Here is a 72,089-nt window from a genome sequence, read left to right as displayed (position 1 = left end):
ATAAAAAGAGCTACACTGGAGCTTTGTAGTGAATCCAGTTGGCTTGGTAATGTGCCCGTAGTCAGAATTCCAAAGTGGGAAGACAAAAGCCTAGAAAATATAAAGCTGAGAGCTGTTTGTTCAGGGCTGTGGGAATCTAACACAGACCTTCAAAACCAATGAGCTCTCTCCGTTACATCCACATTCATAAAGTAACTATCCAATTCTTCGCTCTTTTGTCTTTTCCCAAACCAGAGTTTTAACCACACTTTAAGTGAATGTGGCAACTTCTTTGTAGCTCCACTCCTACCAAAATTCCCAGCATGCTATAATTCTTTCTCTTCAAGTTAAAATTCCATTTAGTTTAGCTTGTTCAAAGTTATATTTATTTCTGTAAATAACTATGCATCAATTGAAAGAGTTTCACTTAAACATACAAAAGAAAAAACTTTTTAAAACCAAGAGACAGTTTTCACAAGGTCACAAATTACATTCAAAAATATTTTATAAGGCTTTAAAAAAATAAAATTAGAATGCATGTCTGTCATATATATCTTAATTGAAAACATGGGATTCTAAGTTGTGTGAGTAATCTGTTGCATCTGTAGATCTCAAAGGACTTTGTAAAATGCTTCATAAAAGCTGAGGCACAGAGATCGCGTTCCAAGTCAGAGACAGAATGAGGAACAAAACATGGGGCTGGCAACAGCAGCTCCACCATATGTCTCACTATACTGCTATACTGAAATGCAAAACAGGAGCAAAGGAGCTAGCAGAAGGACTGAGAGGCAGGAAAAGTGAAGGAGGCTTGGCTACCTTCTCAGCAACTGGAGTAGCAGCTCGTTGCTGGTGGCCTTCTTTAAGTGCAACAGCAGCTGAGATGAATGACAGAATGACAGCTAGAACAAATGTGTGGCTGTCATTCCAGATGAATGATATTTGGCTGGGACATTGTGGTAAGATTTACACCTAAGAGAACCTTTGGAAAATATGCAAGGAGCCAATACTATGTAAGCCCACTGAGCTGAGAGGGGGTCAGCAAAACCAATAAAGCATTTCTCATATTGTTTCAGAGAAGGAGGTGGCTGCCCTTCTCAAGATGCCCAGAAATTTGACAGAAAAACATGGTTCAGCTAAGGCAAGTGATTACCAGTTCCCAAAGCTGCAGGAAAAAGTGCTGTGGGGGGAGTGACCAAATGTTTCCAGAAATATATGTTGCCCTGCAGTGCAGACATGAAATATAGAGGTATCTTAAGTTCACCCTGCCTTTACTTCTTCCCTGAGTTGTAGGACAGGGTGGGAAAGGTTACTCTATGGCAAGGTCAGCATCTACTAACACTTAGGTTTTTTTCTTTCTTTTTTTTTTTTTGAATCAAATATAAATCAATACATCAATCACATACAGTCAAATAATCACAAGTAAGGCAAATAAGTCACAAATAGCAACTGTGACACCTTACTCCCCTGATAGATGACAAGATATTTTGCCTCATAACACAAAGCTATCAATAACTGTTGTCTCTGGCTTACAACAGCTTTCTGCTTGCAAAGGCACTTCTGTTTTAGAACAATCCTGCCACAGTGGTCTGTGCAGCTGCTGAGCTACTCAGCCACCTAAAATCTGTTTACACTGCTCTTCTCACTGTACTTGGTCAGTGAGTGACATGAGCAACACCATATGCACAAACAGCTGATCTCCTCCAAAAGGTGATCCGTGCCCTTATATTTGCACTTTCTAGACTGCTATCAGCCTGCATGTTAGGACCAGGGCATCAGCCCCCTGGACTCACTGCTGGCCACATGGGTTGAATGATATGAGCTGCAGATTACCATTAGGAACATGTCATTATCTATGACAGCAATATTCCTTCCCTCTCGCTAGCTGGAGAGCCTGCCATCCTAATGATCTTGGAACCTGAGCAAGGAGAGAAAGAGAAATCCTTTCTCTCATTTCTGAGCAGGTATGGGAGCTAGGGAGCAGATGTCATACCTTTAAATGTCCTTTCCTTGGTTCTTCATTCACAGCTAACAAGGTACATGTGGGTCAGAAACAAAAATTGCCCTGTTGTGATAATTCTGGAAGAGCTGTCAGATTTTAGATTCCAAAATAAAAGTAACTCAGGACTGGGTTTAGCTGAATAAAAGAATAATCAGATAGAATATGTAATCCATACAACTTCCACATTTGGTTTAGTAAATGTGTCCTTGTCTTCTTTCCCTAAGACCAGATCTGTGACCACAGTGATAACTGTCAGACTTTTAACAACATTTCTGCTGTTTTAATACAGTGGGAGGTAATCCTAAAAAGGCTAATGCTCAAGAAGCTTTTCATGGTGAGATAAATCCTGATTGCGTTGAAGATAATGTCTCCCACTGCTTTCAACAAAACTTGGTTTCACTGGTAGCATGTGAAATTCTCTCTTCTGTTGGGAATTGAATGGACACATAATCCCACTAAAGAATATGAGGAACAATCTTGTTACAGTGAATGATGTTGGGAGGAGATCATTGAATCTGACAGAATGTTTCTAAAGCTACTCTTCCCTACCTGTGGTCTCTCTACACAGTAAAAGCTTTGAGTTATGTTTTTCAACTGATACAACAAGAAGAATGGCTGAATGGTGGCTTTTATTAATTTTGCATTTATCTACTCACCTGGTATCTCATACGGAAGTAATTGTGATTGAAAATATTATTTCACTGATAGTCAATGAGCTATATTAAAATAAAAGTCAACTAATAACAAATAACTTTTCAGTTCAAATATCTTGAACTTCTTTTAAGGATGACCTGAAATTTTAGATGTACTTTATCCTGCATTTAACAGATAGTCTATAATAACTTCACTTGTATCATCCAGGCCTAACCCAAGTGAACCATCTTGGTCTTTTTTTTTTTTTTTTTTAATATACTGATTGTTACTCTCTGGCACTTTACTTACTTACACATCTTTAAATATGTGCCCAAAAACTGATGGCTTCTACCCACACAATAATTCTATTTTCTTGTGATAAATTTCAAATACATTTTCATGCTCAGTGGATTCTTTCTTGGCAATCTATCTAGTTTTACCCTAAGCTTTACAAAAGACAGGTCATTTTATTTCTCATTTGAACTTGTCTAATTTCATTTACAAAGGGGGCAACATGCAAGTCTTATTAAACTTCTCTTGAACTGCTTCTTGTCTTTGATATTTATAGGCACTCCTGAAAATATCAGCTGTAAGAAGCTTCTAATCAAGCTTCCATTTCACATTTAACAAACTCTTGTGCCATTTTGTGATCATTTTCTGTAACACATGTTCCTATGATTTGTTTCCATCTCAGCTTATTTCTGCCTGTAAACACTTTTGTGAAGCTGCTCACAACCATAAAAAATGACCACTCCTCTGCCACTATCCCATACAAGAACATAATCCTATTGCATTGTAGTCAATGTTCCAGAAGCAGTTGGAGTTAATTTGTCAAATAAGCAGATCCCAGCACATGTAACGTCAGAGTGACTCAGATGTGTTATTACTTGTTAATTTCCAGCAATCTTAATGCTGGTACTTTGTAATGCTCTTGTTTAATTCCCCATAGTTTTTTTCACAGCACTTGTACTGTGTTATCATCCCCTGCACACAGATAATACCCTCAATAAGTACCATGAAAAATTCAGGACACGCATGTGCCCATCAAAGTCTTGACAACTTAAACTTTCTGTTTATAATTTCTTGCATATCTTTCGTTTCTGCTTAGGAGCACATGTGATAATGTTATGGACTCATGGTTCATTGAGACCAGCCTGCTACAATTATAACTATTCCTTACCTTTGATTTCTTCCACAAATTTATCAATGACTTTAAAAAATCAGAAAGGAAAGGGAAGGAGAGGGGAGGAAAGGGAAGAAGAAAAGGGGAGAAGGAAAGAGAGAGGAGGAGAGGAGGGGAGAGGGTAGGAGAGGGGAAGAGAGAAGAGGAGGGGAGGGGAGGAGAGGGGAGGGGATATAAACAGAACAGAGCAGTTCATCTTTAAGGGTCCTGACCACTTCAGAGCTAACCAAAAGTTAAAGCATGTTATCAAGAGCATTATTCAAATGGCTCCTGAACACTGTCAGGCTTGGGGCATCAACATACCTTCCCTGCTTTGTGCTGTTCTCTCGTGTCCTGTTCTCTCATTTCCTGTTCTCTCATGTCCTGTCATCCGCTACTAGTGGGAGGAGACCAGCACCTTCATCTCTGCTTGCCTTCCTTGGGACCTGCAGAGAGCAATAAGGTTGCCTCTCAATCTCATTATCTCCAAACTAGGTAATCCAAGTTACCAAATTCCCAATCCTCAGCCTTCCTTCATAAGACATGCTTTCCAGCCCTTTTATCAGCTTTCTTGTCCTTCAGCTTCCGTGTCCATCTCTGAATGCTTTCAAAGACCTGACTTCCTTCTTATGTTGTGGAGCTCAGAATTGTACACAATATCCAAGGTGAGGCTGCACCAATACCAAACACAGTGGAAACATCACCATTTTAAACTGGCTGTCTATGCTGTGTTTAATGCACTCGTTTAATGTGGTTCATCACCTTGGCTGCTGGCTCACACTGCTGGCTCATGTTGAGCCTGCTGTCACCAGCACCCCCAGACGCCTTTCTGCTGAGCTCTTCTCCTGGCACTCATCTCCCAGTCTGTGCCTGTGTCTGGCATTTCTCCATCCCAGGTGCAGCACCTGGCATTTTCCTTTGTTGAACTTCATGTCATTGTTGATCACCCAGTGCTCCAACCTACCCAGATCCCTCTGCAAGGCCTCTGATCTATGCTGGGAGCCAACAGCAACTCTCAGTTTAAGATCATCAGCAAACTTTCTGAGGATGAATTCCACTCCTTCAACCAGATCATTGATAAAAATATTGAGCAGGACCTGCCCTAAAACTGAGCCCTGAAGAACACTGCTCCTGAACAGCCACCAGCCCATTCACTCTGACCCTTTGAGCTCTGTCATTCAGCCAGTTCATCACACCAGTACCAGCATACCATGTACCTGCTCATCTTACAGATGGACAATTTGTCTGGAAGGATGCTGTCAGGGACAATAATAGTCATGACAGACAGGGTTATATCTATCTTATGCTAACAAATTTTAATACTATATTTTGATAACACATATATGGTTGGACCAAATGATTTTGGAGGTCTTTTCCAACCTTAATGATTTTATGATAATATATTATTATTAATATACTATTTGTAAACAGAGAAAGATATTAGCTAATCCATTAGGAATTAACTTTAAAATCCCCTGTTAAATTTACCTCTTCCTTCTTCTTAGCTCTGTATCTTCAGCTATTCCTTCCACCAGAATTTGTTCTAAAGATATGAATATTCTTGAAATTATTTTGTCTTGATCACTCCCTCCTGAAATACAAGTATTTAATTTTCATTTTGTGTCTTAACCTTCCCACCAGTTGGTTGATTCATTTAAAAAAACACTCACTAAATGACCTTCCAAGGTTTCCTAGGCTAGCTCTGTAAAGATGCAGGATGGAGAGTATTTAGTCCATTTATTCTGAGTGATGTATAAGTCAAGAAGCGCTCCAGTCTCGTGTCTGTGAGATTTTATTCTTTCCTATGAAGCAAAATGTCTTGTTTATCTTAAATATCTTTGAGGAAATTATTTCCTTTAAAAACTTAAAATTTTCATTTTTAATTAACACCAGGTATGCATGTTTTGATTTTTCAAGATCAAATTGAAGAATAGGTTATTTACTGATATAATTTGGATCAGATAAACATAGAATCTGGTTCTTAATTTTCAGTGTAAATTTGACTAATAAAACTATACTTTTAAGTTCACTGCCTAATGTATTGTATAGAGTTGTAAACATACATAATAGTGTAATATACAATGATTTTTCAAAAGTGTGATTTCCTGCTAAAACTATTTTAGGTGGTCTTTGAAAGGGAAAGGTAACACTGGGGTACCACTCTTTATCTAAACCAAACTGGTGTGCCACTCTTGACATAAAACAAACCTAGAAATCTTACACTACCAGGAACCCTTCCGTTTCTGTAAAGACAAATGTCCAAAATAGAAAATCTGGTTCTTAACATTAACTTTTTTTCCCCACAGGATTTTGTCATTATTTGGAGGACTGGTCCCTGAGACAATGTCTTGTCCATACTCATCTGAGATTACTGAAAATGGTGAGGCCTACACTGCTGCAGACTGAAGTCATCAGTCTCCTGGGATTCATCTCATAATACCTTATGAGATATCTCATAATACCTTATGAGATGAATCAAATTGCTTGGAGATGAGATGAGTCAAATATTGCTTGGAAATCAGTTCATGTAACTTTTTGTACAGGAATATCTTTAATATTTTTCCCCTTAAAGACCAATACTAGTCCTCTTTCCCACTATTATCCCTGCGTATGTGTATACTATTCTGTTTTCACACCCCCGTGTAAACCATTTTATCCAAATTGTCTCACAGCCAGACAGTGAACAAGGAATAGACAAAAAATATGCCATAGTAATTACACAGGAAGAGAAAGCAAAATGTAAAATAAAGACTTCCTTTACTAATCGTTTTGTCTGTCCTAAAAGCATATATTTCCTGCTGAATATCCTGGTCAAAGTTTGGTCTGTTTGGAAGAATGGTCAGTTTGCTCTCAGTGAATATTTTGAACACAGATGTTGAATATCAATTGTCACACAGTGTGCAAAGGAAAGTATATTTTAGCATTTAAGTCAGTGTACATTTAAAAACAATAGACAATGCCACAAATCCAAATACAATACATACAGTGTTTTCATGTATATGTTCATAAAAGCTTTTAAGACACCATGTTTAATTAATGGGCCACTTTGAATGTTAACAACCAAGTTACTTGAAGGTGTTTATGGTATATAAGAATATAAAGGTTAAGAGCCCTGTACTGCATTTTCCAAGTAGGAAAATGTGAATTAATTCAAGCAGGAAGATTCTGGGGTAACAGACTCAGTTGTTTTGCAGCTAAAAGAAAGTTCTGCCTTTAAAGAGAAAAATTTTCTCTCTTTGTACTGAGATGTTATGCTGCATGCCTTCAAAAAATACATGTATGCATGCTTATTAACATTTTCTAATTCAAAATTTTAATTGAATAGAAACTGCTCCTCTGACTGCATCTGTTTCTGTCAAATACACAGATACTTCTTTTTATAATGCCCTTCCTCCACCAGAGATCCCTGAGCTAATTCATGACACTTGACATTAATCACATGCACAGATCAACAAAGACTTTGCTTTCATATAAAAACTAATTTAGAACATATTTCTAAATTACTGCTTGTTATTGCAGTCAATTTAATTAGCTAGATAATGACAATATCTGTTCATAATCCAAGTAGTCAAAAATACCAAGTTCAGTAATTAGACCATATAATTCCTTAACAACTCAATTTTATAATGGAAAAGTGCTATGCTTTAAGTCAATTTGCTTCTAATACTCTCCTATATTCAAAATTAGAAATTCCTTAGTGTATTATTTTGACATTCAAAACCTGAGAGAGACTATTTGGGTTAAAAAGCTCAGTCACACTCTGTATTTCACATAAAATATATGTAAGTTATGTTGTATTTCATATAATTTACCTGGGTGTATCCTATTTACCTAAAAACTAGGCTAAATATTCTACTTTAAAACAATTGCAAAAAATTAATCTTTGTCAGAAAACAATAATGATAAAGTAATTACAGACTACAGTAGCAAGTAATATTTGACCTTATTATCAACACAGACATTGAACATTATTTCAGTTAATGTGACAAAGGAAAGTATAGTAGAGCATTTAAGACTTTTTTTTTAAAAAAAAAAAAAGAAAAAGAAACAACACCACAAGTCGAACAAAGACAGTACCACAAATCCAAACTGACACTTATAGTAACCCATGGCAATGAAAAAATCCTGTCAAAAAGGCATTAGAATAAGCTAATTTCATTTCTCCCAGCTGCCTGCCTTTCAATTCTTTATCCCTGCTATCAGGTTTGAATAAATTTCATCTCTCACACTACAAGTAATGAGCAGGCAATGACTTATGAAGCAAAGAGACCAAGTTGAGACAGAATTAGAATACAATTTTAATGAGACAGAGCTGAGAAAGTGGAAGTGTTACTCTTTTGACAGACTTGGCAAAATACCCAACATTATTTCAAATGCTGTTTTCTATCTATAAACTGTCTTTTTTTTTTTTTTTTTTTTTTTTAAATGGAATACTCAAGAGAATACTTTTAGAGTATATTGTTAATGTGATTTAAGTCAAAAACTACTCATTAAAGAATCTATGAATTTGCTTTATAGATGACCAAATAGGACTTGTGGACACTAGAACACTAGGACACTAGAAGTCACACTGGATGACGGAGGAAGCTGATCTTCTGCTCTGATGGTGCCCTTCTAGAGAATCAGTCTCTTCAAAACTTTTTTGTGGCCAACTAAATAAAAGTACATCATTCTTTATGTGTCTAAATCTAAATCTAAATACACACACACACACACACACACATATATATATATATATATAAAGAAAGGCAAGTTTACATGTAGGTGAGCTACCAGAATTTCACTCCAAAGTTTAACCACAAGATAAGAAGCATTTATAATAAAGATGTGTTCATGCACCCAGAAAAAGTGACAAGAGACAACAAAGCAGTTGCAAAAAGTTGCTTTGAACTGAAGAAAAAAAAAAAAAAAAGTACTTAAAAAAAGTGATGAAAGAAAATCACAGATTTGAACAACGATTACTTTACTAATTTTGCCCAAGTATTATGAGCATATCTTTTGTGCTCTCCCTTCAAGTGGTATTTACAAAATGGTCTTCCAAATGGATCTGTTAATGAAACAAGTTGAAAGAAAAGTAAATAGAATATACAAATACTACTTTATTTCGTAAGTATCCCTATCTAAGAACTGAAGTTTCACATTTGCCAGTTTCATACTCTTTCTTGTACTAAGTCACAAAACTCATTTTAAGTACAAGCTAAGCCTGTGTGTCTCATGGATCTGAAGCTCTGCCTATATTGTCTTTCTCTGTCAAACCTGAGTGCATCCTGGTTACTCTCCAAGATAGCTGGAGGCAAGCCAGCTCTGATCCAAAAGTTGTGTAACTGCTTTAGTGGCTCTTAGTAGGGCTTATTATCTTGGGCTCTGTGCCATGATAATGTGGTTACACAGCTTCTACTCTGGATCAAGTTCAGGTCTAGTTGGCTTGGAGTGAGTTCTTGTGTGCTGGCCGCTTAGCTATGTAGACATAACCCAACAAAACTACCTTTTGTCATTTTTTAGCCCACAAAAGCAGATCATTCTCACTGTAACTGCTGATAAGAATGAAAATCTTTTTAAAAGTATGCAAAGTGTGTGAAACAAAACAGTAAGTCAGACTATTTGAAAAGGTGCATAGAAAAAGGTTACAAAATATGTACAAAATATGTATTATTATAAAGGAAAAATCCTATAGTCTTAAGTTTCACACAACTACAGTAATGACACTTAGTATCATTAATCAAAGGAGGACATATAATTTTCCTACAATAAAATTAAGAGTTTTACAGCCTCAGGCAAAACATGAATCAAAATTTTATTGTGATGGAAACATCTGATAAACAGTTAATGCATTCCTGATCCAAGATCTACAGTTGTGTTAAAAGAGAAGCCTACAGTGTACATGAAGGTATATGAAGAGAAAGATCCACAAAACTTTTTATTTATTTATTTATTTTGGATTCTTCCTTTAAAATGATGTTATTCCCTCTTGTTTGTATTTATTAACATAAGGCCAGTCTGACTGTTCAGACAGGTAAGTACTGACAGCTATGTTTGGTAGTTTTACTTAGGTGGGCAGCCAAACTCACACTGCTCTCTCATAGCTGCTCTCACACTCCCCTTCCTCAAAGGGGAGAGGGGAGAAAATACAATGCAAAGGCCTCAAGGTTTCAGACAAGGACAGGGAGATCGCTCAACAAGTATCATCACGGACAAATCAGACTCAGAGTAGGGAGATAGTAAGATTTATTGCCTATTACTAATAAGCCTGAGAAGTGAGAAACAAAGGAAAAAAAAAAAAAAAAAACAAAAACAGAAACGCCTTTCCTCCATTCACCCTCTTCCACCTCCTCCTGAGAAGCTGCACAGGGGAATGGGGGCTGCAGTAAGTCTGTAGCACTTTGTCTCTGCCAGTCCTTCAAGAACTGCTCCCACACGGCTCCGTCCCACGGGGTCCATCCATCCATCCCCCAGGAGCAAACTGCTCCAGCACGGGTCCCCCACGGGTGGGCGGCAGCTCCCCCCAGACCCCCTGCTCCTGCGTGGGCTCGTCTCCACGGGCTGCAGCTCTGGCCCGGGGCCTGCTCCTGTGGGGGCTCTCCATGGGCCGCAGCCTCCTCCAGGCCACATCCACCTGCTCCACCGGGGGCTCCTCCACCCATGGGGGGGCTGCAGCGTGGAGATCTGCTCCATGTGGGACCCATGGGCTGCAGGGGGACAGCCTGCTCCACCAGGGGCCTCTCCCTGAACAGGCCGCAGGGGAACTTCTGTTCTGGCACCTGCAGCACCTCCTGCCCTCCTGCTGCACTCACCTTGGGGGCTGCAGGGCTGCTTCTCACTCCTCTCTCTCCCAGCTGCTGTTCCCCAGCATTTATTTATTTTATTTTATTTTATTTTATTTTATTTTATTTTATTTTATTTTATTTTATTTTATTTTATTTTATTTTATTTTATTTTATTTTATTGTATTGTATTGTATTGTATTGTATTGTATTGTATTATTTTATTTTATTTTATTTTATTTTATTTTATTTTATTTTATTTTATTTTATTTTATTTTATTTTATTTTATTTTATTTTATTTTATTTTATTTTTTTCCATGTCTTAAATATCCTTTCACAGAGGCACAAAGAACATCACTTACTGTCTCAGCTCTGGCCAGCAGCAGGTCCCTTATTAAACATGGGGCAGCTTCTGTATTCTTCTTACAGAAGCCACCCCTATGGCTTCCCCCTCTACCAAAACCTTGCCACATAAACCCACTATAACGTGACATTGAGACTGAAGAAATTTTATTTCATTATTGTAGATTTATATAAGTGCCAGATTTAATAAGAAGGCTATTGGGGTCTTCTTCCTTAGCCTTACAGGAAAGCTTTTGATGGGGTTAAGTGTGTTTTCCTGAAAAGCTGCATGTTGTATAGTAATAGCCTGTAATTTTCTTGTAGTGAATGAGTGGACACCATAAAACTGCATAGTAGCTTAATGCAAGGTAGTAATGCAGCATAAGCTTGCTTGAAACATTCTCATTCACTTCATTTTTTACTTATTTTTGAATAAGAAGGTCCATTGTGTTGGTTTACTGGGCCAGAATTCTGTAAAATTCTAATATAAAACCAACAGAAAATCTATGTTAGAACATGAAGAGGTGTGTCTGCTGTAGGACAAATCTTGCTTTTCCCATATGAGGCTGATCCTTGTTTGTCCTGTTTAGGTTTGTTTTAAGCGAGCTTGCTGGTTATAGGCACCACCACTCTGTGTTGGATTCCCATAATTAGTTCACAACTGTCTTGCTGTGATGCTCTGAAATTGCAAGAGGCATCACTGCTGCCTAGCAAGCAGACCAAGTGTTATTTAATGTCTGAAGTGAAGAGGAACAGAAAGGTATATATTGTCCCCAGGGACTATTTAGGGCAAAACACTTCTTTTAAATCTTGGACATAGGGTTGTGGAACAGTCAGAAGAAAATAAACTAAATAACAGATAAATACAGTAGGGGAGAAAAATGAAGCACTCTCATCCTGGAGGCCTTCTGTCCTTGATACCTAGAGATTGGTGCTTCTGATTAATTTACTTTATTTACTCAGACAACCTGATTATACGTCCATGTCCACAAACCGTTCTGAAATTTTTATCAACTTCTCACCCTCCTTCCAAACACATGCTGTTGCAAGGCACTCCTGGTACAACAAAAACAAACAAACAAAAAACCTACTTAAACAGTCATCCTAGAGGGAATCTCAGCCAGGACATTGTGGGGAATGATGCTCCAGACCTATTCATTAGGTAATCGCTGTGAGGTGGTTATAGTGATAGCCATGTACTCATACAAGGTCCTATCATCACTGGAAAAATGCTTTCATGAGGTCTGTCCTACAGTATCAGGGGGTCTGTCTATTGTGCCTGCTATTTTCAGAAAATCATAAAAAGTAACATTTTTAAATGCCATAAAGTCTTTTTTATAGTCTTTTTCATTCATGCAATCTTTCTTTTTTGTAAGGGGTCTTGTGTTTCTGACTCATATCCTTCTCCACAGAGATGAAATAAACCAAATTTGCATGGAAGAACTATGAACTAGGGTGAGGGGGGACAAGAAAAGGTTTTACATAAAATGATATCTGAAAGGGCAGTGCACAAAGTGTTCTCTCCTCTTGCTCAGTGGAGCTGTTGTTTTCCTTTCAAAAAATAATAAAAAAATAAAAATCTGTATGGCATGCTGTTTTTAGTTCATTCAGATATGGCAATACATCAGGAGGTTTAAGAGAAACTAGAAAATTATAAATATGAGCAGCTTTTTTTTTTTTTTTTTTTTTTTTTTTTTTTGGGGGGGGTGGAGGAGGAGTTAATCTATTAAAAGAAAAAACAAATAAGCATTGCCCCATTTCCACATTTCTATAGGAAAACTGTGTTGATTTGATGCTTGCAGAAGAGGAAAACAACAGTAATCTTCTATTTGCTAAGCTAAATTTTAAGTAAAAAGTTGTATAACAGTAGAGCAACAGGACACTGCTAAATAACAAAACATCAAGAAAATTTAAAGCAAAGTTTTTTCTTTCCTCCTTTGCCCTCCCGCCACTGGCTCTGTTTTTCCTTTACTGATTGCTTCCTGTCTATTTTTCCAGTGTGTAAAACATCTGTGATTTGCTGCAAGCACTCTCTATTTATATTGAGAACCTCACAGCAGGTGCCACTCAAAAAAAAAAAAAAAAAAAAAAAAAAAAAAGCAAGCAGTAACCCATGAGTGTTATCCCATGACCCTAGAGGGTCATTTTACTTGTTATTTCACAATACATGTGGGAAGGAGGCTTCCTATGAAAAGGCAGTGTATAGCCAGGAAGCAAGATACAACAGCTTCCCTTTATCACAGCAGAAAGCAGGGTTATAAAACAGTTATCTCCATGAAATAAATTTTTTTACAAACAATTTAATATATTGATTCCAAAAACAGATCATGCTGAACAACTGCATAATATATTTTGTATTTTTAACTAGGAATTATGAAATCTTTCTTTCTCATAGCTTTCATGTGAGCACAAACTTGTTCTCATGACTTTAATGTTTAACATCAGTACAGCTGTCAAAGCATGGTATTTCCTAACCAAAATTAAAATGTTACAATTTCATTCTGAGAAAAAGTATCCAATTACTGGAGGATCTCTGAATGCAGTATGTGTTGGACACTCTTCTACAAAAAAAGGTTTACTTCATCATATATAAAAGGGTGTACAACACTACATACAAATACCCTGTTCTTTAAACATCATTTTAGGAAATCAGTTAAGGGAAATTATTGGATCTAATTGTAGTTCACCAATCCCCACCAGCCTTGTTTCTTCTTAGTCATATTTATCAGGGTCATTGAATAAAAAGCCTGAAGGAACTTCCTTAAACTGGATATTTATTTATCTCTTTCAGGTCTGCCCTTTTCCCTTCCCCCCATACTCTTTCCACTGCAGCTCATTGTGAAAACTAGAGCTGTGAAGCATAAAAGATTATGTCCTGATACAAGACAGTAGCAGAGTTTTAACCTTCCATGCTAATAAGATGGGTCTTAATTGTCCTCCCAAGTGTCTGCAACAAAGCTAATTTCAGAGTGCCAGAGATAACCCCTGTAGATGACCTAATTAAATTCTCACGAAAGCTGTTATTTTTAAGCTAAGGTGTTTCAGTCATTGGCTATTTAAAAATGGAAGTTTAAAATGCCTGGGAAAGTGGCATCTGCAATTCCTACTCAGCCAGAATTTTTCATTCACGTCAGTAGTGGGTACAGAATTAGAAAAAGTGGACCTTTCAACTTAATGATTCATCACAAATCTCTAAAACAACCAAAATATTTGTTCCATGCAAACACAGCAAGCTGTTTAAATCTAGTTAGTATATATTTTCTGTATGAATTAAATATGCAACAAAATGCACAGGGTGAATTGTTATGTTTAAAATAAAATTAGAGAAATTAAAGATGGGAACTGTCTCTTCTCAGGTCAAGTAATTGTGAAATTATGCATGTCAATTCATTAGCTATATTGAAAGCATTCTCAGACTGACCAGCTCTCACTATGGTGACACTTTCTATTACAAATGTTGGCTAGTGTGCTGCATTTAAGCTTTTGCAAAATGTGTGGAGTGTGATCACCTAAAGTTGAACTAATATTTGAAACTAGTATTTGGAAAATTTGCAAGCTAAATTGTCCAAGAGAAAAGCAATTTGTTTACAATCAGCATCTGGGTATTAAGATAAGGAAAGGAGTCATTCCCCAGACAAGGAAAGATTAGTCTGAAGAGGTGAAGAAGAAAGAAAAAAAGCCCAAGGACAGTTCTCAACAGCTTTCAGCTATCAGACCAGTGTTCCTGCTGTTAGATCAGTGGCTGACAGTGGCATGTCTTCTTTGTAGCAAAGGAAACCCACACTGACATCTTAACTTGCTAAACTAGACATGGTTGTCATTTCATACAGGCGAAAGAATTTAGCAAATAGAAAAAAAATAAAGAAAAACAAACAAACAAAGAACAAGAACAACAACAAAAAACATCTTATATGCACACCAAACAACTTCAACAGCCAGTTTTCTGTAAATATTATGCATTCCACTCACTTTGGACATTGCTGGAAATGGGGTCCATCTGGCAGGTTTTCTGAGTTTGAATCACACTGCAGGGCTCTGCAAACTCATTACTAATTGGGCTTTAGACTTTTTACAATCAGATGGATGGTTTCTTTTCAATATATTCTTCACAATTCTAAGAGCTCCTAATGTCTTTTTTCCCCTGATGCTAAAAAGATGAATGTAAGAAAGAATACTTACGCCCTGTTTAAAAAGAGGGCAAATGTTTCTCTTTTACGAGCATTTCTAATATATTTCAACTGTCTTTAAAATATTCACATTTTAAAAGCAAGTATGCTAATTAAGCACACTACTTTAGACTGTGCAAGTAAATCAAGAAAGAATGTGCTTCATGAAACTCCTTTAATTCACTGCATAAGAGTAAAGCAGAATTGAAGGCACTCTTGCTTGTGTGCTAAGATCCTAGTTCAACTAGGCTAATAGGAACTAAAGACTACCAGTCATCTCACAGAATCACACACTTTACAAGACCAGAATAACAGAGCAAGTTGTACCACAGAGATCCTAATCCTAAACTATATTAGTTTAGGAAAGAGAGACATGTCAGATTTCCTGTGCACACACTGGCTTCAGCAATTCCTTTCTCCATACTCAGAACAAAAGGAACTGCCTCACAAGCCATCCTTAGACATCAGCCCTGCTTGCTCAGTCTTCCTCGTGTCTTACTGCCAGCCTGTTTTTCCCCTTTAAATGAAGAATTTAGTGCAAAAGTTATTGTAATATTCCCAAAATTGCACTCAAATTACACTGACATTGCACAGCTTATTTAAACTAGTGGGATTTTTTTCTGACCTATTATCTTAGTGGAGGACTTGTTAGTGTTAGGTCAGAGGTTGGACTCAATGATCTTGAGGTCTCTTCCAACCTAGAAATTCTGTGATTCTGTGATCTCTCTCATGAACTGATACACTAAAAAGTAAACACATAACAAAAGAAAGAAGCAAGAGCCTTCAGATATGTCTTTAACTGAAATGTAATTAATAATTAAAATGGTAGGATTATTTGGATCTTTTAACATACCTTCTATAAACACAGTTCAATTACGCAGTTCTGTGATGCTGTGTACCCACAGACTCTCTTCACACCCTTCAATTCCCACAAGGTCTTCCAAGAATTGATTAAAATACATTCTCAAAAGTGAAGCTAATGAAACCATAAACTGAGTAACAAAAAGGCTTCTTTTACTGAATTTGTTAAAGTCACATCAGCCTGACAAGCAGGGGTCAGTGAAGTTCAAACCCCAAATGTTCACATCCCTGAGGAGAATGGGACATTATTAATATTTTTGTATAGAAGAACTCCTGAGTGAAGCAGCCTCTCAATGATGAAATGAAAAGGGTATTCCACTGTGTACTGTGAAATATATTATATATCTTCCACATAGTTGGTTGGGGATCAACTGCCAGCTTCTTCACGGTGTGAGCTCTTGATTGAAGCGCCAGCTGTGTTCAAGGGATTGAAAGAGACCTTGAAAATGGCAAAGCAAGACCCAGCATTCAGAGCTGACAAAACAAAACTGACAAGAGAGGCAATAGCTATTCTTTCCGAGTGCTCATCATAGGAAATGTCAATGAAAAAAAAGAAGAAAGAGAAAGAGAAAAAGGGGGTAGGAGAAATCAAACAGAGGTCTTAGGATGACTTGAATATGCTCTTCAGTTTTCTCACACTTTTTTTTCTTAAGAAAAAAAAAAAAAAAGTTAGAGCTTGAAGAAAAATTAAAATGGAGGAGTCAGATGAGAACAAGCTTCTATCTGCCAACAATCTCCAAGAAGATTTATGTTTGCTGTTTGTGTGAATTAGAATTAACCAAAGCCACGGAGCATGGTGTTGGTGTAAGTCAGGTGTAAAACGGGAGAAAAATTAGGCTTAACTCCTTACAAAACTTGTAGAAGAGTTATACTTTTCAGGGAGCTCTGTGTCTTGTTATTTCTACCAGAACAAGACAGTCATAGTTTCACTTTATATGTAGCTCTTCACTTCGTAAAGTATGAATGAGATACAACTCCTGGGAACACAAAGTGATATTTTTTGAAGGCAGGAAGTATCTAAGGTCAGTCTTCACTTGTTATGCAAAGACAGACAAAAAATAAAATAGATGGTCACTTTCTGTTTACAAATGCATGCTATTGTTTTTACTGTGCTTTCAACCTTTACAATTTTATCACTTTTTCCTCTGTAACTTTTTTTTCTCTCTCTCTCTCTCTTTTTTTTAAAAAAAAAAAAAAAAAAAAAAAAAAAAAACATTCTTCGTCAGCCAAAGTGTTGAAATGTCAATTGGTATCCCCTGGAGACTTCATTTCCACTGTCTGACACTGCCAACATCATCATGTGGTTCAGGGTTTATCTTTCCTGCTGTGACTGAGCTGGAAAATCTAAATCAGCCCTGAACAAAAGGTTGAGAAGAGGCCAACCATAATCAGATAGAAACTATATATTTTTGACCAACAGATAGGAGAAAGGGGGAGGGGAGATTGCTTTAAAAAAGCCATGTAGACATAGACCAATCATACAGTGTTCTTGTAGTGGGAATCTCTTAGATTGCATATAGTGTTCAGCAGCATAGCAGAAAAATTAGAGAAAGGGAAAAATACAATTAAAAGGGCAGTGGTGGAGTTTAATCTGACAAAAATCAGGTAGATTTTCAGGGGGAAAAGATACACAATAAAAGGTTGCAGAAAAATTAAGGAGGGATTTCAAGTGATCTTGCGTGACTCAGAGTCATTACTCTGTGAAGCGATGTGACCAAAAGAATAGTTCACTGAACTGGGAGCTGAGGAGTTTTATGATTTATCTCTAGTTCTCCACTAACCTAATCAACACTGAGTGAAGATTCCTCACCTCTCTGGGTCACCTCATATCTGTTTGTGTTAGGCTTTTTTTGGAAATCAAACATTTTGTTTACATTTTCTGGTACTCTGCCTAAAAGAGAGTTCTAGGAAAGCTCCCTCCTAGTACAAACAGTTTAGTAATTATAATACATTTCAAACACAGATTAATAGTTCCACTCTGATACCAGTGCAACATTTTTCTGTGTTTGATTTACAGGCCAACACTTTTAACAACATATTTGTTCATTGAAAGATAGAGTGCTAATCTACAGGGAGTAGAAATGGCTTTGTCGTTTTCTAGATGACAGCTCTTATTTTCCATTGCATTCTGGCAGAAGAATTGCCTTGAGTCTTCTATCTTTCTCAGTGAGACACTTGCTTATCTAGCTGCTAAAAATGCTTTTGTTTAAAATTCCACATGTATAACTCGACCACAGTTAGAAGAAAGGTTGCTTCATTTGCAAAACAAGCTCACACTGTACTAGCTCTCTAATGCTTCTGTTAGTAACAGCAGTCAGAAAACAGCTGAAGAGCAAAATCCAGTTATTAGGCATAGGATTTTTTTTTTTTTAAATATATATAATAATAATAAAAAATCACTTCTACTCTTAAGGAACTCTTAACTTCCTTATTCGAAAAGGAATATAAATGTGTCTATATTTGAAAAGAATACATTCAAATCTGAAGCTTAAGCAAATTCTAGAGTTGTGACTAGACTCAAGTGGAACCAGGACTTGATCCATATTAGATGCTTCAATTGTCAAACAAAGTCAGCCTAATAAAGTTGTGCAAACACATACAAAAACACACTCAAATTGAATACAAGTTGTAAAGAACAATTGTAGAGATTACCTTTGTCCTTGGTCATTTTGTACAGTAAAGAAATTAATTTTCAGTGGATGAGATTTATTGCAGCATATTGGTAACCTTTCCAATTTCATTATTTTGAGCTTAGATGGTAGCTGATACAGATCCTGAACAAAAAATCTTCCTAGCCTGTTTGGTCTTATCATGATGTATGCTGGTTTTGGAAAGTATGGTCTTGAATAATCCATTTTGACAACTCTTACTCAGTCACTCAGTACACATGCTTCAGATAATATTACCTTAAGATGACATTTACTGTAAACTGTGGTTTGTCAGTAAATCAACACAATTGCTGATTTGAGAGCAAACGTTGTGGACGATGAGAAAGGTGGAATTGACTGAAAGAGAAATGGCTGAAAACTAGAAAATCCCAACCTTCTTTTCTGTTGTAGTGGAAGACAGAAGTAAAATGGGCTGAAATAGATAGAGCTGTACTTGTACCTAAGAGACAACACTAATTTATGATGGGGAGAGAAATTTCTGAAGAAAAATTTGAGCTATCTAAAAGGTTCATAGTTCATTGTTTCATTCCCCAAATAAATCAAACATAAGAAGGGAGATGTCAGTTCAGAGCATTTATATATATTTTTAAAAACAAATTCTGTTAATAAATAAATAAAGCTTTTCTATTGTACAGCAAGAACTACAAAATCCCTTTACTGTCACAGAAATATAATTTATAGTACACAACTATAAATTATCTTCAAGTGAACAGGCTTGATGTTATTTATGTAGGAACTGTAAAGAGATTTCAAGGAGAAGAAGTTTATTTTCAGTCTCATAGAGAGGGCAAAGCTTTGGCTTCTACATATTTACATCACATACAAAATCACACCTACCTTAGTTCTTAGAAAGAAAAGGAAGGTCTTTGCTATTGTTCACAGGACTTGTCTGGGAAGTAGCATGGCTTCTTCTAAGGACACCTCCTTGTCCCAGATTAAATCTATTTTTGAAACTTTTTATTACTGCCAAGTAATTTGCCAGTTTCTGCAATCAGTAAAAAATGGTTGAAGAAACTTACTGATTCAGCAAAGCTACCTCTGTGTGAGGTCTTCTGCTCTAGGAACAATTTCAGGGTTACAGGAGATCTTTCACATCAAGTTAACAGTTTGATTTGGGATATATTCTGAATCTACTGCTTTTACACTTTGATTTTGAGAAGCGATGTAAATGGACATCTCATACATCATAAATCAACTCTTATAATCAGTTGTCTATGCAGAACAAGCATGCATTTTTACACTTTTTTTTTTTTCTGCTGCTTAAAAAATAAAAGAAAATTATGTACCAAAGAGAAGTGACAATGAATTCTCATTTTTTTTGGTGAACTAAAGTTCTTGTTTTGTCCTGAGTCCTACTAACAAGTGTTAGCGTCTCACCACTCTGTTCCTGCTACAACTTTAACCCTTGCTAATATTTCTGAGTACCACTTTTCATGCTCTCTCTTGAGGCCTTCTCTTTGAACAATTTCTTTTTTCAATATGTAGCATCTTACTTTAACCATTATGATTAATCAGTCTTTTCAAAGCAAAATATTGTCTAGTTTCAACACAAGGAGCAAAACAAAAAGTACTTTAACACAACTTAGAAACCTTTTGTGGACCTCTACAACTGCAAACTGCTCAGTACCTCTGAACAGGAATAAGGAAAAAATTAGCTATTCTGTCAGATTTCCAAGCAGAGTAAATCTTCAAGGGCTCTCCCTGTTTCTCAATAGTCTTCCACCTATCTTACAGGATGTGCACTCTACAGATGGTAATTTTTCTTTGTTCACTCTAGGCTTTCCTTCACCACACCAATCAACAAATCAATTCCCTGTGTAACTGCTGACAGTCTGCCTGTCTATTTCAGTAGGAAGAGAGCATCCATGCTCTAACGTGTATTTACAGAAGCACAAACCTGTAGTTTTAGTGATAATTACTCAACACCTGTAGCAGTGTAAGAACACCACTCTCGAAGTCATTTTTTTTCCTCCAGAAATTTAGCCATGTCTGCAGATAAAGAATAACAATGCTTAAAAAAAAAAAAAACACCCCACCCACAATAAACAAACAAACAAACACACAAAAACACTTTCTCAGCACTGACAATTTTTGTTCCCCCTACCCCCTGTTTTGTTTTGTTTTAAATCACAAACATGATTAGGTCTGATATATCCATCAGCTCTTATTCAGCTGTTGTAGAGCAACGCCCACCCCTTTTGGACTAGTAGGGTCTCCCTTACTTGGAGGGTCTGGGTGTAAGTGCATATGGACAAGCTTTTCATGTGTATAGCTGCTCTCATATGAAGGAGCTTTAGAGCCATCTCTGGTCATCACCTGTAGATCAATGAGGTCCCCTCACACTTCTCTCCTAGTTATGCCAGAACTGCTGATTGACGTTAATTGCTTTAGCACTGAACACACCTTCACTGTACTACAGAAGGTGCATAACTTCCTTCCAAATAGATTGGCTGTGGAGGGAAAGAATATAATTGAGAAACCTTTTTTTTTTTTTTTTTTTTTTTTTGTCTTGGCTGAAAATCTCAGTTCATCTACAAGTGCTTTCCTGATTAGGACTATATCATTAGAATAGGAATAAAATCTGTCAGCTATCACATTTAATTTTGTGTGTTTCTGTGAGTTTTCTCTGTTCTGTAATGAATAATAATGCTACATTTCACAAACACATATCAAATTTATAAGAAAAATAGTCTTTCCTTTTTGGAAGGTACCTACTTAGATATGAAAGAATTTGTTCATTTGATACAGCGTACGTGGACTCTCCTAGGGAAAAGGTCTCAGTTTATCTGTTGGAATTTGTAGTCCCTTAAGGTTCAGAAAAACAGCCTTAAATTTGCTTGAAAATGCATGTTGACTCAAACTGATCCCCTTTGGACCATTCTCTTCACTACTGAAAATCACAGGAAGGTCTATATTTTCCAACTTGAAGTCACTTGCTTTATAGGGACACACCTTTACACTTGTCTTCTGTATGCATACAAGTTCAAATAGTAATTTACTCTGGCATAGGCGAACTTAAATCATGTAGAAAAACTGCTCTGGACACCCCCTAATTTGTTCTTTTCATGTTTTTTTTTTTTTTTTTTTTTTTTTTTTTTTTTTAAGCAGCACCAATGAAATGGAAAATGGAAAAGAGAGGGTATGGGGTATGGAGAGATTTCATACAAATTTAGGTAGGAAGTCCCTGTAGACAATCCTGACAATTCCTCCTTCATCTTTATTGAAGGTGAATTCTCTTTCACAATTGCTCTCCTAATAAGTCACAGCTGGTTCTAATGACAGGATTTATAGGGTGTTTCCAAACTGTTGTGAATTGCAACTAACAGACTCCTGCAGAAATTGTATCCTGCAGCATAAGATCATTTTTACCAGGGGCATGAGTGCTGGGGTATCATATAACAGGGGCTATCTTTCTCAAACTTCAAAAGAATACTTACAAACTATAAGGTCCTACTCCTCCCCCCACTCTCACCTCTTTCTAGGAGATAATTTCATAAATATTTATTGCTAAAGGGCAAGTTACCTTCCATTGCCCATCTGAGTTAGGTTTCCCTCCCCTCCTACTTACCAAGAATTTGGCGGTCTTCCAAGTTTCTTCTGTAATTGTTCTAATAGACAATGGGACATTAGAATTTGTACTTGGTATGTACAAAGAATATACAGTTACAGCTTAAAGAGGGGACAAAATCAGTTGGTTTATTTGTTAGTAGTATCAAACCACAAAGGGAGGTAAAACCATTTCTGTCCTTATCAAGCATAATATTGAGACATTGGTTTAGAGCCCATTCAGCTGAGGAAGACAAGTAATTCATGATTAAAAACATACCTATTATCCTTGTACCAGGTCAACAGTCAAGGTCCAACGCCCTCAACACAGACGTTACTGTCATTATAAGGAATCCAGCTGGTTTAAGGTGAAAAATGCAGCTGACAAGTTATTTAAGTGGTCATCTTCAGCTCTGAATGCAAAACAAATGGTAAAAGGTATCAGATAATACAATTATCTGAAATATGTCTGATGCTAGGTGAAATGGTATAATACTTCCTGCATGATGCTACTGTATCTTTACGTCTACAGTAAGTAACAAGCATATATACATTATGCAGGAGTGTCATATTTCAATTTCTAGGAAAAAAATAATCAGATTATAGGAAATGTGATTAAAGAAATACTTTTACTAAGATAGGATTAATTTTGAAACATGGTGAATACTGGACTGTTATCTGTATAGGACAGAGCTATCATTCAGCAACAGAATGGCAACACAAATACATGAAACAATTTAATTACATATTAATCCATTATATCTAATTTATTTTCAGATTCAGAATGTTACATTTTTTTTTTCTCAAAGCTGTACTTTTGGCTTATCCTGTTCAATTTTATTGCCAGCACAGGTCAAACCACTATTTAAAACAAAACAACAACAAAGAAACAAACAACCTCTCCCCCCCCCCCAAAAAAAAAATAATAACGCAAGCACATATGTAAGTTGATGCTTGAGACAATAGTTAACATTAATAGAAGATAAATTAGAACACTGATAAGAAACAGAAGATGAGAAAATTCGAAATCTTGCTACCCTTTACTATAGCAGAAAATGTGATACATTCTTGGGATTTTTAACAGTTTCTTAGTGGAAGTATATCTTCTAAAGATTTTTGAAAGAAGAGAAACATCAGAGAGAAAATAAGAAATTATTACAGCAGGATTTTATTGCTCAATAAGAATCTCTGATACCTTTTCTTTTGCACAAATATTTTTTGTATGTGGCTTCTGAAACTCATGTAACAACCATTCTGCAAGCACTTCTATGCATGTGAACTAATCTGTATCTATTTATGCAAATAGTAAACAATAAGAAAAGTAGGCAATTAAGTTCAATAACTGTAGTAATAAACTGAGCTGGTAGAAGAAATATAATTTTAGAGAGAATATTGCTCTGTTTTCTTTTCCCATGGGTGCAATTCTATGTACCATTCCAGTGTGCTCTTTGCTTCAAAAGATACTCAGAGAGGTTATAACAAAACAGAGCATTTGTATACATAACACAAGCATGCCCAGAACTATGGAATCTTAATTCTGAGTTTAATGTTACATTATATGCAGATAATTGATATATTGCACCTGATGTTGTAGGATCACTAAAAACTTGCAAAGTAACAAAGTCACAGAAGCCTCCTTGTTATGCAAAGCTGGAGTGTATAAATCTTCTGTTTTCTCATTTTCTTGGATGAAATAGGAATCTACAGAGACTCCTTGCTTCAATAATTGTGAGTTTGGTAGTTTTTCAGATATTTTGTAAGTCTTTTTTTTGAGTGGAACAGAAAAATGTAGAAATGCCTGTAGTAGGTTGGACATTAAGAGGCAATATTTTCACTATTCAGGGCAAGGGCTTGAGCAGGGTAACCATACTCTCATCTCAAAACCTTCTTCATGCCTCAACAAAGCATCCTTTTCATGTTGCTGAGTTTATTGGCTCAGAAACCGAATTTCAAGATTCAAGAGACATTCTATGTGCAAAGTGAAATTCCAGTTTTCATTTACTTCTGGGCAATGACACTCAGTGCAGAGTTACATCTCCTCAGGGAACCAAGAACAGCCTACACACCATCAAAGCACTGTGCCCCTACAAGAAAATTCCTTGTCAGACAGCCCCTTCAACACCTGAAGAGTAAAGAAGGTATCTATAAGTAAAAAGTATCTCCAAACTGAAAAGAGGCAGGAAGGAGGTGAGGTTCCTCTTCTTTTTCAGTTGACTTCTCAGATTGTCAATTCCTCTTTGGTCTGTCAATGGAAGAAGAGGGGAGGTGCATTTGTGGTTCATATGCCCTAAAACAGATCTTTCATCTCTCTCTCATAGTAGTGCTCTATGCTTTTCACTAACAGTGAATCAGTGGAAAACACATTTTAATGCTATTTGCTTCAGTGGAACTTGCTGCAATTTACCACAGACAATTATTCTGGTAATTCAAAGGCAACTACCATCTTTCCTCAAGCACTGTGGAATGTAAATAAATGTACCCTCTCTGTGAAAAACTATCTTTCCAATGATTAATTATTTAGGCACATTATCAATTATTTAAAATATCTTAGATATTAAGCTTGAGTTCAGAATTTCAAAATAGATCAGTATAAATAGCAACCCATAATTGGATAAAATCTTTTTCAAACTGTGTTTGATTGTATGCCTGCTGATTTCTAGAAATACACATATAAAGCAAGTACCACGTGTGCTTGCAAAACTATAGCCATGCGTCACTTGCAAATAAGATGCTACTGCCATCTATTTCTATTAGTTTTACTAATCTGCAAGTGAGGCATCTTCTAAAAGAAAGATAAAATTTGAGGTTGTTTCACTCTTAGCACACTAGCACAGGATGTCTGAGGTTGGCAGGGACCTGTGGAGGTCATCTGGTCAACCCCCTTACTCAGGAGGGACTACCTGCCCAGGTTTATGTTCAGAAGGCTTTGAATACATCCAAGAATGGAGAACCCTCTCTGGGCAATCTGTGCCAGTGTTCAGTCACCCACATAGTGAGAAACTGTTTCCTGATATTTGGAGGAAACCTCCTGTGTTCTGTTTTGTGTACACTGCCTCTTTTCCTGTCTTTTGGCATCTCTGAAAAGAGCCTGCCTTTGCTATCTTTACACCCTCCCTGCAGGTATTTGTACTGAATAAGAAGACCTCCATCAACCCTTCTCTTCTCCAGGCTGAACAGTCCCAGCTCTCACAAGAGTTTCCTCACAGAGGAGATGCCCCAGTCACATCTTCATCTTAATGGCCCGTTGCTGGACTCCGTCACTTATGTTTATATACTGGAGAGCCCAGAACTACACCCAGTATTCTGGGTGTAACCTAACCAGTGCTGATTAAAGGGGAAGAATCACTTACCTTCACCTGTTGGCAGCTATCCACCAAATGCCCAGGATACCATTAGCCTGCTTTGCAGCAAAAGCACATTGCTTGATCGTGTTACTCATTGTGTTCATTGGGACTCTCAGGTCCTTTTTTTTGCATAGCCATGCTCTGACTGGGTGGCCCCCAGTATGTACTGGAGCCTGGTGTTCTTTCTCCCCAGGAGTCTTCCCCAGGACTCTGCACTTATTCTTGTTGAACTTCATGAGGTTCCTAACAGTCCATTTCTCTAGCCTTTTGAGGTCCCTCTGGGCAGCAGCACAAGCCTGTTGTGTATCAGCAGTTTTGTGTCATCTGCAAAGTTTCTGAAGTCATCTGCCACATCATCTGGATCATTAATGAAGATGTTAAATAGGATCTAGTATTGCTCCTTAGATAACACTGCTAGTTAATGGCCTCCAACTAGACTTTGTGTCACTGATTACCACTACTGGCTATTCAACAGTTTTCTGTACTCTCACTGTCTGCTCATCCAACCCATACTTCAACAGCTTCTCTATAAGCATATTAGGGAAGACAGTGTTGGAAGGCTTACTGAAGTCCAGGAAGACAATATCCACTACTCTGCCCTCATCTACCAAGCCTATCATTTCATCAAAGAAGCTTATCAAGTTTGTCAAGCATGACTTCTACTTGGTCAATCCGTATTGACTACTCCTGATTATTTTCTTGTTCTATGTGTGCCTGGAAACAGCTTCCTGGATTAGATGCTCCATTACCCTCCCCAGAATCAAGATGAGGCTTTCCAGCCTGTAGTTCCTTCTTGCCCTTCTTGAGGATAGGAATTTACTTTCCTACAGTTCTTACTGTTCTGTTTACTTTCTTAATGTTTTTGAACACTTCTCCAAGTCACCATGACTTATCAGGGATTATTGAGAATGGTCTCACAATAACATCTACCATCTCCTTCAGCAACTCAGGGATGCATCCCTTCAAGGTCCATGGACTTATATATGTCCAGCTAGCTTTAGTATTCCTTAACTTGATCCTCTTTCAATAAGGGTACATCTTCCTTACACCAGTTTTTCACAGTTTTCTAGTGCCTGAGATTCTTGAAAGCTGGTCTCACTGGAAAAGACTGAAGTGAAGAAGGCATTCAGTACCTCAGCCTTTTTCATGTTCATTGTCACCAGGTCTTCCACCTCTTTCAGTGAAGGATCTACATTTTCCCTAGTCTTCCTTTTGTCACTGGCATACTTATAGAAACCTTTATTTTTTTGATATCCCTCACCAAATTAATTTACAGTCAGCTTTCCTAACTTCATCCCTGCCTGTTCAGACAATGTCTCTGTATTCCTCCCAGATTATCTGTCCTTGCTTCCAGCCTCTGTATGCTACCTTCTGTGCTTGTGCTTTGCCAAGAGCTTGTTGTTCATCCATGCAGGGCTCCTGCCATTTTTGACTGACTTCCTGCTCATTGGGATAGGCCACTCTTGGGCTTGGAGGAGATGATTCTTGAATATTAACCAGCTTTCTTGGGACACTCTTCTTTCCAGGGCCTTATTCCATGGGACTCTACTAAGCAGATCATTGAACAGGTCATAGTCTTCTCTCCTGAAGTCCAGTGTTGTGATTTTGCTTTTTGCCCTCCTTCGTCCTCTCAGGATGCTGAAGGTTCAGGTTCACCAAACTGTAGTTCATAGTCAATGCACCCAAGTTTGTCTTTGACATCATACCTTCCTTGATGGTGAGTACAAGGCCCAGTACAACCTGTCCTCATTTGGTTCTCTATCTGTTGGGTCAGGAAGTTGTCATCAATGCATTCCAGGAATCTCCCAGATTGCTTATGCCTTGCTGTGTTATCCCCACAGCAGATATTGGGGTGGCTGAACACCCCACAGGCACAAGGGCCTGCAAACCTTCTTGGTTGGATGGCTGTTGACAGATACCCACTACATCACCAACTTTAACTGTCTTTTCCTTGATCCTAACCCATAAACTCTTGGTTATCCATTCCGAGGCAGTACTGCATGCACTCCAACTGCTCTATCATGTATGGGGTATCCTCCCCCACCCCCAATCATCTTCCCAAAATCTCCTTCCTAAACACGATCTATTCTTTCATCAGAACATTGCAATCATTGGCGCTATCTCATTTTGTCTTTGTGATTCCAATGAGCCCTTAAACTGCACACATTTCTCTAACTCATATTTATTGCTCATGCTGCATGCATTTGTATGCATGCACTCCATAGTGGCACCTCAGCAAGCTGATTTTTCACCCTGTTTTTCTTAAAATAATGGTGTCTTTTAGGCATGCCTTACTTAATGCAAATAGAGGCAGTGACTCTGTTTAAGCCCTATTTTGTCGATATTGTGATCCCTTCCTATCACATTACTCCAGGCCATCTGCTTGTCAAAACTGTCCATCACTCCTTTACAGGGCTGCTAGTGACTCTCACCCTCCCTTGTCATTCTTACTTTAATGCCCACCTTAACAGGTCAGCCATCCCCCTGGCAAAGGCACCTTTGACCTACTTACTGATGTGTATACTACCTTTCCTAGGCAGATGCTAATCGGAAAACAGTTTCCCATGGTCACAGAACCTAAAGCTCTGCCACCATCACCAGTTCTACAGCTAATGATTGACTAGCATTACTAGTGTCCTCTTCCTCACCTCACATCCATTCACCTCACCAGCAGGACTGAGGGGAATACCACCTTGGGCCTCCCTTTATTTTGAATGTGTTGAAACTAAATTCTTTCAAAGAGGCCTTTCTCCTTTTCTAATATCTGTTTAGTGATTTCTTAGCCAGTAATGAAGATCATTGACTTGCTGAGTGTCACAGATTATACAGAGCAGAAGGAAGTACTCAAAACTGGACCCAAAGGGCCCATGCTAGTGACCAAAACACAATTAAACTTCACATATACACTCATACTTATTTGAGAAGGATTTCTTAGAGCTGTAAGAAGAATTTTCTTCACATGTGCTATCCAAAGCTAGCTAAATTACCTGCAAGTAACTAAAAGTGTGTCAGGAAGATAGTATTTACAAAAACATTTCAACATTATTAGCATAGTTTATAATTATCTTGCTCTATGTTCTTTTGCAACCTCCATGTTATAATAACACTGACCTTATGTGAAGGAATGTCCGAAATATTCTAGTTAACGATGACAGGGAACACATATTAAGACTTTCTCCCAGTGGAGACCTCATCAAGAGTAAACCAATGTTTCAAGATGTGAGAAAAAGAAGAAAACAAAAGAAGCCACAAAAGTCTAGCCAAATACTGAGACCAAGCAGATATTTACCTAATCATCCGATTCCTCCGTGTTTCTTCAGACTTTTTCCTATGAGAATCTGAACACAGAAGCCATCCCACCTTACCTGTCCACTGGAAGAAGTGGGTCCACTGTGATTCCAAAGCACAGGTGCCTGTTCCCTTTTGTGATGTTTGCTTCAGCCTTTTCTAGCTGTCAGAAGTAAAGTCTTCAGGTGTATTAGGCACAACTGTGGGCAGCCAGCAGAAAATTAGTCATTTCAGGAGGTCTGAATGTTAGCAAACAGAGAAGCAGGCAATTGGAAATGGACAGCTAGGCAAGAGGGAGAAGATATTTTATTTGATTTCTTTACATATAGCCAATGAGATGCAAAAAGCAAAATCAGGAATCAGAATCAGGAGGAAAATACTTCCATTTTTCTCTTGTAAGTGACATCCCCACATATGTAAAATCAGAGGATTTATGCACAGAATGATAAACATGTACAAACAACTATTTTATAAGGTTATGTGATACCAGCACAATACAGCTCTGAGAGTGGGCCACTGTCAAGAATCATGGTTATTGCATATTGAAATATTTAGGAAAGAGTGTAAAAATTACATTAGTGCTCCTTTTCTCTGTTCCCCTTTGGTAAGAAACATTTGCAAGAAATGGCCTTACAGACTTTTGAAGAGCACTTGCAATCTGTTCTTGAACTTCCTTTGTTTTTCATGCTTTTTGCAAAACAAAAAACTCCATGAAACCTTCTTTGCTAAATGAATAGCGCTATACTTTTTCTTATGTAAAAATATATAAATAAATGAAAAAATTGAAACTATTTAAAAATATAACACTCAAGAATAAGTCTTCACATAGAGCAGAACCTAGGTTTTAACTAATGTGTGATTGCAAAGGCACCTTAATTTCTACTGTATAAGTCAGGCGTTTTTTCCTCTCAGAATGAAATACCTTGCTCTCCTGACCAGGTTATTTAATCCTTTCTGTCTCCATCCAGCCCTCTATAACATTCAAGTTCTCAATTCATGCTTCTCATGACATTTGATCATATTATATCACTTTATCTGCAAGTGGCTCAAAAGGCTGTTTAAAACAAGGGAGATTTGTTAGTGAAAAGGGAGTTAGAAGTACACCCCCCTGCATCTTCTGATCAATGCCTGGTGCTCTGCAACCTCAGGGTCCCGAAATGACAGCTTTGATTACTGGCAAACTTCCCTTCCCTCTCACACAGCAACCAGGACAGTCCCACATGAGGGACAATGGAGGTCAAAGAACACTACACTCTCCAGAATATCTATCAAATATCCCTTGGACATCCATACATTTCCTTATCTTCATGCACTTTAACTATAAGCACAACGAAACATGTAATTTAAAAATAGTCTATGAGACCTAGACACACATCTGACATGGAAAAAGCCCATATTTTAGATATCATATTACCCTACAAAACAGCATTAGAAACATTATATACATTGTTTCTAATGTATTCAATTATTTATTTTAAGCAGAGCTTTGAAGCAAAATATTTGCCTTAAGTTTAACTGAATGCTACTCAGTTACTTGGGTGAATAATTCTTAAGTTAGAGATTTTGAATACATATCCATACACACTCTTATATCCTCCTGGTTGTAATTTCAGCAACCTTACATTCCCAACATCAAACAAAGGTTAAGTACCATGTTATTTAAACAAGACGGAGGCATTTGATAATGACTAAGTATGGAAAGTGGAGGAGGAGGAATGCTGTAAGAGAATGCAACTGCTATCACCAGGGTGTGGGAGAGAACAGCAACAGTACATAAATCTACATTAATAAAAATATTGCTATCATAACGTAATTCATGTCTTTGGACTTTTCTGCTTGTCACCTTAGAAAACTAATGCAACTAGAGATAGAATTTCACCTTTTTTGTTACATATTTAAGAAAGTAGTCAAGACTACTTAAATAATTGCACCCATTAAGGCATTTTAAATATCAAGCTTGACCAACTAATTCACAAGTGGGTTGAAAGCAAAATTCTTGTTACTAGGCTTAAGCCTTTTTTTTTTTTTTTTCAAGGCCATGGGATATCCAGGATTGAAAAGTACATGAAATGATTTGATTTTAGTATTCCCTCTTTTTTCTCATACTTGTCTGGTCCCTTGATTTTGACTTTGTTGGCACGATTAAGCAATTACACCTTTCTGTAAACAAATATATCAAACTATTTTTAGCATACATGTGTATAGATATATTAACAAAGGAATTACCACCTTCCTTTTAACAAATCCTGAAAACAATCCTTCACTTACTTAATCTGTCTAATTTTCAGAACTCCAAACAGTTCATTCTTATTCATGAATAAGAAATCCAAAACAGCACACTTGGATGATGCACCTAGGATCTGAGTCAAAAAGCTATTTCCAGTACCCTCTGCAAATCTTGTTGATTGCTTAAAAGTAAACAAATTTTTAGCAATATTAAAGGTCAATTCTACCAAATAATCATCATAATAAATATTATTGAAAAAAAAAATAACAACAAACACAAATACATGAAGTTTCTGATGGTCACCCTGATCCTCCATAGCATACATCTCCAAACACAGAAACTTGCACTGACTTTTATAATGGTCGAAACATCTGTACCAATGGGTGCTTGGAATTCAGCCCAAGGACATAATTTGCTTTAATTTTATTACATCAAATCATCTTGGGAAAAAATAAACCCATTTTTATCTTCCTGAGGGAGCTGTTGCTTGTGTTTGTACTTGAAACAACAAAAATTCAAGCTGTCAAGTCAGTAATGAACTTTTCATGGGTGTTGGTGGATAACTTGGCAGTAATGTGAGCAGACATGGTAAAGAGGAAAAAAGACATGCATTTATCAAGTGATCGGTATTGATCTCGTTAGTGAAACCAAAGTTATAGCTTGGTATGCAAGCCAGCTTTCTACATGAAGGGGAAACTGAATAGCAATCATAGCAGGTGAAAAATACTCTTTTTGTGAAGATGAACAAAAACCCCCACACATTCTTATTTCTCAGAGATCTCTGTTTTCTGCAACATAACATAAGGTATGAAGAGGTTAAAAATTCTGCTATTAGGCCCATTTCATGGTCCCATAAATCTCAGAGGTAGGAAGTTTAAATTAATTGTGAAATAGAAGGAATAAACTTGTTTGTTTCCCTAGTTGGTAGGGAAATAGAAAGCAAATCCCTCCTCCTGGGCAATCACCACGATATAATGCATAACACATGGCAGAAACTGACATGTCTGAAATCTCTAGGTAGTGTTCTAAGATTGATAAAACAGTATACGAATTGATTAAAAAATGTAAATGCATGAGAGAGCAATCACAAGGTATCAGGGGGAGGGATGGGAGGAGTAGGACAGCCATATGTTCCTTTCCTCTTCCTGTGTTTGCTGCTCTCATACAGAGAATTCCCTGCCTGACAGATGGAGAGAAGCGCGCTTTATACAAGGTGCAGGCGGGTTTCTTTATCAAAGCTTAAGAGCTAGAGAACAAAGCACAGCAATTATGAGTTCTCTGTATTAAAATCTATGACCCTTGTCAGATATATTACAGATGACTTCCAGAGAACTACAGAATATATGTTTTTTTTTAAAAAAAAGAATAATAAAAAAAAAAAATTTGAAGATTACTAACAAAGTCATTCAATCACTGACAGTTTCTTATTTTAGTTTTAGTAATGAATTAATGATAGGAAAAGAACACTAAATAGCTCAAAAGGCTGAAAGAAAATACATATATAATACATGTATATATGTTATGAACATTCACTGTTTTGGCTGTTTAAAATCAGTTCCCCCCTCACAGCTCCCCCCCACCTTCCAGGTCTCCAAATATCTTGAGATATATCATTTAACATTATTTGCATGAATGTGTAGAGTTGATAGATTTAGATAGTACGGATGGATGGCACATTTTTCTTTACCATAAATCCTGTCCCACACCAGGCAGCATGAGAGAAGCATTTTGATAGATAACATGAACTGAAGCTTTTTGATAGATAACAAACTCATTAATCACGTTCCTCTAAGTGCCGCAAGAAAAATGTTAAATATGTCACATTTGGCACTTGTAAAAGTTTCTTATTTCCAGAACACAGCAGTTATTTCTCTGTGTTAGCCTAGGTAACCATTTTGGTATAAACAAAACAAAATAAAACAAAACAAACAAACAAAAAAAGACCAGTGGGGGTTAAATTTAGTGTAAGACCAAACAAGGACGAGCTTCACAGTGCTATCATTAATGCTCCCTTCCTCTTCCCAGAGAACATTGGCAGACTTCCAGTTTATTAAAACAACAATCAAAGGCAGATCTTCTCTCTGTATACACAATGAGTCAAGGATGGATCATTTACTCAAACAGAGCTGTTCACTGAGGTATAAAAGCAAAAATGCATTTCAGGAGAAATAGTTCAGGAATATTGTGGAGAAAAAAAAAAATAAAAGAAGAAAAAAAGCTCCATAGTTGTGTCTCATACAAAAGCATTCCAATCATAATTAAATAAAAACAGAGTAGACTTTTTTTTTTTTTTTTTTTTTTTTTTTTTTCCTCTGAAAGCTTGAAGCATGAGATCCAGAGATCCAGAATTAAAGTATCTTTAAAAGATTAATTGGTAATTATTTGTACAGGGGATTGTTAGCATTTGTAAGCCTATTAATTCAACTAAATTAATATATATATATATATTTTCCTGGCTGTCATGCATTGTAATGCAAAGAAAAAGTTAGCACTACATATTGAAGTCTATTTACATGAAAAAATAAAAGTGGAAGGAAACCATGTGTACTGTGACAGAAACATGACAGGCATAAATTTCTATAAAAAATAGGGATTAGAATTATGGGATTCTGGTTTGTGAAATAACTGCTGTGAGATAATGGGTTGGAAGTTTATCTCAGAAGTCCTTTGGTTCATGTTGTGCTTCAGTAAAGATGGGGGAAGGGAAGAAAAGAATGAAAGAAGCAGACACAGGGCACAGAAAAAAAAAAAAAAAAAAAAAAAAAAAAGCAAAGAAAAATCGAGTTTGGAGTAAACCGAGTGGAAAACTAAATACACAGAAGGTGAAATCCTGACCCTATTGAAGTCACTGGGCATTGTGCCATGGGCTTCAAGGAAGCCAAGATTCCATCCAGAGATTGCTTAAGTAAAAATAAAAAAGTCAGCGGCAGAGAAAAACATTTAAAGATACATATGCTGTCTACCATATATAGGTCACCTGTTGATGTGTAGTCTTATTTAGGGGGAAATGTTTTCCTGTTTTCTGAGTGTAACACAAACATCTTCAGCTAGATAACAAAATACACTTGTATTTTTTGTTTTCTATGACATACAAATAAGTAGTGAAATATTGAAAAAATTAAATGCTATTTCAAGGGGAGTGGGGGAAGGGTATTTGTAAATCTTGTTTAGCTAGATGCCACCTCATAAGCTCAGCTGTCTAGGAGATTTACACATCCCTCGTAAAAGCCCTTCCCATCCTTGTAACACAATGATTATATCTCAAAGAATAATTTTAGAGGTTAAGCTGGATTGCTGTGCATCCAAATGGCAGCTAAAGATGTAAGACAAACAAGCTTCACACATGAAGACTCCTTGCAGCTAGTGGAGCCTCAGGGAGAAGTGTCTGTAAAATCTGCTTTGTTTGCAGGCTGCATTTGGTAAACCCGAATCTTTGATAATGACACAATCGTATTGAATGGAGGCTGTGAGTGAATGCTTGTTGAACTTTTAAGATATGATTCACCACAGCACTATGAGAACAGAGCACAATAACATTAAACACCAGATGGTATTTCAAAGCCCATCAGATACACAGATTCCTTTTTCTTCTGTACAAAAGATCGGCAAGGCCTCATGTCTGAAAAAAAAAGCCCATTAAGATAAATGGAGTTGATTTGTTTTTGTCTTGCTAGGGCTATTATAAGAAAGTCATCTGAATGGGTCAAATTACAAACTGCTCCAGATCAAAGGAGAACAACTGCAGTAGCGGGTCAAATTGATCCAAGCTATGTCAACTGGATCAGCATGAAACCCTAAACTGCAGTGAAGAAACTCCATAGCATGAGGCTTGACAACAATAATTAACAGAAGCAATGCTTCCTTCACACTGGAAGCTAGGGAGGCTTTAGCTAGCTAAATTAGCTAGAAATCTCTTTCACCGTTGTCAGAGAAGGAGGTTTGTTAAAGCAACATCAGGACTCCAGGCTCAAGAGAGAAAAGCACCTCTGCAACCCTGAGCAACCAAAGCAGGTGAGGTGACAGGTGACACGACACTGTCCATCTCAGTACCTGTGCTGATATACCTGAGAGCCTGGTTGTAGATGCTGTACTACATGAGAGTCATGTTCAGTCAGGAGGAGTCGCCCAGAGGTGCACAGGATTATCCGTGTGATTTACTTTGTCTGAAGGCAGCATTGCATTTTTTGACTTGTTTCAGTGCTCCATTGGTGCAGCACAGTCTGTGTCAGCAATTGGTGTCGGACAATGCCTGTTCTGTATATGGGGGCTGTGTGAGGGTATGTGTGTGAACATTGCCATGCTGGCATAGCACAGTTTACAATGTTGTGTACAGCATAAAGGCAGAATTTCAGGGTGGTAGCTGTAGTAAAACAACTAGAAAATGTTGTGAGGGAGAATAGTGGGAGAAAATGGAGTGAAGGAGCAGAAGACAGAAGTCTCCTTAGTAAGATAAGCGTTTGACTGAATATAGAAATGGTAACATTGTGCACCTTTCCCCCTCCCCCCCCCTCCCCCCCCCCAGGCTCTGCTGGTAAATGAAGAACCTCCACCAGTTAACAAAGAAGGTCACTCACAATGCAGGTTACATACAAAAACCTGGCACAATACTGGCAAAAGGAGAAGCCCTTTAAGCTTCATCACAGATGTCCAAGTGTCCCCTGTTGTCTTTCTCATATGCCAGCAACAAACAGTGGTAAGCATGTCAAGCACATTTCTGAAACATACATTTTCCTCATAGCACAGTTGGACACCCTGCTTAGAACTGCAGTACTGCTCGTTGAGTCCAGAGAAGCTGTTCTCTGAGAAAGTAGTTACCTAGGGACTGTGTAAATCCTCTACAAATTACTGTTTGTCTTTTTGCCCATTCAACAAAAGTCCTATAAAACTGTAGCCTGCATCCTTCTGGCAACAGCAGAGTCACTGAATTCATTGTCTTCTCCTGTAGTCATAACACTGTCTAATTCTGTTGCATTGGAGGCTTTTTTTTTTTTTTTTTTTTTTTTTTTTTGGTGGGGGGGTGGAAGGGAGGGAATGCAGGAGGATGTCTTTTTTTTTTTATGTTTAATTGTAGAATTCTAGAGGCATCAGACACCAGAAATTTGCCAGGAGTACCAATGACCTCGTTTGATGAGAATAAGCAGCTTTAATAAGTGATGCATGTTTCTTCTCGGCTGCAAACATTCTGATTTTCTAGGGGCTAGGTACAGTGAAATGCTATGGCCATTCAAAAAGGCAAGGGTGTCAAAACCCCTGATGATTCCTAACACTTGAACACATCACACAGGAGCAATTAAACTGACAAGGGGAAAAAAGCTCTCCTCAGTCCAGATTTACACTGTGTTCCTATTCATGGACAAATCAGCAAACATTTCAAATGCCTTGACTGAGTAATGAATGGGTTCTGGGTTAGTTACTGTGCTGACAGCAGGTTTTAAATTCTATTGAGTCAGGCAAGGGAGGAGGTGAATAGGGTAGAATTACAGGAAAGGATTAATGAGGGGTTTCTTGCTGAACATACTGTTGCAGTGTTCTCTCAGTCACTATACCAAGCAGTCACTGATTTTTGCCTTAAGGACTGTACTTTTATAACCTAAAATATGCCTCCTTAAACAAATCCACATCAGGCAATGTGTCAACACTTCATTGGTTTCAATAGAATTAGTTTCCTAAATGCTCTTTTCTGAAGCAATTTTTGTACTTGAAAATGCATTACAAGGAACATTTACTACAACTACAGTACAATGATATATAATATGACAAACACAGTTTTAATCAGTGCAAGCTGTAACAACAAATATACTACACATATGGTCTCTCTTTCATTCCTTTTTGCTTCTCTGCAGTCATAGTTAAAATCCGTTCATTTGTCTTTCTATAACTGTTAGTTACTATGATAGATTTAAACAACATTTTGAAGAAAACAAACAAAAACAAGAATGAGAAACCCAAAATCAAACAAAACAAAATAAAATAAAATAAAATAAAATAAAATAAAATAAAATAAAATAAAATAAAATAAAATAAAATAAAATAAAATAAACACCACAGAAGGTGCAGTAACAATTTCAGGGTGATGACTAATGCCTGTTTATTAATGTTGTGTTCTTATTGCTCATCATATATAGAAAAGTGTACCCTGCAATAAAATCATTTTCCCAGAAGAGAGAATGTGCAAACAGCCTCCACTGTAAGTTGCATGTGAAATTGAATGGCAGCAATGTTTGCCAGGCTTAGCTGGCTCACGTTTACTGAATAGTCTTAGAGGTTACCAAAGGCTGTTGAGATGCCACATCACTTGCTCTGAAGCATCCCACAGCTCAATCAGCTGCTAAGATTACATTTGTATGGTGACAGTGATCTAAAGGAGCAAGGGAAAAATCCTTTTTTTTTTTTTTTTTTCTTTGTCCATACATTTCTGTTGGCCTTGTTTCATAAGGTGATTTTTGAAGGAGTCTGTTTTTAACTTTTCTCATAAATTATAACACCTACAACAAATGTAACCTTCAGTCCTTGTTTTCCTTCATGACTTTTACTTTTCTGTTGTATACTATTGGTCACCAATCACCAAGCTCATTTCTTCTTCCCCACTCCAGATAGTTCCCAGCTTTATAAAGATCTATTGACAGATTAGACACCTTATATAAGAAATCATAATGATCATCACTTCAGTTTTCATTAAAGGTACAGGTTGGCCTCTCACAGTGCCAAACTCTTGCCCATGCTCCTGAAATACCAGTGCTCTAAGATCTGCACATGTACACAAGATTGCAGGATATAAGACCTCTGAAAACCTTGAAACCTGAAAATGATTTTTTCTTACAGAAAGCATAAAAAGAAACATTTAACTGTATAGAAGCAGATGTACTCTATCAGACCTAAGATCTGCCTCTCTCCATTCCACAGCTCTGTGTCTGACAGCTGCAACAGTCAGCAAACCTGGCAAAATGAGGGCAAGGCATGCCCTACCTCTGGTTTTGTCACTTGTTATTGGCAGTTGGTGGCTTAAGGGTTTCTTTAGAGCTTGATTCTTGCAACCTGGTATTTACTAGAATTCTTCTATCATGGATACATGTGATGACTTTTGAAGCCATTTAAAAAGTCAAATGACTTGGAAAGCTTCGTTTTGTTCTGACAAGACAGATATACAGAATTTTTGTAGAAAACTTTCACACACTAATTTTAAAAGGAAGTGATTCAGGCCTAAAATTCATTTCATTTTTTTCTCAGTATAAAATAGGTGAATATGCACTTGCTTCTCTTATTGGCAAAGCTCTTTGAGTAGTACAGGTTGAAAAATGTGAACTTCAGTGTACCCCAGGGCCTTAACAAAGGCTGCACCCATTTATCTGAGAGGAAAATATATATATATGTATAAAAGCTTAGTAGAAATATTAACTCCAAAACCTCCTAATACAGATAACTAATAATCAATAAAATAGAAGGTTCATTAGCTCCAGTGAGGACTTAAATGTCAGATATAACTAACTCAGGAGGGGTGATGAAATTTGATATGAGAGGAAAGACTTCTGCATAAATAACCTGTCTCTTCAATATCCTTTTATTTTATTTTATTTATTTATTTATTTATTAATATGAAATCAAGACTGTTGGTGGAGAACACAATTAAGAAAAAAAAAAAAAAATAAAAGGACCCAAGGACCCAACACCATAGGGTGAGGGTTTAATTCTAAAATCACACCTTAATATTTTTCCAAAAAATATTGAATATGGATAATTTGATATAAACCATATCCAAGGATTATGAAAAGATTTAAAATTAATATTTATGCAAGACAACAGAATAAAAAATTCACACATCTGTAAACTGTATCATATGATTGAATGTAAGTACACGGTATTACAAGATCTCAAGATCCTTTAGATCTTCTGCTCCCTGAGTCTTCAAGACTTGTGTTGCTCCACAACACTCTATCTTGCTACATTACTCAATATCCACATTTACTATTATGCTTTCCTTATGTGTGAACATTCTCATAATTAGGTCTTTGTGATCAAATTTTTGCTTGGGACTGAACCAAAGTAAAAAGAAAAGAAAAAAAAAAAAAAAGAACCACAACAATTTAATCTGGAATTTCACTTGAACTCACACTGAACCTGAAAGGAAAGGCTTTATTGCATATGGTAACTGAAAGACATTAGGAGATTTTTTTAGTCTCCTTGCTTAAACAGTATCTTAATTTTAAAAATAAATGAAAGATTTCAACATTCCAATCAAAAGATTGAATTTTAGAACAGAAATTGCATATTTTCTTAGTAGCTGCTTTCAAATCCATTTTATGCCATACTCTGTATGAGGTAAAAAGTATGTACTTTACATGAGGAAAATAGGTTATTTTGGCATATTTTAGAGAAAAATGTTGAAGCTGCATAAATTTAACATTTCCTGCAATATAAGCATGCTAGCAGTTTAATTTATGCTTTAAATTTTATTGTGATTATTTTGAAACATTTCTTACATAAATGCAAATTCCTGGTTACATCCAGGAGATTACAGTAATCCAGTGATTGAAAACTCACTGGTGATAAACAGCAACAACAAACTCAAACTGGCCATGTATGTTAAGATATCCTATATTTTTCAATTCAATTTTCAGTAATAGTTTTATAGAATAGTGCTTAGATTATTTTGATAATATAAATTCTTTCTTTGTCAGAAAACAACAACAAAACAAAATAAACAAGCAAACAAAACTAATACCAACACTAGGGTAGAAGGTCCTCAGAAGTTTACACATGCTCACACAACACCATATGTGTTGGTAGAGATGATGTATGATATTTAAATGAGATGCATCAGGAGTGGGAAGACTTATCTGAGTGCCCAGGACAGAGGCAATGACAGCTGAGATTAATTTTGGCTACAAAGTAAAGACCACCATGAGTAATATAACCTGTGCGTGCTAGACTTTGGTAAAAGAGCTTATTGGATAGAATAGTTAAAATAAGATGTTTTATATCTGTTGAGCCAGCTTGATTGGTTTGGTGTAAAAGATAAGAATAATTTTCTAAATGCAAATAACAGAATCAGAGAATTTTTCTTCAAAAGAGATCTGCAAACTGAGGAGCACCTGTTTAACAAAGTCATATTTTTTTTCTTTAAAATAGCCATATCAATGGATTATTATCAGAAAAACACACATAAGAAGCTAGGAGGCTGCTGTTGATGTTGTAAATGCATGAAGATTTCCTCTGAGAGGCAGAACAAAGAGCCATACCTTGCATTTTCTCTCAAAATTAATATTCAAACTAGGAAACCTTCTTCCTCTGGAAGAAATCATGCATTATAGACCCTACTTATATGAAAATAAGAATGCTTAACTCTCTGAGCTCAGCATCTCGTTTACATGATTATTCTATAGAATTGTTTCTGTGCTCTTGTGGTTACTAAAAAGGTGCATCATGTTTCTGTATTGTAAACAAGAAAAGAGAAAAATGAATCCTTGGAGTAACTCCAACAGATTGTCAACTTTCTTGAGCTCCCCCAAAAAAGAACACTCATGTGGTTCTTTCTAAATCCTGAAGAGCTGTTCATTCTTTTCTGTCTGCATTTTACATACATCTCAGGAGAAATGTCATGAATCTGTTTTAATTTACATAGGATTTAATGCCTTTGAAGAGTGCCAAATTGATAGGATTTTGGACTGAAATCCGTGTTTACAGAACAGGCTACGGTAATCTCAGCATAGTAATGGCAGACCCTAGGGCAGCCTTTCACATGACAACCTGAGCATGATAAGGAAATGAAAGTTCTTTGTCTCAATCTTGACTGCCCATCTGAGAATGTATATTTATTGTGGACTTAATCTTTAGCCTTCTTGCAAGGTGTGTCCAAGGAAAGGAACTGGAAGCCATTTGTGGTGATGTTTCCTTCACATAAAGTGGATAGTATGGCAGTAAAATAAATGAATTACAAATTTCATAGTATTTCAAAAGACTTTTTTCTGATGCTAACACAGATCTTCTAGGAATACTTCTCTTGCTGTTGCTGCACTCCTACTTGATACTACTCATTGTATGCATAGAACACAACATATTCATGTGAAACTCACTTCAGATTCAAAAACTAGAGAGACTAGGGAAATACCAATGTATACTGAATTTGAACATAAGGTAGTAAAGGAAAGCAGTAAAATAGTCTACCGTTCACAAGAAAGAGCACCATTTTTATCCTGTGTGATTAGAGCATTAGGGGCTGGAAAAAGAGAGAGATATTCAGGGAACTCTGTGACAGGGACACAGTGAAGTTTATTATGGAAGCTACACACATGACCTGTGCAACAGCACTATGTGATCAACATAGGTCCAAGCTGCATCATAAAATTACACAGAAAACACATTTAGACTTTGAAGAAGGACTTGAATTTCAGTAGTCTTGATGTAATTGTTCATTGTTCTATTTAAGCTGGAAGAATTTCAAGACAAGCACAAAAATTGCTCTTCTCCATGTAATTTATAATACCTGATATGTACATTTTCTTGAACTCTGTTATTAAAATCATCCAGATGTTCTTGAACACAGCCGACTTTTCACTACCTCATCATTGTGCTTAGATAAACCAGTAATTTAATCCAATGTAATACAAATCTTGACTATTTTTAGTGACATTATGCCTAACTCCAATTTGGAGGCTAGCACTAGAAGATTAAAGTTCTTGCGGCAGTGCTTTATCCCTGCAATATACACAGGGATGTATATTAAACTCAGGTATTGTCAATTTATATCCAGGTTTTCTACAGTGTGTGCCTTCCTTCCTTCCTTCCTTCCTTCCTTCCTTCCTTCCTTCCTTCCTTCCTTCCTTCCTTCCTTCCTTCCTTCCTTCCTTCCTTCCTTCCTTCCTTCCTTCCTTCCTTCCTTCCTTCCTTCCTTCCTCCCTTCCTTCCTTCCTTCCTCCCTTCCTCCCTTCCTCCCTTCCTCCCTTCCTCCCTTCCTCCCTTCCTCCCTTCCTCCCTTCCTCCCTTCCTCCCTTCCTCCCTTCCTCCCTTCCTCCCTTCCTCCCTTCCTCCCTTCCTCCCTTCCCCTTCCCCTTCCCCTTCCCCTTCCCCATTCACTCTTTCTCTTCCCATTCACTCTTTCTCTTTGTACTGGGTCTGGCTGGAATGTTAATTTTCCCGGCAGCAGCCCATACAGTGCCATACTCTGCACTTGTAGCTGGAACAGCAGTGTTATCACACCAGTGTTGTGTCTACAGCTGAGCAGCAGTGGCACAGCATCGGGCCTTTCTCTAACCCTCCTAGGGGGTGGGCAAAAAGTGAGGAGAGAAACATCACTAGGGCAGCTGACCTAAACCAATCAAAGGGATATTCCATACCATGTGATGTCACACTCAGCAATAAAAGGTGGAAACAGGAAGAAGAGGGGAGGGGTGGGCTCTCGTTGAGAAGACGTCGGTCCTCCTCTCGAACACCGGCTGCATGCGTTGAGGCCTTGCTTCAAGGATGTGGTCAATCATCGCTCATTTGTGGGAAGTAGAGAGTAATTTCTTTCCTCTGCACTTCCATATAGCATTCATTGCACTTCCATATAGCATTCATTTATTTTGTTTGTTTGTTTTCCTCCCTTCTTTTTATTTTTCCCTTTTCCCCTCCCTTTTCCCCTTTCCCTTTTTATTTCCCCTTAGTTAAATTGTTTAGTTCATAATAATCTTTATTTAATTATTATAATTATTTCCCTTTAATTAAATTATCCTTATCTCAACCCGTGAGTTGTTCTTTGCTTTACTTCTCCCCCTCCTCATCTAAAGGAGGGGGAGTGAGAGAGCTGTTGTGGGGTTTAGCTGCCCAGCACGGTAAAACCACCACACTCTTCCCATTCATTCTTCCCCTTCCCCTTCCCCTTCCCCTTCCCCTTCCCCTTCCCCTTCCCCTTCCCCTTCCCCTTCCCCTTCCCCTTCCCCTTCCCCTTCCCCTTCCCCTTCCCCTTCCTCTTCCTCTGTCTTTCTCTTTTTCTCTCTCTCTCTCTTTCTTTCTTTTTTCTTTCCCTCTCTTTCTCCCTTTTCCTTTTCCTTTTCCTTTTCCTTTTCCTTTTCCTTTTCCTTTTCCTTTTCCTTTTCCTTTTCCTTTTCCTTTTCCTTTTCCTTTTCCTTTTCCTTTTCCTTTTCCTTTTCCTTTTCCTTTTCCTTTTCCTTTTCCTTTTCCTTTCCGTTTCCCTTTTACCTTTTATCTCTTTTTCTCTCTTTCTATTGTAGTGAGTTCACATACTCTGTACATCATGTAGCACAGCTTGTATTAAAAATTTTCTTATTTTGTGGCCAAAAATGTCAAAGGAAAACAAAAGTTATATTCTGTAATGGTACTAATAAGAACTTGAACATTTAGTGTAGGCAGTATGTGCAGACAACATCCAAAGAATATTCGATTAAAGGTCATGTTCTATACAACCATATTGGCTTTAGAGGATTTTCTAAATATGAATATAGTATATTATTTCTCCCATAGGCTGCATATTTTAGGGAATTATAAATACAATATGATAGCACTGCTTGGCAACAAATAAAGTTATCCAAGGGAGTCACTAATGTTGTTGCAGGTCAGGTAGGTCATTAACAATAGCCGAGCAGTGAAGTTCAGTTTTGAATGTAAACAGTCTTCTAGCACCTTGACACTTGAATTTACACAGTCTAGATTGAGATTAGGTTATTCTAAGACATTTAAAAAATTTAATCTTATTTTAAGATTAAATTTAATTTAATCTTATCTTAAATTTCATTTTATTTTGATGTGCACTTCTGTAATATTAAAAAGAGATGGCTACAATTATGAAGGCATACTTTCAGTTAACCACAATTAGAAAGTTGTCTGCATGTAGATATTGTGATAGCTAACAATGTTTGCAATATTTTTGGTGTTAAGTTTGGAAGCAGACAGGAAATGGCCTTCATCTCCCACACAACTATTAAAGTTTAGGAAGTTTTTCCTTTCTATACTGGGATAAATTCCAAGCATTTTCAAACAGTGGGTTCTGTGCATGTGTCAGGGAGACAACAGAGTGGGAAAACTGTGTGTACCCAATTTATCTCCAAATAGCAAACTGAGAGTTTCAATATTCATTGTCTAAAAATATAGGGTCAGATCCTTGGTCTGACTCAAACACTAAGCCACAGCTGTTTCTGGATCAGCATCTATGTTATTTACCAGAGTTGTTTCATTTTGGATAAGGAAGTACATATTCTCTGTGCCAGGAAACATCAGTTGCTCAGCTCAAGGGTTAGGACTCTCTTACAGGACTTTGCAGAACAGGTATTTTCAGAAAACAAGTACAACAGGTGCAAAAGTTGACCAGGACACAGTTTTCACCTTAGTTGCTTCTAAAGCTTTTGCAATCTATCTTTCCAACCAAGCTCTTGTTTCTTTACACAATTACAGTTTAACCCATCCTGGATCTTTCCTTGGTATTCCTCCTAACATTGCTCCCTTTTTGTTTAAGCTGGTATAGAACATGTAAGACCATGTAGTACTTGTTTAGACACCAGCTCTCAGCCAGTACGACATATTTTGAAATGGCAACTTTAAGTCTGCCAGGGAACTGGTAAGTGGCATTGTATCCAGTGCAGTGTTTGTTGGACTGACATGAGACATTCAAAACCAGAAGGCAGTTTTCTTCTGATTTAATTTGTGTTCAGTGGCATCAATAACTTTGTTTTCTGAAAAAGAGACACTGATTAAAGGTTCTCACTCCAGACTTTCCTCTCTTCAACATTTGTGTTCATAGCCTGAAGAACAACCCTACTATAAAGCTACAAATAAAATAGTGGTATAGAGCCTAAGGTAAGCTGCCAGTCTCTTCTCTTATTCCTCAGATATTTGCCATCTGCTGAAAATTCTTTATTGCTTTAATGGGGAAAAAAAGATTAAAAAAAAAAAAAAAATATCTGAACATCTCCTTGGTACACAATGAACATTTTATACCACACATGGAAATTTGATTAAAAAAATATGTTTTGTGAGTTTTTTAGAGTAACATTTTGTGCATGCCCCACAAATCTACTCCTTTTGTTTTTTGTACATGGAAGATACTCAGATACTTCAGTGATGCACAGCAATAAAAAACTCTAATGTAAACCTTAACATGGGCAGAAATTCTGACTTACATACAAGCTGGGAATTAATTACAGTTCCTAGAGGATGGATTTGTTATCATTAAAGAATATGCAGTTATTAAATGTGGTATATTTAATCTTTGGAGTTTTTTTCCTCTTTCAAAGAGAACTTCAGGCATTCTATCAAGTATAGAAACTTTTTTCTTTACTTCTATTCCTTCTGAAAGACTTGGCATTTTTTGTCTGATCAAGAGTTTGAATCACACAAAAAATCCAGAGCAGAAGCCTGATTTACCTACTTTATTTTCTCTTTTTACTAAATGAAACTAAATATATTGTTTTCCAAAGATTTTTACAAATGATAAATAATTTTGCAGTTACGTAACCTAGCTAATTTTTATGCAAGTGCAGTAATGGATCATAAGGTTAGCTCTGAATTGTGATCCCTTGTGCAGTTCTTAAATGAGAGGCAATGCCAACTCAGCTTGCTTAGCTCATTTACTCTGCATCTCAACTTGTAAATTAATCATTTCTGGCAACATCAATTTGGTTGTAATTAATCATACAGGGAGGAGCAAAGAAATTGCACTGAAGTGAGTCATATTAACAACGTTATCTGATTACTCTCAGTGTAATTTACCAGGATCCTGATGCGTTCATACGAGGCTTCTGGCTGCTAGTTTGGCACACAAGGAACTTATAAATTGCTACATGTGATAGGTAGAATAACGGGTAGTACAACTAGCCATATATGTAGATTTCTAATGAACTCTGCTTTGATGTATTACTTTTGTGCCCATAATTGCACAGGTTCTCAGCCCTTTAGGCCTCAAATTGCCAGTGAAGGAAATGGACCTCTAGTGCCCCGTTATCACAGAATAAATAATTAAGACAACTTCCATGCAAGCCAAGGAGAATTCCACCCTGGTGAAATGCTGCTACAGTGAAAGATAAAATATAAAGGAAACGGCTGTACTTACTTTAAAACACAAGGTACCTGGAACAAACAAAAAATGGAAAACAACTAGATAAACAAGTTCTTGTTATTGATGAAGACTCTTTTTTTTTTTTTTTTTTTTTTTTTTTCCCAAAAGAAGAGCTAGTGAGAAGATTAGATGTTGATGGTTTTATGACGCAATAGGACATTTAGTTTTACTGTTTCAAAGGAATTCTTCTGTTAATAGAATACTCAAGATCTTGAATGACTCGATTCACTTAACTTGAAGTTTCTTTACATGTCTCTAATCTCAAAACAGGTTAATGGCAGACAATTTTATTTTTTAAAAAAGTTAACTATATAATTTTCATCTGAGATGTACATCACTGTCCAGAAAGGAAGCAGGAAAACAGTATGGAAGATAATCCTAAACATTAAAACACAAAGCCCAAGTCTATGTTGAAGAAGTGAAACAATGGTTTTGCACATGTACATACCTCTAATACAACTGTACATACATCTAATGTACATACATCTAATGTAACTGTATGTATGTCCAATCTGTCTGTAGCTATCTATAGGCACATGCAGTCTAAACTTGAAACCTGAGGTCATACTTTACCAGAGAGTGTCAAAGGCACTGTATGTACATGACATGTACATGTACGTACATGTACATGTATTTATGTACATGATTGTATATAAATAATAACTGTTTGGAATTTACATGCAAAGAAAGATTGTTATTTCACACAGCATTGTACAGTAATTCTATGAATGCATTAAAATTAGTTCTCCTATTTTCATGATCCCAGTATTTTAAGATACAGTTTCCATTAAACTACTATGCTCATGTCAGAACTTCACAATGAGCAAATGAGAAAGGTCAGAAATAAGGTAGATTGTCTTCACGTCTGAGTGCGGCTCACCATTTCCAGGAAAACAGATGACCTACTTAAACCTGGGGGCCAATAGTAAATGTATTTCAGCTTAGGCAATAATTATAGAAGGCCCATTAGGCTGTTACAGGAAGCTCTGTAGCAGGCCACTGGAAGAAACTATTTCTTTTGTTTTAAACGGAATAGCAGTATGAAAACAAGTGTCTCCTGTCCTGGGAAAACTGAACTAACTGAAAAAGAGAAAATTCAGACACTAGAAAAAACAGAGCAAATGCTTCTGATTCTTAAATGTTAGGAACTTTAATTTTTGAGAGAATTAAGTTTTGCAATCACACAAGACCAAACTTTGCCTGTCCCCTGTAGAAATCCTGTCTCAAAGTCTCACCTCATTTTCAATTTATGTTCTCTAAGTTGCTAAGAAACTCATAAGAGAACACAAAGATTTTAATAAAATGGCTTTAGTTAGCATGTGGTTTCATTTGAGAAACATGGGTATGACTTAAGTCAACCAAACACAGATGCTGGAGTTGGATGAAATCACAGAAAAACTATGATCTCAATTTCATTATAATTATAGGACAGTGAGTGAAAAAAATGCTCAAATTATTTGGATGCCTATGCCTACGTCTCAAAAATACCCCAGTTATCCAGGGTTATTGCTGATCAGTCTCACACAGAAGACATTTTTACACAACTCAGTATGATAGAAATTATACTTGCTACACTTGTAGATTTTCTACATTCTAAATACATAACTACATTGCCCTGGAGACTTCAAGCCATCAGCTTTTCCACAGAAGCTGGAATGCAACGGCCTCATTATAGACATTGCATGTTCTGCTGGAGAAGCTTTTCAACCACATAAGTTGATAAAACATATTACTGTGCTTTAAATTCCTTTTCTGGTCATCTTGAATACTGAGACATAAAAAAAGATAAGATTCAAAGATTAAAAGGATAATATATTTTTTCCAGTGTGATAGTGTCTGTAACATGATTTTATTTTATTTATTTTTTCTAACATAGGATTTCAGGCACTTATAACAATGTGTTCTGTTAATTCCAAACAAAAGATTTCCTAAGATAAAATCAAAATAAAAACAAAAAACAAAACAACACACAAACAAACAAATCCCTCAGACTGGTGCCAGTTGAATAGAATATGTCATTTCTTAAAAGTGTATGAGCTTAAACTAAACAAACTAAAACTAAAAAAAAAAAAAAAAAAAAGTTCTGCTGATATAATACAAATGTAAAAATGTAACAAGATAAAAGAGGTATAATGTGATCCACATGTAAGAGAAGAATTTTCTGAATTTTCTGGTTTTCAGACAGGATTTGCTTCAACTTAAGTCAAATTCTGTTTTCCAAAATCAGCAAGAAGTTTTAGGAGAATACATACAATTAAAAATATTGTAATTGCATGTATTCTGCACTACAAAAGGGTAGATAAATTTATAGGAAGAATTACACACAAGCAAAAAAAAATATTGAAAACAAAACAATAAATTTGCAAGATGTATTCTTATGTTTGTAGTGTGTTGATGCCTGTTGGGGGGTACAAAGTGAGGAACTTGCTGTCTGATACAATTATATTATCTGATATATTCATATGATTTTGGTGTTTCTGCTGGGTATCCATAGATCTGGGAAAAACTTTTCTTTTTTTGATACATTCACAATGACAGACGTGATGGGTGGGCTTGGTATCAAATTCTGGAGGATAAAGGAAGTCTTACACTCATAAATAGTCTACTGAATGTTTTGTTTTTGAGATAGTGAAATAGATAAAATATGAACTACACATACTCATTACATCACAGGAAGCTAACTGTTTTAAAAATATGGTTTTTGTAAGCACAAACAAATGATGGTGGAGCAGTCTCCTAGTTTTATAACAAAGGAAATCACAGACATGCAAATGAACTGGTTATGCAGAAGTGGAGAAAGAAGGATTATGGCAGCAAAGTTACATGAGAAGCAGTTTCCTTAGAAGGGACTGTGAGGATGAAGGGTCCTTTAAAGAGGCATGAAATAGATTTTTTTGATTATAAGCCTAGTTTGGCCTGTTCTTCTCTTATGGATTGAAAGACCTTTTTATTTTGAGTTACATCCACTTGTGAAGAAAAATTAGTCAGGTTTTCTACAAGTCTCTCTTTCTAAAGATCAGGTGGTATTGGTCTAAGCATAAGGTAGATGGCAGAAATAAGGCAGAATTATCATAGGGTGGGGGGTGGGGGTGCAACAAATAATCCTTTATGAATTGTATAGCTTTTTATTATTGCTGATAATTTTGCATCTGAAAATCTGTATTTTTAAGGATAGCTGCAAACACTGTGTAAAGTGAAACATTCTGTCATGTATTTTTCTCTTGCATACAGTACACTTGTGATGCCTGGTTTTCAAAATGATTTAGTGTTCTCCTAAGAAGCTGCTATTACCAGTACTTCTAAGCCTTGCCACACATCTCTGAAACTCTCTGTCTAAATTTAACATGACCATACAGCAAGTAGGAGATTGGAAGAGCTTTTTGAGTTATTTGTTATTTCCAAGAATGTTTTGAGGGTGCCAGGCTTTCTTATGATTAATTGAACAAAAGTGAATAATGGCAATTTCAAAAAAATAAAAAAAATCTACAAAGTAACATAAGCATTTTATTTAATTTAAAGACCCTAAATCATTTATGAGATCTTATTAATACACCCTACTCCTTGTTAAAAACAGTGCTTCAATTTATAAGTAACTGTTAAAGTGAACAAGTTTTTTCTTAGAGTAAGACCTGTCTCTAAAGAAGTAACTAATCCATTACAAAAAGGTTTCTAATATTTAATCTTTGAATATACCTACTATCTTATGAACTTCTTATCCTTCCAGAAAAAGGTTAAGATTCCTGATGCAAAATATAAAATAACATCCATATTATGTATATGCAGTTCCAAGGGAGGTGATCCAGTCTAATTTTCTGAAGACTGTAAATTTTCCTTGGCTTTATCTGATAGGTGACTCCATAATGGTTATCATTATTGTGATCTACATTATTGAAATTTTATGGGTTCTACATTACTGTTGAACACACAGAAAACAAACAAACAAACAAAAACAAAACACCACAACCAACAACAAAAAAGTGTCAGTAATACCTGTAACTGAAAAGAATGTAAATAATTCATTATTACCACTTATAAAGGTTTCTCCACTACAAATAAGACTTACTAATCCGTACCAATTAATGTGCTAGAAACATTTCCTTCCAGTCCAAAAGTGCTTTGGTCATTTTAATACTTAATACATGAACAAGACAAAACAACTGTGATCTTCTTTCTCCACTGGCCCTCCTTTGTCTAGCATATTTCCTCCAGAAGTACAGGAAAAGACAGAAAAAAAAAAAAAATAAAAAATGGCCTGTTATGCAGCAGGGAAAGGAAAACAATGACAAAACAAAACAAACAAACAAAATTACAACAAAACCCACAACAGCAACAAAAACTCTTCCTGGCCATCTGAGTAGCTGTCTTAGAAACTGACTTTTGACTTTACTGCAGGACAGGAAGCTCAATGATGTTGAGGAGCACAGTTAAAGCCTATGAAGAAATGCCAATTCAGAGATTCAAAGCTAACAAAATGAGAAGGAACCACTAATGCTATCTAGCTTAGACATTCGTGCATAATATATAGATTTTTTTTTTTTTTTTAACATTAAAATTCACATCTAGATCATTTCAGATGAAATGCAGACTCTAAGGTTCCTGACAGCACCTTTTCCCTGATAAACTTTGTAACTTTTAATTCCAGAACCCAATATTTTAATTACATTCTCCCAGCCACTGGAATTTATTACATTTTTGTCACTCAGATTGAGAAGTTTGACCCTTTGGAGAGGTCTTCAGATCGGGCCAATCACTTAGTTAGAATAATTGCATCACTTTTCTCCTCAAGGAAATAAACTCCGGAAGCTTCCTTATGTGAGGTTAGTTATCCTCCTGATCCTAGGACATCTTCATACTCTTTTACTTTTACAATTTGAAAGGTTCACTTAGCCTGCTCAGTCACAGCACTGTGTGTTATTTCCTGCAGTTATCACAGCCACCCTAAAACTCTTTCATAGCTGTCTTCTTCCAGTAGGGTTTCCTATCCCACAGTCATATATTGGAGTTGTTAGCCTACATATATTTGGTGTGCTACAATGTCTGAGTTGGGTTGTAGTTGTTTAAGTAGCTGTTTCAGGTCAGTTTGTAAAAGAAAACTTCCTTTCTTATTATTTATTGATATACCAATCCTTGTAGCATATGAAAATTATTACAAGAAAGACCTGGTATCATCATTGAAATTTGTTCAAAAAGATATGGTTGGATCACAAATTAATTGTCTAGCAGAAAGAGTTCTACTGATTGACATCTCCCTGTTAACAGCTATGTTTCAAGAGCTGCCAGCAACAAATTAAAATCACATTTAAAATTTATTTCCCTTGTCAGTTGCTTTAAACTTTGGAAAACTAGCCTTGCTGAAGGTCCAAAAATACACTGATGGCTGATAAGGTTTTTTTTTTGGTCATAAAATAAAAGCTGGAGGATCACGTGTATCATGATCACATATGTCTAATCAGTTTCTATTTTTCAATATTCAAATTCACAAGGAGAACTAGAGACAAATGGAGTTACCTTCTGTTAGGCACAGGACTTTCTGGATAAAAAGAATAATTTCTATTTTCTTGAGAAAATAATATATATATATATTACTGCATTCCTTTAACATTTGACAAAATGTCACACACACAGAAATCACCTGACACTGTATTTTTCTTCAGAGAAATTAAAAAATAATGTTTACGAGCCCTCTACTCTCCCTTTTTTGTTACTTGAAAGTGGGGATGTTGTGGCAGATAAGGAGTTATCAATATAATACTCCAAACTGTATTCTGATTCTAAATTGTTGATGATTAACTGGTGTCTGATGTCTGTTATCCACATTTTATCACACTTATTGTAGAAAGAGATTTGAATGTGTTACTTACAGATCAGATTTTAAGAACTTTCAATAAAAACATATGTCTCACCTTTCTTTTCATGCATGAGTATCTCGAAGGCCTTCTTTACTGCTTGGAGAAACAGAATGAAATATTGAAAATGTTCTTAAGGAACAAAAAGGGTAACCCTAGTTGCAAGTGAAAATAACAACATTAATCTTTATGATTAGGCAAAAACATTTAAACAAACCACTTGACGTTCTCATGCCAAAGCAACATGTCTATTTGCTACTCAGTAAAAATGACTGTGATATTCTGCTCTCTGCTTAAACATAATGTTTGAATTCATCTTCTTGTGGAAAAGGTTCATCCATTAAAAGAACTGCAGGAAATGGCATTTAATTTGGAAGATCTGGTATCATTGTGTTTATTTACATATTGTTTCTGTTTATATACAAACATATACAAAAGCTAACCCCATGCACGCACACTTGCATTTATAAAAGCAAGCTAGATTTTTTCTGGCAACAATAAATACATATTTTGCCCAAAGCAAAAAATTTTATGGTGATATATTGCTGTAGTCAATTTTCCACGGAAAAGAAATAAAAGATTTTTATGTTCCTTGTATGCCTGATTGTGATGACAGCCTGGAATCTGGGAGACCTGTGTAAATGCCTTCTGGGTTCAACATCCTTATCTAACAGAGGGATAGTCAGGTGCTGACCTTTCTGCAACAGGAAACCCAAGCTTTAGTAAAAGGAGGTATTGAGCAGCCTATTTCTTTTGATATTATTATTATTATTATTATTATTATTATTATTATTATATTTTATTTTTTAAATAACACTGGATATGCAAAAACATTCTGAGACTTGTGAAGACTCCCATGGGTAGTCGACTCTCACTGTGTCCCCAGGGAGATGAATGCTGCCCTCATGTGTGAGTGGTGCCTGTGGGCAGGCAAGAACTACCCATATCCCAAGTTCACCCTAGAATATCTGTGCAAAACCTAACTTGAAGTTTGTCTTCATTACAAAGCTGTGGTTTTGGAAAGTCTCTTCCCCTGTCAGTCTTATCAGTAGGGGTCAGGTGGCTGAAAAGAGACCAAGAAATTGCATGTGGCCACTCACAGAACAGAATCACCAAATAATGTGTGTTCGAACATGGTGAGCACAGTGATTTCTGTAAGACAAAGGCAGTTGAAATCAAGACTTCGAAGAATTTTTCTCCCCTATGTTTACTCTGGAAAATAAAACATCTGTTCTTCCATCAAAGCAGAGCTGGTGGCCAAGGAGGACACAACCAATGCAGTCCTCAGCCTCTGTTGACAGCACCTTCTGCTGCCACAGAGAAAGATAATATACAGACCTAGTGACAGAGCCAAAGAGTGTCAGACTGTAGGCTATGACTATACATATTCTGCTCAGTAATAAGGATGATGACAGTGTCTCAAGAGTTGTTTTTTTTTTTTTTTTTTTTTAATTATTATTTTTTTTTATTATTTTTTATTAAGGAATGGCTTGCATAATACCAGTGACAACCTTTTAATAGTCAGTTCACCTATTCAGAAGAAACATACTTGCCAAATTGAGAAAAATTTCAGCGCTTCTGGATTAGAAATTATTCACCTCCTGCTTTTTGTGTCCAACAGCTCAAACACCTGTTAAAAAATCCATATGTCAAACGTTGAAGGTAAACTCACTTTTCTTTTTGTACTTCTCAGATATCCACCAAAGTGACAAACTCTCATTCCCAGCAGAGTGGGAATTCCCTCCCTCTCATTTCCTCAAGCCTCACAAATCATTTATAACACACACATTTCCAAGTAAAGTTTTAATACAACATTATGTGACATCTTACCCACTGTTGCCAATGCTAAAAAAGCAACACTGTAAATGACGGATGTCACTGAAGTTCCCACTTTAGATGGAACTGTATTAGGAATATAACAGCACTGTGCTAAGGTCGTTGAAACAGTGGCATACAATTGCAAAGGTATCTGAAGACTCAGTACAGCAGTGCTCTTAAACAGCAAGCCCGTGACAAAACATTTCATAGGGAGACTCTAGATCACGAGTAAAACTCTTATAGCAAAACAGGTTGTACAACCCTTGTAACAGAATTTCTTCCCCATCTATAAGGTGAAATATGGGGTTCTTGGAATAAAAATGAGGAGTTAAACATTAATAATTCTATTATTTTTTTTTTCCATGTGTTTTAAAACCATGCTATCTGGATCATTCTAAAGACTACAGTTATGAATTATTTCTTAAAATAAAGCTTGATATGAGTTTCAAGAATACAGAAATACTATTTAAATCCAATAAAAATGGAAGTTTCTGTGATTAAACAAAATATACAACTGTCTGAATATTCTAGGTCCTCAAAAGTAAACAAGAGGCATTTAAGAAGGGTTTGGGAATCCTTCTTTTGCTGAGAACTTGCTCTTAATTCAGCTTGAGACTAATGGGAACATTTGAATTATGAACCCCAAATAAAGTGTATTGGCCACATTGACAGAGAATTTTTCAATAATGCATTAAGCCACAGGAGGAAAAGAAGTTTGTTGTGGAAGAAAGACTCCTTAGAAGTCAGCAAAAAAGAGAAGCAGAACATTACTTCATGACAAACTGTTGACCTGTGGTTGGCAGTCAGTCTGTAAATATAATGTACACAGTTAGAAATAGTTATAGAAAATAATCATTGGGATAGTTTTATTGTTTTAAATGATAAGGAGAGAGGAAAAACATGACAACATTTTTATAAAACAGATTCACAGCAATAACTGAACTATTAAAATGAATACCATCTCCATAGGTATTTATGCAAGACTTATCCTAATTTTTAAATATTTATTTTCCTCTTTGCAGGGTTACTTCCTGTGTTGTTGTGATCATGCAATCACATGTTGCTCATCACCACATTTAGCTTCTAGCCCAATTAAGAACCTTCAGGAATACTGTCACATTGATTAGGGAAGTAACTCTAGGAAGAGACCATAATCTTTTGCTGATTCAGCTGTTAAGCTATAGACAAACACATCATACTAATAATCTAGTTTTTACAGCAGAGAGGAGAAAGTAACTGTAACATATAGTCAGCTTGAAAAAACAGAAAACGAGTCTCCAAACAGCAATACCAATGTCAGCTATTAGTATAAATCAGCTCTGGGCTTCATCCTGCTCTGTTTTGTTGTTGTTGTTGAGCCACAAGTCTCTGTGCCTATACAAAGATCATTCTTTTAATGTGAGATTGGAAAGTATAAGAATACCAAATAAGAGGTACAGCATCCATGTCTGAACAACTGTAAACTATTCACAGTTATGCTAGTGAAGTTCTTAAGCTTTTATGTAGTCTTCAGAATAAGTCTTGGAAATTTAAGATCAAGAAGTTAATTGAGAGAAGTCAGCATGGATTTACAATGGGAAAATCATGCACGAGCAATTTGATAGACCTTTAAGATGATAAAAAGCGGAGGATATCCATAGAATTATAGAATCATAGACTCATTAAGGTTGGAAAAGACCTTCAGGATCATCTGGTGCAACCATCACCCTACTACCAATGCCACCCAGTAAGCCATGTCCCTGAGCATCATGTGCAATCTTTTCTTGAACGCTTCCAGGGACAGTGACACCACCACTTCCCTGGGTAACCTGTTCCAATGCCTGATCTGAGAAGAAATGTCTCCTAATTTCTAACCTAAACCTCCCCTGGTGCAACTTGAGGCCATTCCATCTAGTCCTATCACTAGTTACCTGTGAGAAGAGGCCAACACCCAGCTCCCCACAGCTTCCTTTCAGGTAGTTGTAGAGAGTAATAAGGTGAACCTCCTCTTATCCAGACTAAACAACCCCAGTTCCCTCAGCTGCTCCTCACAGGACTCGTGTTTCAGGGCCTTCATCAGCTTTGTAACCCTGTTCTGGACACATTCCAGGGCCTCAATGTCCTTCTTGTAGTGAGGGGCCCACTGAAGACAGTAATCAAGGTGTGGCCTCACCAGAGCAGAGTACAGGGGAATGATCACCTCCCTGGTCCTGCTGACTACATTATTTCAGATACAAGCCAGGATGCCATTGGTCACCTGGGCCACCAGGGCACACTGCTAGCTCACGTTCAGGTGAGCATTAATCAGCACCCACAGATCCTTTTCTTCTGCACAGCTTTCCAGCCACTCTGCCCCAAGCCTGTAGCTTTACATGTGGTTGTTGTGACCAAAGTGCAGAACCTGGCACTTAGCCATGTTAAACCTCATCCCATTGGCTTCTGTCCATTGTCCCATCCTGTCCAGGTCCCTCTGCAGGGTGCTCTTGCCCTCTGGCAGATCAACACTTCCCCCCAACTTGGTGTCATCTGCAAACTTAACTGAGCGTGCACTCAATTCCCTCATCCAAATCATCAGTGAAGGCATTAAAGAGGATGGGCCCCAACATCGACCCCTGGGGAACACCACTGGTGACCAGTAACCAGCTGGATTTTACTCCGTTCACAACCACACTCTGGGCCCAGCCACTCAAACAGCTTTTAACCCATTAAGGAGTGTACCTGTCCAAGCCAGCTTCTCCAGGAGAGTACTCTGGGAGACTATGTCAAAGGCCTTGATGATGTCTAGGAAGACTATGTCAACAGATCCACCAGGTGGGTCATCCAGTTGTAGAAGGAGTTGAGGTTGGTTGGGCAGAACTTGTCTTTCATGAACCTGTGCTGACTGGGCCTGATCCACTAGCTGTCCTGTGTGTGCTGTGTGATTCCATTCAAGATGACCTGTTCCACCTTTACTGTCACTGAGGTCAGGCTGACAGGCCTGTAGTTCCCCAGGTCTTCCTTACGACCCTTCTTATAGATGGGCACCACACTAGCAAGTCTTCAATCATCCAGAACCTCTCCGGATGACCAAGACCACTAATAGATGATGGAAAGTGGTTCAGCAATGATATCTGCCAACCCCCCCAGCACCCTCGGGTGGATCCCATCTGGCCCCATGGACTTGTGACAGGTCAGATGGAACAGCAGGTCTCTAACTGTTTCCACCTGAACGGGGGGAGGGGGATTCTTCCGCTCCTCGTCCCAGACTTCCAGGTTGTGAGGCTGAGTACCCCAAGGATAAGTGGTCTGGCTAGTAAAGACAGATGCAAAGAAGGCATTAAGAACCTCAGCCTTTTCCTTAACCTCAGTTGTCATGTTCCCCCCTGCATCTAGTAAAAAATGGAGATTCTCTTTGGCCCTCCTCTTGCCATTAACATATTTATAAAACCATTTTTTGTTATCCTTAACCATAGTGGCCAGTTTGAGCTCATATTGGGCATTGGCCTTCCTGATTTTTTGTCTTGCACATGCTAGCAACTTCCTTGTACTCTCCCTGAGTTCCCTGTCCCTTCTTCCACTGAATATAAACTCTCTTTCTCCTGGACACACAGCAAAATTTCCCTGTTCAACCATGCCAGTCTTCCCCACCAACCCATCTTATGGCAAATGGTGACAGCCTGCTCCTGCACCTCTAAAACTTCCTTCTTGAGGAGCATGAAGCCTTTCTGGACCCCTCTGCCCTTCAGGACTGACTCCCAAGGGACCCTCCCTACCAGCATTCTGAACAGTTCATATCCTGCCCTCTGGAAGTCCAAGACAGCAGTTTTACTGATGACCCTCCTGATTTCACCAAGAATAAACTACCATGTCATGGTCACTTTGCCCTAGACATCTCCCTACCATCACAGTCCTTCACTGTTCATGAACAACAGTTCTAGTGGGACACCCCCCTGTGAGGCCCACTAACCAGCTGAGTCAGGAAGCTGTCATCCATGCACTCCAGGAACCTCCTAGACTACTTCCTCAGGATTGTATTGTATTTCCATATATCTGGGAAGATAAAGTCCCCCCTCAGGACAAGCACTGGTGACTGAGTGACATCCTCCTGCTGCTTGTACAACGCCTCCTCCATCTCTTCATCCTGGTTTGGCAATCTATAACAGACCCCAACAGGATGTCCATCTTGTTGGCCTTCCCCCTCATCCTTATCCACAGGGACTCTACATTTTCATTCCCAACCCCGAGATCAACATCATTGAAATACTCTTTAATATAGAGAGCCATGCCACCGTCCCTTCCTAGTTGCCTGTCCCTTCTGGAGAGCTTGTTGCCATCAATTGTATCACTCCAGTCATGGGAGTGGTCCCACCATATTTCAGTGATGGTGACTAAGTCATAGTTTGCCTGCCACACAATGGCTTCACACTCTTCTTATTTGTTACACATGCTGTGTGCATTGGTGTAGATGCACTTGAGTCATACCATCACCCTCATTCTCAACCTTGTGGCTGCTCTTCCAGGCTCATCTATTGAGCTTCATTTCCCCCTTGTCCCCCTTCATACCCTGTTTAAAACCCTCTTGATGACCCCTGCCAGCTCCCAGGATAGAGTCCATTTCCCCTTTTGGGACAGTTGGGATCCATCAGCAGTCATCAAGCTGGGTGTTGAGTAAACCTCTCCATGATCAATAAAAAAAAACAATTCCTGTAATGGCACCAGCCTCTCAGCCATGTATTAATTAGCTGAGCCTTTCAGGTCTGCTCAGTATCCTTCCCTCCCACTGAAGGGATAGAGGAGAGCACCACCTGTGCACTCACTCCATCCAGTAACCACCCCAGTCCCCTGAAGTCCCTTTTCATAGCCTCAGGTTTCTTTCAGCAATTTCATTGCTGCCAGCCTGAATTATCACTAATGGGTAGTAATAGAAGGGGTGAACAAGGTCAGAAGTCTTTTGAAACTGTCTCCCATCACATCCTCATCGACAAAATGATTAGGTATGGTCTAGACAAGCAGACAATGAAGTGGACAGAAAAGTGGGCGAACTGTTGGTCTCAAAAGTTTGTAATCAGTGAAGTGAAGTACAGATGGACCTGTGTCTGTTAGTCTGATAATAGACCAATACTATTTAATTTCTCCATTAATGACCTGGAAGACGGGACAGAAGGTACCCTCAACAAATTTGCAGAAGATACAATATTAGGAGAACAGTTTGACACAGATGGTTGTGCTCTTATTCAGAGGGACCTCAAAAAGCTAGAGAAAGGGGCCCACACAGCTATGAAACTCAACAAAGGAAAATGCAAACTCCTGCAACTTTTTGAAATCAACCTCAGAAACAGTCCAAGCTGAAGGTCATTCTGCTGAAAAAGAGTTTGTCAGAAAAAGACCTGAGTGTCCTAGTGGACACTGAATAAACTGTGAGCAATGGATGTGCCTTTGTTGCTAAGAAGGCCAACAGCTGCCTGTGCTGCATTAGGAAGAACTTGGCCAGCAGGTAGAGAGGGAGGTGATCATTCCCCTCTACTCAGCACTGGTGAGACAAATCTAGGTGCTTGGTCCAGTTCTGGGTGCTCTGGGAAAGAGACATGTGGATGCAGTGGACATCCAGCAAAAACCCACAAAGATTGAAGGCCTGGAGTATTAGTAATATCAGGAGGCACAGCCTTGAGTAACCTTCTGTAGCTGATGTTGATTTCAGCAAAGGGATTGATAAGATGGTCTCCAGATATCCCTCCCAACAGCATTCACTCTGTGATTCTGTGAGAAAAGATGTTCTAAAACCATTCACAGTTTATGTGAGTGTCCCAGGAAAAAAGAAATCCTAATTAATGCCAGACATGCCATATTCTGTGCTATGGTAGGTCCAAAAGAATTGTCCCAGAGTGCTTGCAGTACCTCAAGTTACTGGGTGTGGTATTAATGAATAAAGACAAAATGTACGTGTTGTCTTGCTGAATATATCTGTGTGTGTATATATATGTGTGTGTGTGTGTATATATATATAGTGTATATATATAATAGCAATACAATTTTGTTGTTGTTGTCATGTATATTCAATATCTGTGTATATTCGATACCTGTTTTGCCTCAAGATATGATGAATAGCTACAGAAAACAAGATTTTATGTCATTGCTTTGTTAAAACCTTGGGAACCACTCATTTCACTTACCTTCTATTGAAAATTTCACTGTGGAAAGAGTCAGTCTGTTGTAACATAAGGCAGTATCATTTTGACACTGCTAAAGCAAAGTACATGATCATTATAAAAACATTTTTTTGAAATATCCTGAGTTACCACACAGTAAATCCATTTGATCTAATCCTATGTCAAACTAATATTTGAGAAACAGTGTTATCAACAGTTAAAAAAACAAGTCACATTAAAATCATTCTTAAGCATTTCAAAATTTTATCTAAAGACAGATATTTAGAGGTCCTGGAGGGGAGAAAAAGAATGTGTATGTGCATGTGCGTGTGTGTACACATGTGTGTGAAGCTTTCTTTTCTTCACTGGTTTTCAATTACAAGCTTTCTTGCTTTAACACCAACAATGTAACTATTAAGGCACTTTGGAACATCCACTCCTGCCTTAAACAGCCCTTCTGTTTAAATTATCATCATCCAGAATCACAGAATCATGGAAATGTCTAGGTTGGAAGAGACCTCCAAGATCACCTAGTCCAACTTCTGACATAACACTAACAGTCCCCACTAAACCATATCACTAAGCTCTACATCTAAACGTCTTTTAAAGACCTCCAGGGATGGTAACTCAACCACTTCCCTGGGCAGCCCATTCCAATGCTTAACAACCCTTTCAGTAAAGAAGTTCTTCCTAATATCCAACCTAAAACACCCCTGATGCAACTTCAGCCCATTCCCCCTCATCCTGTCACCAGGCATGTGGGAAAATAGACTAACCCCCACCCCGCTACAGCCTCCTTTAATATAGTTATAAAGAACAATAAGGTCGCCCCTGAGCCTCCTTTTCTCCAGGCTGAACAAGCCCAGCTCCCTCAGCCGCTCCTTGTAGGACTTGTTCTCCAGACCCCTCACCAGCTTCGTCGCCCTTCTCTGGACTCGCTCTAGCACCTCAATGTCCTTCTTGTAGCGAGGGGCCCAAAACTGAACACAGTACTCGAGGTGCAGCCTCACCAGAGCCGAGTACAGGGGGACAATCACTTCCCTAGACCTGCTGGCCACACTGCTTCTTATGCAAGCCAGGATGCTGTTGGCCTTCTTGGCCACCTGGGCACACTGCTGGCTCCTATTCAGTTGACTATCAACCAATACTTCCAGGTCCTTCTCTGCCAAGCAGCTTTCCAACCACTCCTCTACCAGCCTGTAGCTCTGCTTGGGGTTGTTGCACCCTGCAGGTGCAGGACCCGGCACTTGGCCTTGTTGAACTTCATGCAGTTGACCTCAGTCCATCGGTCTAGCCTTTCCAGATCCTCTTGCAGAGCCTTCCTTCCCTTGAGCAGATTGACACACGCACCTAACTTGGTGTCATCCGCAAATTTACTGAGGGTGCACTCAATCACCTCATCCAGATCATATAAAGATATTGAAGAGAACTGCCCCTGGTACTGAGCCCTGGGGGATGCCACTAGTGACCGGCCTCCAACTGGATTTAACTCCATTCACCGCAAATCTTTGGGCCTGGCTATGCAGCCAGTTTTTAACCTAACAAAGCGTATGCCAGTCCAAGCCATGAGCAGCCAGTTTCTTGAGGAGAATGTTGTGGGGAACGGTGTCAAAGGCCTTACTGAAGTCAAGGTAGACCACATCCACAGCCTTTCCCTCATCCACCCAGTGTGTCGCTTTGTCATAGAAGGAGATCAGGTTAGTCAGGCAGGACCTGCCTTTCCCATGCTGACGGGGCCTGATCGCCTGCTTGCCCTGCAAGTGCTGCGTGATGACTCTCAAGATAATCTACTCCATGAGCTTCCCTGGCACTGAGGTCAAACTAACAGGCCTATAGTTCCCCAGGTCTACCCTCAGGTCCTTCTTGCAGATGGGCATCACGTTTGCTAGCCGCTAGTCGACTGGGACCTCCCCTGATAGCCAGGACTGCCAATAAATGACGGAAAGTGGCTTGGCCAGCTCATCCGCCAGTTCTCTCAGTATCCTCGGGTGGATCCCATCTGGTCCCATTGACTCGCATACGTCCAAGTGCTGTAGCAGGTCCCCAGCCATTTCCTCATGGATTATGAGGGCCACATTCTGCTCCCCAACCCCTTCCACCAGCTCAGGGTGCTGAGTATCCAGAGAACAACCGGTATTGCTGCTAAAGGCTGAGGCAAAGAAGGCATTAAGCACCTCAGCCTTTTCCTTATCTCTTGTAACTGTTTTCCCCCACGTCCAGTAAAGGATTGAGATTCTCCTTAGTCCTCCTTTTTGTGTTGATGTATTTATAAAAACATTTTTTGTTATCTTTAACTGCAGTAGCCAGTTTGAGTTCCAGATGAGCTTTGGCCTTTCTAATTTTGTTCCTACACAGCTTTGCAACATCCTTTTAGTCCTCCTGAGTGGCCCGCCCTCTTTTCCAAAGATTATAAACCCTCTTTTTTCTCCTAAGCTCTAGCCACAACTCTCTGTTGAGCCAGGCCAGTCTTCTTCCGCACTGGCTTTGGCTATGTGGGGACAGACAGCTCCTGTGCCATTAAGATTTCCTTCTTGAAGAATGCCCAGCCTTTCTGGACTCCTCTGCCACTCAGAACCACCTCCCAAGGACTCTACCAACCAGTGTCCTGAACAGCTCGAAGTCAGCCCTACGGCAGTCCAAAACTGGTTTTACTGATCTCCCTCCTGACTTCACCACAAATAGAGAATAGAGAATTTTGTGGTCACTCTGCCCAAGACAGCTCCCAGCCACCACATCTCCCACCAGTCCTTCTCTGTTTGTGAACAGAAGGTCGAGCAGGGCACCTCCCCGGGTAGGCTCACTAACCAGCTGTGTCAGGAAGTTATCTTTCACGCTCTCCAGGAACCTCCTAGACTGTTTTCTCTGGGCTGTGTTGTGCTTCCAGGATATGTCTGGGAAGTTGAAGTCCCCCACGAGAACAAGTATTGACGATTTCACAACTTCTGCCATCTGCCTGTAGAATTCCTCATCTGTCTCCTTATCCTGGTTCGGCAGTCTATAACAGACCCCCACCAGGATGCTTGCCTTGTTGGCCTTCCCACCGATCCTAACCCATAGGGACTCATCCTTATCATTCCCAGCCTCAAATTTCATGACATCAAAAAACTCTCTGATATAGAGAGCCACACCACCACCCCTTCTGTGCTGCCTGTCCCTTCTGAAGAGCCTATAGCCAGACTTTGTAGCCCTCCCGTCATGAGAGTGGTCCCACCACATTTCTGTGATGGCATCCAAGTCATAGTCTGCCTGCTGCATGGTGGCTTCCAGTTCCTCTTGTTTGTTACCCATGCTGCATGCATTAGTGTAGATGCACTTCAGTTGGGCCGTTGCCTTCTCCTCTGGCCTAGCCATTATTCCCCCTGGCACACCTCCAACAAGCCTTATTTTATCCCTGTCCCCCTTCTTACGTAGGTTAAAGCCCCCTCAATGAGCCCTGCTAGCTCCTGGGCTAGGATCTGTTTTCCCCTTAGAGATAGGTGGGACCCGTCTGCAGCTATCAGGCTGGGTGTTGGGTAAAGTGCCCCATGGTCAAAAAAACAAAATTTCTGATTTGGCACCAGCCATTTGTTTATCAGGTGGGCTTTCCATGTCCTCTCTGCACGCCTCCCTGCCACTGTAAGAATGGACGAATACACCACCCGTACTCCCGCTCCATCCACTAACCATCCCAGTCCCCTGAAGTCCTGTTTGATAGCCTTCAGGCTTCTCTCTTCAATATTATCAATGCCGTTCTGGACTATCAAAAGAGGATAGTAATCAGAGGGGCAAACCAGGTTGGGAAGCTTTCTGGCAATGTCCCTGACCCTGGCCTCAGGGAGGCAGCAGACTTCCCTATGGGTAGGGTCAGGCTGACAAATAGGGCCCCCTGTTCCCCTGAAAAGAGAGTCACCTACAATGATTACCATTCTGTCTTTCTTGGTGGAGGCAGTCTTGAGGCATAGAGTCACCTTCCTTGCCCTAGGCATCCTCCTGGGTACACTTTCTACCTCAACCTCACCCACTGGGTGAGGTAGAAAGTTGAGGTTCTCATGGGGGACTCTCAAGCTCCAGGGCCTCAAATCTGTTATGTAAGGGCACCTGGGAAGGTGGGGCTGGTAGGGCTGGTAGCAGGGGGCGTTGCTTGCGAGGTTGAGCAGGGACCTGTCTCCGTTCCTCCTCAACTCTGCCCGACTCCCCTCTCTCTACTTGACTGTGACAGGGCAGGGGGTCCGCCCCCATTTGGGATGTCTCACCCCGGTATCTCTCCTTCGGGCCTGGTAGGGAGTTGCTCTCCCGCTCACAATTCCTGATGGCCCTCAACCTCTCCACCTCATCCTTGAGCTCTGCCACCAGGATGACCAGGTCATCCACCTGCTCGTACCTCACACACACGGTGTCTCTGCTGCCCTCAGAGGGCAGCAACAGGCTCAGGCACTACCTGCATCCAGAGACCTGAACTGCTGCATTTTTGAGTGGGCAGTCAGTCTGGGTGGATACAGACTTCCTAGGAAGAGCTCTCTGCCTAGTGTAGACCATTGTGGCCTAGCTAGTGGAAGACAGCCGTTAGAGGATTTGTTCTTATGGGTGGGAGACCCTCCCTGCTGCCTCAGCTACCTTGAGTGGCCTTGATGCCAAAAAAAAAGCCCTACCTGTCCTGATGCCCCGCTCCGCTGCAGAACACGTCTGCCCTGGAGCAGATTGCCTCAACAAGTGGATGAAAGTATATAACCAAGTCTCAGGTATTGCTTATAGATACTGAAGATAGATAATTAATTACAATATCATCTAGTTCTCTTCAGTGATAGAGAAGGGCTGGGTGAAGTTGTCACTGCTGTCACTGTTGAAGGTAGTAGGGAAAACCTCTGAGTTGTCCCATAGGATTGTCCGAGGGCTCCTCAGAGAAGGTAATGATCCCAATACCTGTCCAGAATTTTCTTCTTCTTGCATCTCTCCAGGGGTAACTGTGCCTGCTGCTTCCCTAAAGTGCTTATATACCAATGCATGGAGCTTGGGAAATAAATAGGATGAGCTCAAGATCTGTCTTTGGTCGCAGGGCCACGATCTCGTTGCAATCACAGAGATCATAGAATCATAGAATATCCTGAGTTGGAAGGGACCCTTAAGGATCATCAAGTCCAACTCTTGACACCGCACAGGTCTACCCAAAAGTTCAGACCATGTGCCTAAGTTCACAGTCCAATCTCTTCTTAAATTCAGACAGGCTCGGTGCAGTGACCACTTCCCTGGGGAGCCTGTTCCAGTGTGCAACCACCTTCTCTGTGAAGAACCCCCTCCTGACGTCCAGCCTAAATTTCCCCTGCCTCAGCTTAACCCCGTTCCCGCGGGTCCTGTCACTAGTGTTAATGGAGAAAAGGTCTCCTGCCTCTTGACAACCCCTTACGAGGAAGTTGTAGACTGTGATGAGGTCCCCCCTCAGCCTCCTCTTCTCCAGGCTGAACAGGCCCAGTGACCTCAGCCGTTCCTCGTACGTCTTCCCCTCAAGGCCTTTCACCATCTTCGTAGCCCTCCTCTGGACACTTTCCAACAGTTTCATGTCCTTTTTATACTGTGGTGCCCAGAACTGCACACAGTACTCGAGGTGAGGCCGCACCAGCGCAGAGCAGAGCGGGACAATCACCTCCCTTGACCTACTAGCGATGCCGTGCTTGATGCACCCCAGGATACGATTGGCCCTCCTGGCTGCCAGGGCACACTGCTGGCTCATATTCAACTTGCTGTCTACCACGATCCCCAGATCCCTCTCTTCTAGGCTGCTCTCCAGCGTCTCATTGCCCAGTCTGTACATGCAGCCAGGGTTTCCCCGTCCCAGGTGCAGGACCCGGCACTTGCTCTTATTGAACTTCATGCGGTTGGTGATCGCCCAGCTCTCCAAACTGTCCAGATCCCTCTGCAAGGCCTTTATGCCCTCATTTGAGTCCACAACTCCTCCAAGTTTGGTGTCATCAGCAAACTTGCTCAAAATACCTTCTATTCCTACATCCAGATCGTTTATAAAAATATTGAAAAGTACTGGCCCTAAAATGGAGCCTTGATGGACCCCACTGGTGACTGCCCGCCAGCCTGACGCAGCCCCATTTACCATAACCCTTTGGGCCCTGCCCGTTAGCCAATTGCTCACCCATTGTATAATGTTTTTATTTAGCTGTATGGTGGACATTTTGTCCAGTAGGATCCTATGGGAAACCGTGTCAAAAGCCTTGCTGAAGTCCAAAAAAATCACATCAGCTGGTTTCCCTTGGTCCACCATACGGGTGATCTTATCATAAAAGGAAATCAGATTAGTTAGGCAGGACCTACCCTTCACAAACCCATGCTGGCTGGGACCAATGACTGCTTTGTCCCCCAGGTGTGCCTCAATAAGTTCGAGAACCAACTTCTCCATGATTTTACCAGGCACTGATATGAGACTGACAGGCCTGTAATTGCTAGGGTCTTCTTTCTGACCCTTCTTGAAAATCGGCACAACATTTGCCAGCTTCCAGTCTACCGGGACCTCTCCAAATTCCCAGGATCGTTGAAAAATAATTGAAAGAGGTTCCGCGATGATGTCCGCCAGCTCTTTCAGCACCCGGGGATGAATCCCATCCGGACCCATGGACTTGTAGGGATCCAGGTGGAGTAGCAAATCCCGCACATGTTCAGGGTCAGTTGGGAGTTTGTCATCCCCACCGTCCCGGTCCTCCAGCTCAGGGCACCCTGGGTCCCGAAGCCCATCATCGGCATTGAAGACAGAGGCAAAGAAGGCGTTAAGCGTCTCTGCTTTGCCTATGTCATTGTCTGTGAGGAGACCTTCCCTATCAAGGAGCGGCCCTATGTATTCTTTAGTTCTCCTTTTTCCATTCACATATCTAAAAAAACCCTTTTTATTTTCTCTCACAGACACAGCCAGCTTCAACTCTAGGTGTGCTTTGGCCACACGAACTTTCTCCCTACAAACACGAACAGCATCCCTGTATTCTTTCCATGACACCTGGCCCTCCTTCCAGTAGCGAAACACTCTCTGTTTCCGCCTAATCTCCATTAGAATGTTCCTGGTCAGCCACGCTGGCCTCCTGCCCCGCCTGCCTGACTTGCGATATTTAGGAATTGCCTGATCTTGTGCTTCTAGGAGGCATCGCTTAAAGAGTGACCGGCACTGGTGGACATCGAGGCCTTCAAGAGCAGTTTCCCAGGGGACCTTGCTGACTAGTTCCCTGAGCTGTCTGAAGTCCGCTTTCCCCATATCTAGGGATGAGGTTTTGGTGGCACTTTTCCTTCTGTCACCATAAATTTTGAACTCAACCACTTCATGGTCGCTATGACCGAGGCGGCCACCAATCACCACATCTCCCACCAGACCCTCTCTGTTTTCTAGCAACAGGTCTAGGAGGGCACCTTTCCTAGTTGGCTCCGTTAGCACCTGCACCAAGAAGTTATCATCTAGGTGCTTCATGAACCTCCTGGACTTGCTCGTGTCAGCCGTGTGGCACTCCCAGTTAACGTCCGGCAAGTTGAAGTCCCCCATGAGGACAAGGGGAGTTAATCTCGAGGCCTCTCTTAGTTCTGTAAAGAATAATTTATGGGCGCTATCGTCCTGGCCAGGCCGTCTGTAATAGACTCCCACAATGACATCCCCTTTATTCGTTCGTCCCTTGATCCTTACCCAGAGGCTCTCAACTTTGCCATCGCCGACCTGAAGCTCCACACAGTCCAGCCCCTGCTTCACATACATCGCCACCCCACCACCTCGCCTACCCTGCCTGTCCCTCCTGAAGAGCCTGTAACCATCTATCGCAACACCCCAGTCACAGGACTCATCCCACCAGGTTTCGCTTATGCCGATGATGTCGTAGTTGCGGGACTGGGCCAGGACTTCTAGCTCATCCATTTTATTCCTCATACTGCGTGCGTTCGTGTAGAAGCACTTCAGGTGCGTCTCCTTACACTCAGCACCTTGTGGATCTGACCGAAGGACCTCACTGGCACACAGCCCCTCTGATTCTAGCGTACCATCCCTTAGGTCTTCACCGGCGTGCCTGGTTTTAGCCCCTTCCCCCTTCGACTCTAGTTTAAAGCCCTATCTATCAGCCCTGCCAACTCCTGACCAAAGATCCTTACCCCTCTCCGAGAGAGGCGCATCCCATCCGGTGCCATCAGGCCCGGTGTAGCATAGACCTTCCCGTGATCAAAGAAACCGAAATTCTGCCGGTCACACCAGTCTCGAAGCCATGAGTTTATGTAAACAGCACGCCTTTCAGCTTCGATGTGGTGGGACAGCTCACACGACTGTCACGCTGTCATAGAGGGCTATGTCCTTTTTAGGAAAGACAGGCTGGGGAAGAGAGATGGTGGGGCTGCCCTTTATGTGAGGGAGCAATTAGAGTGTACCCAGCTCCACCTGGGGGAGGGTGAAGGACAAGTGGAGAGCTTGTGGGTGAGAATTAAGGGGTGGGCTAGTATGGTGGACACTGTTGCAGGGGTGTACTACAGGTCACAAGATCAGGAGGAGGAGGTCAATGGGGCCTTCTACAAGCAGCTGGTAGTAGCCTCATGATCACAGGCACTGGTTCTCATGGGGAACTTCAATTATCCAGACACCTATTGGGTAAGGAACTCGGCCAGGCACGCGCAGTCTAAACAGTTCCTTCAATGCATTGAAGACAATTTTCTGATGCAGGTGGTGGAGGAGCCGACGAGGCAGGGGGTGCTCCTGGACCTTGTCCTTACCAACAGGGATGGGTTTGTTAGAGATGTGAAGGTTGGGGGCAGCTTAGGATGCAGCGACCATGAAATGGTGGAGTTCAAGATGGAACTTGGTGGAAGAAGTAAGGCTAAAAGCAGGATTGCTACCCTGGACTTCCAAAGAGCCAACTTCGACCTCTTCCGGGACGTGCTTGGAAGTACATGTATCTCATGGGCTGGGTTGCTAGAAGGCAAGGGTGGTTGTGAGAGCTGGGCTACATTTAAGCAGCACTTCTTCCATGCTCAGGATGGGTGGATCCCTAAGAGTAGGAAATCGGGGAAGGGGGGCAGGAAACCTGCATGGAGGAGCAAGGAGCTCATCGAGAAGATCAAAAGGAAGATGAAGATTTATGAAATGTGAAAAAAGGGCCTGTCCTTTTGAGAGGAGTATAGAAGTATTGTTAGGGCCTGCAGGGATGTGACAAGGAAGGTTAAAGCCCACCTAGAGACGTGGCTTGCAAAAGAGATAAAAGATAATAAAAAGTTTTTTTTTGTTGTTGTTGTTTGTTTGTTTGTTTGTTTTTTAAGTGTGTAAACAGTAAAAGGAAGACTAGGGATAATATCGGTCCCTTGCTGAACGAAGGAGGTGTCCTGGTAACGGGAGATGCCAAGAAGACAGAGATACTGAATGCTTTCTTTGCTTCAGTTTTTGCTTCAAGGACTCCCCCCTGGGAGTCCTCAGCCCTGAAGGGAGTAGAAAGAGTCTGGGAAGTGGAGATCTCCCCCCTTGTTAACAAGGGTGTGGTTTGAAAGTGTCTGAGTTGGCTCAACGCACACAAATCCATGGGTTCCGACGTGATGCATCCACGTGTGCTAAGGGAGTTGGCAGAGGTGATCACCGAAATGTTCTCTGTCATCTTTGAAAGGTCCTGGAGAACAGGAGAGGTGCCTGAAGACTGGAGGATAGCCAATATCACTCTGGTCTTCAAGAAGGTCAAGAAGGAGGATCCAGGAAACTACAGGCCAGTCAGTCTCACCTCTGTCCCTGGAAAGGTGTTGGAACAGCTTGTTCTGGGTGCCATCTTCAAGCAATTGGAAGAGAAGAATGTTATGAGTATTAGTCAGCATGGATTCACCAAGGGGAAGTCGTGCTCAACCAACCTTGTTGCCTTCTATGATGGCATCACCAGGTGGGTAGATGAGGGGTGCATGTCATCTACCTTGACTTTAGCAAGGCTTTCGATACTGTCTCCCATGACATCCTGATAGCAAAGCTGAGAAAGTGTGTGATAGAGGAGTGGACAAGAAGGTGGGTTGAGAACTGTCTGACTGACCAAGCTCAGAGGGTGGTGATCGGTGGTGCAGAGTCCAGCTGGAGACCTGTGACTAGCAGTGTTCCCCAGGGGTTGATGCTGGGTCTGGTCTTGTTCAACATCTTCATGGACGACCTTGACGAGGGAATAGTGTCCACTCTCAGCAAGTACACCGATGACACAAAGCTGGGAGGAGTGGCTGACATGCCAGAAGGCTGTGCTGCCATTCAGTGAGACCTGGACCAGCTGGAGAGATGGGCAGGAAGAAAACAAATGAGGTTTAATAAGAGCAAGTGTGAAGTCTTGTACCTGGGAAGGAACAACCACATGTATCAGTACAGGCTGGGGGATGACCTGCAGGAGAGGAGCTCTAAGGAGAAGCACCTGGGAGTCCTCGTGGATGACAGGCTGACCATGAGCCAGAAGTGTGCCCTCATGGCCAAGAGGGCCAATGGGATCCTGGCGTGCATTAAACGGAGCGTGGCCAGCAGGTCAAGGGAGGTGATCCTCCCCCTCTACTCTGCCCTGGTCAGGCCTCAGCTGGAGTCCTGTGTCCAGTTCTGGGCTCCCTGGTACAAAAAAGACAGGGATCTCCTGGAAAGAGTCTAGCAGAAGGCCACAAAGATGATACAGGGCCTGGAGAATCTTCCTTATAAGGAAAGGTTGAGAGACCTGGAGAAAAAAAGACTGAGAGGGGATCTCATCAATGTGTTTAAATACCTGAAGTGTGGGAGACAGAAGGATTTGGCTAACCTCTTTTCAGTGGTTTGTGGGGACAGGACAAGGGGTAATGACCACAAGATAGAGCACAGGAAGTTCTGCACCTACATGTGAAAGAACTTCTCAGTGAGGGTGACGGAGCACTGGGACAGGCTGCCCAGGGAGGTTGTGGAGTCTCCTTCTCTGGAGGTATTGAAGGCCTGTCTGGACACCTACCTGGGCAGCCTGCTCAAAGGAACCTGCTTTGGTAGGGGGGTTGGACCTGGTGGTCTTTCGAGGTCCCTTCCAACCCCTTAAATTCTGTGATTCTGTGATTCTGTGATTCTGTTTGACAGCTAGTTATGCACTTGGATTTATAGATGCTGCTGCACCAGGAATCTCCAACTAAGGAAACTCTAGTTACACAGGTCATCCTGTCTTATTTATTTTTGCTCTTGCATTTACAGTAGCTTTTTCACATTTTACATGTATATTGTGTTTTAAATTTCTTCTTTGGTTGGAGTGATATTTCAGTTTTAATTTCATGTTCATTTTATGATCTCTGAAAGAAGAGTTGGCTGTTTATCTAAGGAATCTTTCAGAGAGATATTTTCTTTTTATTCTCCTTAGTGAACAACTACAAAGATACTAGCTTTTCTAAAAATAGCTGAAAGTCTGCTTTTCTGTTTGCATAGCCTTTAGCTTCTCTCATGTTACTTATATGCTGTAATGCATTTTTAGTTTCATTCAGAATTACTGATAGCATTGTGTAAATTTGCTCCATATCAAGGAATATACCCAGTTTACAGAGAGTTCCAGATTACTAGAATATCTTTATTCCTTCAATATATAGGCAGGCCTATAATTAAATCTTCAGTGTATTTAAATTATGTACTCATTAAATTATACTAATAAAATATAATAGTAGCCTTCATTTTAGAGAATTCTACACATTTTTTTTTCTTCTCATGCTTGGCTCTTTTTTAAAATAGCAATAGATTACATTAATGGGACAATTCATGTGTATAAAACCAAGCATGTGCTTAAGTATCTGCATGATTGCATTCTTTGTGTACAAACGAGACAGGAAAATTAAGTTTGTGTAGATGGCCTTGCCAGTTTTCAGGACTGGGAGATATGCAAATGGAAATTCATTTCTTCTTCAGGATCTTATAAAAGTTAGCACCTGTTCTTAAGAGAAAAAACTAAGTAAATCTGAAAAATTGTCATTGAACATTGGGGGTCCTTTCTGCATTCTTCGGGAAGGAGTCTTAAATCACTTATGCAATATTTAAAATATCAGAAAAATTAGAACAACACAGATAGTGAAAAGGGGTAAAACAAATAGAAGGTTGTACAGGCAATCCTTAGTAACTTAGACCTATAGGTAATTATTATTTATGTTGATCCTGAAAAAGAAAATCATCTCTTGATCATAAGGGCTGTGTGCGCTGCTTTTAAGAAAAACTATGGAGTCTGTCAGAAAACTCTTTGCTTCTTATCTGTCTCTATTGTACATCCTACTTACAAATAATGAAGCTGTTTCTGAATACTTTATGAATACTTACATGCAAAAAAAAAAAAAAAAAAAAAAAAAAAAGAGAGAGAAAAAGAGATGAGAATAGGA

General features: G+C 39.2%; 1 long non-coding RNA gene across 1 annotated transcript; it reads right to left on the bottom strand.

Moving 5' to 3' along the window:
• Positions 1-22,425: 22,425 nt before the first annotated feature.
• Positions 22,426-31,276, bottom strand: LOC311427066. The gene is made up of 3 exons (XR_014687192.1): positions 31,020-31,276; positions 28,829-28,951; positions 22,426-22,532 (listed from the first exon to the last, which is right to left on the bottom strand). It is a non-coding gene; the product is annotated as an uncharacterized lncRNA (long non-coding RNA).
• Positions 31,277-72,089: the final 40,813 nt, after the last annotated feature.

This window comes from Aythya ferina (assembly GCF_964211825.1).
Source record: "Aythya ferina genome assembly, chromosome: Z".
NCBI lineage: Eukaryota > Metazoa > Chordata > Aves > Anseriformes > Anatidae > Aythya > Aythya ferina.
The sequence above is the reverse complement of the archived record's forward strand: the minus strand, read 5'-3'. Positions and strand labels throughout refer to the sequence as shown.